We start from the raw sequence: 72,089 nt of genomic DNA, 5'->3' as shown, positions 1-72,089 counted from the left end.
GAAGAATGGGTACAACCTATGATAGAGAGTCCACATCATTAAATCTGTCAACCAATATATTTCAAGGATTATATGGATCTTATGGCATTAAAGGCTCTAGTCACCAATGATCAAGAAATAAGCCCTTTTGAAGAAGCTATGCAATGTGATGATTTAATAAAATTGGAATAAGACCAAGGAAAAAGAAATGTTTGCACTTGAAAAATCATATATGGGTTTTAATGGAATTGTCAAAGGCTTGTAAGGCAATTGGTTGCAAGTGGGTTTACATAATTAAGGAGAGTGCAAGCAGTAAATTGAAAGATACAAAACAAAGCTAGCTACTAAAGCTTTTGTACAAAAAAGAAAAAGATATTGATTTTATGAAAAAATTTGCACCGATCATAAAAGTTATTTCTAGCAGTTTGGTTTTACACTAATAGCTTTGTTAAAGTCGGAACTTGAGCAAATGAATATAAAAATAATATTTTTATATGAGGACCTTAAAAAAGAAGTTTGCATGATTTGTTATGAAGGGCAATGAAAATCTTGTATGCAAGTTAAATAAATCATTATATGGGTTCAAATAAACATGAAGGCAATTGTATTAAAAAAAAAATAAAATTCTTTTACATTAATTCTTGAATATAAAAGAAGTGATTATGTTCATTGCTTATATTTCAAGTTTTTCAGTAATGAAATATTTCTTATCTTGATTTTCTATGATGATGATATGCTTTTGATATGCAAAAATAAGGAAAGGATAATGAATTAAAGGCTTAATTAAAGGAAAATTTTAAGATGAAGAATTTAAGGACGTTATGTCAAATCCTTAGCATTAAGATAAAACAGGATGAAAAAAGTAAAACCTTGTCACTTTCTCAAATGTGTTTTCATTAGAAAGGTGCTTGAGAAGTTTGGTATGAGTAAGGCATAATCTATAAAAACTCCATTAGTCGTTCATTTGATGTTATGTTCCAAAAAAAGTGTATATTCAAAGGAGAAAAGATAATATATGGCTCAGGTCCTATATGCAAGCGTGGTTGCAAGTCTAAAGTTTGTTAAATATGTGCTAGGCTGAACATATCTTATGTAGTTGGGTTGCTTAATCGTTTTATAAATTTAGAGAAACCACATTGGGAGGCAGCAAAATGATATTTCAATGTTTGAGATGCACAAACAATCATATGTTTTACATATCACAAAGTAGCAGGTAATGTATGGTTTAAATTTGTGGATGCAAATTTTACCGATGGTCCCAATAAATGAAGATCGACTACAGGATAAATATTCTATTTCAAAAAAGATCCTATAAGTTGGATGTTGAAACTTCAAGAAATAGTAGCATTGTCAACTATAAATGCTGAGTACATGACAACATTGAAAACTTATAAGGATGTGGTTTGGCTTCAAAGACTTATTGGAGATATAAGCTTTATTTGTAAACCTATGGATTTGTTTTGTGATAATATGAGCATCATTTATTTGACGAAGAACCTAGTTAATTACGAAATGACAAGTACATTGCAATTAGGCATCATTTCATTCATCAAATCATTAAATATGGCTAAATTCATTTATTGAATGAAAAAATGAAAGAGAATATAATGGATATGCTCGCAGGGACCGTTCAAGTGGAGAAGTTGGATTGGAGCTTCACTTTTCTAGATTTCAAGAAAATGTATTGATAGTGGATTGACAATTGCTATCAAGGTGGAGATTCTTAAAATAGTGACACCAAAATCATTATAGTTTTAACTATCTTTTAAACTCATATAACTTATGTATCTATAAATAAACAATGCCAAAGTGTTTGTGAACTTCTGGAGTTTTATTTCACTCATGAAAAAGAAACTTCTAAGATAAGTTTCATGGGAAATATGAGTTGTGAAATTGAAAAGGTTTCTTTTGCACACAGCAAGAAAGGGTTTAAGAAGGGTTATTTTTCTAGAAGGCATGATTCAAGAGTTCCAAAACTTTTTCAAGAAGTGCTCTTCCCAAGATATTCAAGGTATGCTAGCATGTAAAATAGTAGAAGGATTTCCTTTTTAACCTTAGATTCAAAACGGTATTCATCGTGTTCTTGAGAAATGTACTCTATGCCTTGTGTTTTTATAATCTCTACTGGCTATGGTAGATTTTATTTTTATTTTTGCTGGATTGCTTTTTAATATAGGTCAAGTAATAAACCATGTCTATCTTCTCTTCTTCTTTGATTCATTGTTAGTTTTTTCTCTATTATTTTCTTTATATCTATTGGACATGATCTTTATATATTTCGTGCATCATTGGTATCAAATAGTGTTTAATTTTGGTGGCAAGTCATTTGGACGCACTTCAGATTATACGGCTGCTCGCTTTTCATTGCACATCAACTGAATATACAAGCTTTCTCTAGATCTAAGACATGCCTGCCAATGGGCTGGGCTCAGACGCATCAACCGAATATACAACCTTGCCCTGGATCTACGATAGGCCTGCCAATGGGCTGGATATAAGATATGCCTGCAAATGGGCCGGGCTACGTGGAAAGTCCGATCTATTGTCTAACCCAACAATTCAGAAGACCTATAGTGTGGATTTAGATGTGTTTTTTTTTTGGTTGGTGAAGGTTTAGGGCTTGCATGGTCTATTTGGTAGGAAATTACACCGGCATCTGATCTGTGCACAAGGTGGGGCCTGCTAGTGGTGACCTGGCAGGAATTTTCAGGTGGCCAACTCCAATTTCAAAATCTAGGGGAGCCATTCACTAACAGTTAAAGAAGTCCTGCCCTAAACTTCATTCCATCCCGTCTTATACCATGTTATTTTCACCACTCTATACAAGGAAGAAAACCTGTTCATCATGATCCAGAATCAAGCAGGTTTTTTCCATTAGGCCACCATCTTCAGTAAGTGGCCCACCTCATGAACGGATCAAAGCCAAAACATGCACATCTGGTCATATTGAGTGGTGTGCACGGAGTTGCATGTATTTATATAGCATACCCCATTTCAGAGATGAAACACTGTAATCCGTTCACAATTAGAGATTTTACATGTAGCTTATATACCTTCATCTAAGCGCCTTTGATTGCAAACGTGCGAGTTATGAATGTTGTTGCGGCACTTGCCAAATCTAAAGCCCAACGACATGACTGAGTTCACATTTTTACTGAAAGACAACCGTGTTCAGATTCTGGGGCCGTCGTGTTCTGTTACTCTTGATGGATTCATCTCCACAGAAAAAGGGTGGCCTAATACTCTTCCAGATTGGAAGATCCTATCTATCTATTGCTGTAGCCCTCCAGGTTAGAAGTACCTATCTGGCCATTGGATCTGATCTTTGTTCGTGGAAAATTACGAGCTTCCAATCTAGGCTCGTTTTTGGCAATATCGCCAATTGAAAAAGGATGACCTATTTGAAGTTTCGCCATTTTTTCGCATGTGGAAACTCTCTTTCCTTCATCAGGTATGAACATGGTAAGAACCTGCAAATAATTTTCATTTTAAGGCAACTATAGTCTCTGATTCCAAAGGCATAAGAGGATACTATTCGTCTACTGTAATTCCACAGGTCTTGTTTGATCAAAATCCATCTCACGGTTCGTTATACAATTCAATAGAGAAACTTGCAAAATTTTGATGGACAAATGAAGCTATGATTGGAATTAACAGGGGAAAAAAGAAATAAACGGATTACATAGAGGCCCTTTGAACCAGAAATAATAACGAATACCCCATCACTAGAATGAGAGGAGAGACAAAATGCTTGCTGCTCCTCACCCTCTTCACTTTTATTTGTTAAAAACCCCTCTCATATCAAGTATTTGACATAAACATGTGTATTTTTATATGCATTATTTGGAATTCTCACTTCTTATACTACCCCCAGCAGACTTCTTCCATCTCACCAGTGACTTCAGAAATTTCATAACCTGCACAACATCAAGTTTTTTCTTTTACTTTATATACAGTACAATCAGAAATAGTACAACAATAACTCAAGGTTTCTAAGATTTTATATATATATTAGGAGAGAGCTGATCACCTGTAACCTAATGAGGACGACTACAACCAACCTTTAAAAGCATTTTGCCCTTGAAAATAGCACATGTGGATGCAAAATTCACAAGCCATATAAGACTGGACTGTACCATTCGGCCAGTTCTAGGTGTTTCAACTCTAATATTCCAGTCCTTTTACCCAGTGCTGGATTTGTGACACTTCTCGCAGCTGCCAATGATATCCAGGATCCAAACCTCTTTTAGACAATCTAGAGGCAACCACCACAGCACCACATGTCCAGCAATGTTGTCTGGCAACACTACAAAAGTATTGTTTTTCTTTTAATAAACAAAAGAGAAAAATTTATACCTCGGACGGGTCTCTCAGAGAGTAGTGGGCACTCGACTCTTTCGGCATCGATGATACTAAAATTCCATAACCTCGATCTCCATCCCGCAAAACCTGGTGGTAAAATTGAAGGAAATAAAATATTACCATATAAATAAGTAAAGAAACCAAGATTCAGCATTGAATGAGGAATCATATAGAGAAATTATCTGAGGATCAGGTCTTGTACCTTGAAAGCGTCTTCATCTGTCCGGTCATCTCCAACATATATGGGAAGTACATCGCCACAATTACTTAGTCCTGCACCATTTATTACACAAAGAGGTTAAGATTTTGATTATTGCTTAGACTTTCTTACTACAGCCATGCTCGCACTCAACTCACACTCGAAAGGAAACACAATACATACCTAGTGATTCAAGTAAAAATTCAACTGCTTTCCCCTTGTCCCAATTAATTATTGGACGGACCTCTAAAACCTATATGAAATAAAAGTTCGAAACAGTGGTAAGTAAAAAAAGAAGAAAGAAATCTACAACTGTCAAAAGGAAAAAACGAAAGAGAGGTTACCAGTCACCACACTCTTGACAAAATTATTACCTTCCGCCCGTGTGTTAATCGCAAACGTGGGTAGTCTTTTAGGATGTCATGAACTCGTTGTGCAATCGTAGGCCAATACTGAAAGAGAGAATAACAGAGCAGGCTGTCAGAACACTCAAAAAACAAAACTACCTATGCATGATTTAATGACAACAACAACAAAAAAAAAGAAAAAAGAAGACATGACGATCCAAAATTAACCCTTACCTTTTCATCTACAAGGCGGTAATGTACAGAAGCACAAAACTTATTATTCTCGACCTTTGCACCTTCAATTCCTTTGGTATTCTCGACAAGGGATCTAAAAACCTATCATAAAACAGCACTGCTTAGCTTAACTAGGGTTAAATAAAAATTAAAAATTAAAAAAAAACTGCATATAAAGAAACGATTTGTTGTCATTGTGCTCTATTATTTGAAGGATACGGTAAAAGAGATTAAAAATGGACTTGTTGTCATGCATTTCTATTACAATGATAGTCTTACCTCATCGATCATGGGTAAAAATTCACTAGCAGGCTGGAACAGTTTCACCTCCTTGCCCTGGCACCCCAGGTTTAAAGAAAAAAAAAACAAATCAGTTCAGAAGAAGGAAAGCAGTTCAACAGACGTGCAAATGGCCATGTTCGGATAACAAGAACAACATTGGATTGACAAAAGAAAGAATTTTGAGACCCTCATTATGAGTTGATTGGTGGGTGAATGTGCTGATTAAAACTAGGGGTGTACACGAACCGAGCTAGCTCGGTTAGCTCGCTCGACTCGACTCGAAAAAGCTCAATTCAATTTGCTTCGAAGCTGAGTTCAAGCCGAGTCGAGCTGATTTTTTTAGCTCGAAAATGAGTTAGAGCCGAGTTCAAGCAGGCCCCAGCTTGACTCGACTCGGATCGAATCGAGCTCGAATCAAACTCGGATCGAACCAATTCAGTGACTCGGTTACTCTGCCATTGATGTTGCTTACCAACTGTTTGATAAAACGACCCAACGAAATGTAGCTGGTGGCAAGGAAGGTTTGGTTGGTGGCAAGGAAGGTTTGGCTGGTGGCAAGGAAGGTATGTACATGAAATAAATACCTTTCTTCTCTTTGTTTTTTTTTTTGTTTTTTTTGTTTTTTATGTTAGAAGGTATTTGAGAAAATACCTGAAAAACCATTGTCTCTGTTTGTAAAACAGTGGAGTTTTGAAGTTGCAGTTCAAGTGTCTGTGGAAATGCCTCAATGGCAAACTTGGCCCGATTTGGCCCGAGCTGCTGACCGAACCGAGCCGAGCTGGCCAGTCAGGCTCGAGGACCGAGCTGAGCCGAGTTTGAGCTGAGGTCAGCCAGTGTTCGAGCCGCCAGCTCGACTCGATGTACACCCCTAATTAAAACCAAACTCATGGCCTCACAAGTCTCAAGATGGTTCAAGTGGCCCCCAAGTTCAATTTTACAAGTTTGAAATATTACAAGATATGAGATATGATCAACAACGTTGAAAGAATAAATAAATAAATAAAATGTAGCTTAACCATCTCGGGCTCCCTCGGTTAGATAAAGGGTATAAATGGGCTGGAGCAGTCCTGGGCTGAGGAAAAATAAATCAAAAGAGGTTCAAGCCTAACCACCAGTTCTGCCCAAACCAGCACCAGCTCTAGCCCGTTTACACCTAGTAAACAAAGCACCACTATTGGCTACTACAATTTGTTTCTTTGCAGAATGATATTACAGATTCTTCCAATTTGATCCATATTTACATTTCTCCACTAGACATAAGCATATAATCTAACCAGAGAATAGAACATGACAGTAGCAAGCATGATAATAGGAACTGTTGAATCCCTCACCTGCTTGTCAGTGGACCTAATACAGTTTGGATGGTCATCAACAGATGCAGTGTTTGTAACTGGACCCATTATGTCCATACCATGACTCCCAGCATAATAGAGCTGCGTTAGTCCTATGAATTCTAATACCTGACAATTGGTTCAAATGGGAAATAAAAAAGAGAACAGAGTCAGACTACCAGGAGACATCCCACATCAACCTTGAAATGCAAATCCTCACAATGATGTTGAGATGGAAATATAAACATTGTAATGTAAGGACTTGCACCCTTATAAACTTAAAATAGCTATAACTCTAGTACCTTATCGCGGCACCTTCCACTAATTATTGCCGTTGGAAAATAGTCTGCAACATTCTTCACCGCATCACGCATCTATCAATAAGTTAAATACAATTTAAGATGACAATCTAAAAAAGAATTCGAGCTGATTGGATGAAAAAAATGCCATCTGTGATACAACTTGACTTACTGCGCTAGACATAAAAGCACGCTCAGGGTTGTCAACAATTGGGGAAAGTGTCCCATCATAATCAAGAAACAATGCTATCCGCTTGCCTTTTGCATAATTTGTGATTTGCTCAAACGAAGATAGTGCTGACGGATACTTCAGCTGCATAAATAGACAGATTATACCAACATAAATGGCTTACCCATATAACTCATGCACTTTTAAAAACTATTTTTGGTTTAAACACCCATAATAGCCAAATAAATTTACCTGCCAGGAACGATAGGTGCCAGCTTCTCTTTCATCTGATGCAACCTCAACATTTAAATCCTTGTACAGCTTTTTACGAGGAGGTGATGAGGATTTCATGGCATCCAGCCAGCCATTATCACGGACATCATCAAGTATGCCTGATAAAGGCTTCTTCCTGGGAATTGTCAAATACAGGCCAGGTTTGAATGCTGTGGGCGGTGAGTAAGGATACAAACTAGAGGTCATACCCAATCTCGACTTGCTAATAGGCACAGATTCAGTTACAACCGGGGTATTTGACTTTAAATCCATTGGATCCAGAGTACTTGCAGCTTCTTTAACAGCCTTTTCAAAGTGACAGTCTGGTTGCCTCCACTCAGATATTCACCCAACTCTTCTTTCGGTTTTTTTTTTATATAATTATTATTATTGATATTCACCCAACTCTTTTATCAATGAAAAACCACCTCTTCAAAGTTTTCTTGTCACTGCTGCTGTGTGCACAGCCCATCAAGTGCAGGCTTCCGGGAAACTGGTGATTACAAATGTGTTAAAAGAAAAAGAAAAAAGAAACATTAAAGATGATACACTGCTGGAGACAAAAGTAAAACCCACTCTAGCACATACCTTATCATCTCCAAAACCACACTGCATTTATCTTAGGAAACTGATCATTTGTAGAAGATAGAGTAAAGAGTAATATGTAGCTAAAACTTCTGGACAGATGCTCCTGTCTTCTGCATGACAAAAAGAAAAATCTGTTAGAACTCTGTTACTTGTTTGGTACTTGGAAATGCATGGCATGTATAATGAATGTAAAGGAATGGAAGAGGGTAATGGAACTAATATGTGGTATCATATTCTTGCAGGAAATAATGCAAGGATATAAAACTGCTAAAATACGAGTATATCATCTGTTGTGCACATGAAACACAACGGCACCAATTTGGAGGGCCTGCCCATTGACATGTATGGAACTATGTCCGCCAAAAAAAAAAAAAAGAACGGATTTTGCAATGCAGCAGAGGTTTAATGAATGCACAAATATACATGCCTCTCATGTTTAAATGAAGCCATAGCAAGATATGCCATATCAAGGGTTGAAAATTTCTCCCTCCCAAATGGTGCAGTCTACTATGATGGGTGTACCTGACATTTTTTCCAAGTTCATATGATTTTATTTGCAGTCCAGTCTGGTTCTTTCTGGCGGCCAGTATTAGGGACCTTCTGGATACACGGCTATCCAACAATTTTTTATTTTTGAAAGGTATGTAGCTTGCCAACATAGATGAGAGTTCCATGGAAGGGACTACTTTAATTGTATGAGGCAACTCACGAGAGGTCATTTGGATGGACAGCAAAGTTGTGACTTTCACCTAAAAGCGACTTTTTGGTGTAACTCGTTTACATGCTGCCTGTTTGGATTAAGTTTAAATTAATTATAAATAAACAGTCTTTGTGTTTGGGTGACCTATAAAGTGTCCATAGTTGAGAAAGTGTATATTTATACAAATTGCTCTAAAATCTTCTGATCACATAGAAAAAAAACTTGACATAAAATATGCCATTGAGTTGAGCTCATCTGAATAAATCTTTTAAGTCAATTTTTAGGTTAAACTAAACATAAGTGGGCTCACAAATGGTCCTATTTCAAAAAACAAGTGCCCATGGATAATATATCAATAGTATTCAATGGTCCCATTTTAACAAATACGTAAGCGCCCATGATAAAGAGACTAATCTATTAGCACAAACAAGTGCAAACGGCCATCTAGTGATTAAAACTTTCATACACTGGTGAAATGTAAGCAAGAAGTTAAATTACTTAGATATTGCACACATGGACATGAGTAGCCATATTAAGCTGTCCAAATTATGGTAACGAGGGAGGTAAATGCCCACCACTGGAATCTCCTTGGGTTCCACGACCTTTTTATTTCTAATCAAAACCATCCGTAAAGTTATCCTCACCAGGGAAAACGCAAATACCACCATCTTGCTCCAAAACTTCCATGGGCTCCAATAGGGTTTCAACTGTCGGCATTCAAACCCCTCTGTCTCTTGTGATGTGGCCGGATCGGCCTCATTTTTAGGCTCGTATTCTAAAATGATCTAGCATAACTGATAGACAAAGTGAATGTCTAGCAGACGTCACGAGGGGCACCCACACTGCTTCGGGTTACACGGCCTCAGTCCATAAAATGGACACCGCCTCTTTCAAAACTGCCTCTTCTCTGAAATCCTCAGGACTCTACTATTTCAAAACCCTCATGTTGCATGTTTCATCTTTCTTTGAAACCCTCTCTCATGTAGCCCTTCGGAAAAAAAAAAAACACCTGTAGCAGGAGCTTGACAGAAGTGACAAGAACAGTGGAGCTCCCCAGAAAGGGGCCAGAAGGGAGAGAGAAAGCTCGGGGGAGAGACGTTACGTCTCAAAAACCAAAACACACCCACACATACACACATACATATGTAGAAAAATGCTCTCTTGGGAACTTCGTGAGAACTTTTGATACGTGATATGGGCACAAAATCCAGAGGGTCCGCTAGATGGATCACCTCATGAAACCCGGGCTAACTTTTTGACCCGATCCAAAAATATGGTGGGCCATAGCAAAGTGAGAGGCAAATCAAGGGCCTGGGGATTTTCAATATATATATATATATATATATATATATATATATATATATATATATATATATATATATATATAGGACACCATGACTTGAAAACACACCTCAAGCTCATGTTTTCAAATGTAATTGAAAGGTATAAGTGACTTACAAGTGGAATTTCAAACCAAAACACTATTTCATGCTAGTTTTTGTAATTCTAATGATGGTATGGTAAATGCATACAAAACAGATGAAGGAAATACATAATGGAGAATGCAGGCTGGTAGATTTACTGGTCAAGTCGGTTGCACATTTGTACTTAGAAAAATTGAAGGAATGCTCGAAAAGAATTTGTAGCCTATTTGGAAAATTGTCCTCCTGAGCATCAGTTATGATAGAGGCAATGATTAATTTTAAGCGTTACAGCTGAAAATCTTCTTTTTTTCCTCTCGTTTTCTCTTCAGTCAAACAAAAGAGAATGCTGCGAATCTCAATGAAATATAGATAAGAGGGAAGCACCGAGAATTGAATTCAGCACATGACAGTTCATGGAAGGAGAAGAGATTACAACATAGAACAAGCAAGATACAACTCGGACACAAGTAAAAAAAATTCTAAAGTGAAAATAAGGGGATTCATTTTTTCTTGGAAGAAATGAATAAAAAATAATAAACCATTTTAACTGGTTCTCCGAGACCAATAAAATGCTTCTTGGAAATAAAATTTGTACAGTGAAGTAAAAAAAAAAAAAAAAAAAAACAAATCGGAAAAATATTTTTAACTAATCGATATGTTCAACCAAACGCTTACCTAACAAAAAGAAATATAAAAAGAATAAAAAATAATGAAAAACATGAATCAGTCCAATGGAATTTAAAAATGATGAAAGATACGTGCCAGTTTTTCACCATTAAAGAAATCCTGGGAATAGAACATTGACAGCGATTCAGGCGTTAGACAAACAAACAACTAAGATAGCAATGAACCGAAAACGCCAACTAAGCAGATCAACTTATAAATAAGGCTATTGTCGGATGGTGATTTCTCCAGTATCAATTTTACAACTCCATTACCCAAAGTTTTTTTTTTTTGAAAAAAAAAAATCTCGAATAAAGGAACATTCAACCGAGATTTTATGATTCGACTCAAAAGAAAAATCATCACAGAGCCCGCTCGTTCTGTAAAAGCTAATCTTCATCTCTCTAAAGCCATAAATCCAATCCCTATCATTCTGCATGGAAACAGAGATGCATGCCTCATAAAGGTAAAATAAATCATTAACAAAAAAACAACAGGCAACAATGATTATCGGGAAATCAATCCACAAGAACGATCGTTTTTCATACAAAGAAAACAAAAAACAGAACTTAAATCTATCGGGAAATGACGATTCCACATTCCATCAATTCAAATCCAACAGCATTGCGTTCGAATGAAAGAAGTTTTGCTTGAAAGAGAAGGGCAACGGCACCTGATTTACGAATCCAGTTCCGAAAAATCCTTCTTCTGCAAAAAGAGGAAAAACGCGATCTAATGTTCGGAATGCAGGTACCGAATCGGAAGCCTGAAATCGACGATTCGAAATGGAAGAGACAGAGAGAGAGAGAGAGAGAGAGAGAGAGAGAGAGAAATCAACTTCTTGAAAAAAATAGAGAGAAGAAAGGAAGATGAGAGAGGAAAATGGTTGGGGTATTTATAAGAAGTGCAGTCGCCGAGGAGACGTGCTAAAGAAGGAAACTCGGCTGTTGAACCGGGAAACAAATCTAAAATTAAAATTACTATTTTAAATATTAAAATAAGATACATAAAAACAACATCTTTATTTTCCTCCACTCTATCTTTGACGGACACCCTGTTAATTATCTACCCTCAACCTACCCTTGTAACCTCTACACGTATACGGAATGGTGAATCAGAACCGTTCATCAGATGGTGACTACAGGTGGACCGTTCAAATAACTTTTACGTATATATGTACTTGAACTGACATAGATAATGAGGCAGGGCCCACCTGATGAACGTTTTAGATCTACAGCTGGCTTTGTTTTGGGATGAAGAATGCAGTTGTGTTTTCACGCAAGACTTGTTCAATGTTAAGACGAAATCAACCAAAAAGGTCTGGAGGTTCTCTGACTCTCAAGACGTGTCGACGACCTACCAGCTTTCACTCGGATCACCGACACCTGGCAGTCTCCGGCGAAATGACGACACTTACTGGACGTGACGTTGGCCACGTTGCCTTCAGCTACTTCTGGGCCCGCCACGTAAGATATACGCATTAGCTCCTCCCATCGCTTTCTCGCCCAGCTGGCGGTCGCTGGGGGAAGGGCATTTTTTAATCACAGAATCCACGCCGCAGAGATGGATCCGCGTGGCACGCGCTTGGGTTCGAGCTCACGTGAGAAATCGATTCTGGTGGCCGTAAAAAGACTCTGCGATTATCAGCGGTGTCTCACACCTCGAGACGCGTATGGCCGCTCAAGGACTTCACGTGGGCTCGATCCAAGCTGGCAACTCTGCTTTACACGGTCAAAAGGCTCCAAAACGACCTAAAAGTCGAAAACCCAAAAGTAAAGAGAAAGTATGAGGAAATTGAACGTGAGAGATTGCCCTTTCCATGGTTAGGTCTTAAATGCAGGTGGACCCTTATACGGTTGGTTGGCATTTGGTAAAACGAGAAACTCCCAAAAACACTGATACTTTGTGGAGCATGATGGTTCATGCGCACGCGGGAAGGAAATATATTACAAATAAACTGAAAGCTCATGGACCCTACATCTAATGGTAGGTGTCCCAAACCATGGAGGATGGCCATTTGTTGCATAGACTCTGTCCTTTGATGATTTCATTTTAATCGTTACTATCAGATACTCAGTATCATTTTTTAATTAAAAGTTTATATATGATGTATCAACCATGAGGCCCCCAGATTTTAACGGTCTAGATGGAGGTGCACGAGTGCCATTGTTGTATTATACGTATGCATGCTCACGGATAGTCGTACTCAGGGACTTTACACAATAGGGTATTGTTCGGTAATCACAATGGGATCTTTCAATGAGGTCGGTCGACGTACATCGTAAGTTAAATAGACTGAGACGTTTGGCTTTCTCGGGGCTTTTCGCCCAAAAATGTCTTGTTTTCTACATTCCACGGTGGAAGCAAATGTCAAAGGGGTGCTTTTCATGTTTTTACACGGCGTGTGAATATTTTATGGTGAGCATGCGCAAGCAAGAAAAGAGGAAGTTCGGGAGTGTTGCGTGGGTGTTCCCCTTACCGTGGGGGGCACGTTTATGCCTGTGTTGAATATCCACGCCGTCCATCACTTTTGATTAGATCATTTTTAGGGTATGGCTTTAGAAAATAGGCAAATTCAGCTTTAAATAAGACCACACCACTGAAAACAGTAGTCATTGGATTCCTACCATTTAAAACTTCCTAGGACCTAATAAATGTTTATTTGCCATCCAACCGCTCTTGTTTGTGCTATTTTACACTTGAGATTTAGATTTGTTTCCTTTTTCACCCCTAAAATCGAATTGACTTAGCCATTGTTAGAGAACTAACCATGTGGTTGGGACATTGATTGTGGGCTTATCTTTGGTGTATGGATTATATATCCATGTTGTTCATCCAGTTTTATTTTTTTTGGGAATATTTTAATATATAGTCTAAAAGTAGGTGAGTCGCTTAGAGGTTAGTGACCATTAACAAATTTTGTGGGCCATTAGCGTTTTGAATCAAAGTGATATTTGTGTTTTACCCTTATCCATATCCATGTGACCTTATAAACAAGTTGGATGGCAAATAAATATTAATGTGGACCATAAGAAGTTTTTAATAAGGGTGTTCAATAACTACTATTTCCTGTAGTGTGGTCCACCTGAATTTTGTATCTACTTCGTCGTTTAGATCATGCTCTAAAATAAGTTATCAAAACAGATGGACAATGTGGATTTAAAATGTATATGTTGAGGTGGGCCTATGGTTAGGGTCTCACTCACATCACGGCCTCAGGGTCGCAGATAAGTCAGGTCTCTCAAAATATGAGCTGACAAAATGATTGGACCACATGGATTTACAACACTTACATCAAGTTGTCCCCCACAGTTAGGGTAACACCTGATAATCTTGGCAGATCTGATGGGCGCACCCAATCACTTGAACTTTTCCTATGTAGCATACAAGGAAGTCCAATTAAATTATTAAATTATAATTTTATTTTAGATGTTCCATGAATTAAAAATTAAGGTGCTCATTTATTGGGCTGTTAAAAAAATGAATGGTCTTATTTCAATAATTAAGTGTGTGCATATTATATGTTATATATTGCTCGAATAATTTGATTTTTCGAATATAACTTAATGATAGTCCATCCTACAATCTAATCAGTGTAAATTATTAGTACCTATGTATCAAGCATCATACACTGCCTTAGTATCATATAAATCCTTGTAGTAAAATGTGAGATAAAAAACATACATGACATTCTACTGTACGGTATGAGGTTGTATTGAACCATTGACCTAGGACTGTCTCGTCATCTGCTTAGTAATGCACTCCATACTGACCGTGGGGCTTAGTCATTTAGACACGGGGGTGTACTACACTCCCCACCGGAGGATGTGGATTGCTTGGCGACCCTAATACCATATAGCTCAACGGAGTTGGGGGCATTTTTTTTTTTAGGTGTTACCTCTTAACACATCATTGATGTTTCTGCTTCCCTAACTGTGAGGCCCACCTTGGTGTATGCTTTGTATGTCTATGTGGTATACCAGTTTTTACATTTTTTTAAAATTTATTTTATTTTTTTAATTTTTACACACGCGCACATACCCACACACGCTCATGCCGTAGCGGGCTTTCACCACCTATGGATACTCGAACCCTTTACCTGGTGTTGAAACTCCTAAGAGTACCACCCGGGCAAGAGCAAGGATCCATAGGTGGTGAAAGCCCACTACAGCATGCGTGTGAAGGTATTTTAGAGCATGATTAGAAAAATGAAGCAGATCTAGATCTCAAATAGTCTACACAGTAGGAAAGGGCAATGTTTGAACACTCAAAATTAAAACTTTTTAGGACTAACCATTTTGTTTATTTGCCGATTATACTATTGATAAGGTAATATAGACTCTGATGAAGGATAAACACAAATGTTAACTTGATTCAAAACTTTTTTATGGGTATTCAATCCTTATTACGTGGTCCACTTCAAAGTTGAATCTGCCTCATTTTTTAAGAAATGCCCTAATGCAAGCTGGATGGACCATGTGGGTATAAAACGCGTAAATTAAGGTGGGCCCACTGTCTGGACTACACCCGCAGCTGTGTTATCCTGGTAACACCTAATACACGAATGGAAATCACGTTGTAAGTTGTTAGGTCCGGTGTCCTATTACACCGGGCCCATTTCTTCTGATACGGACTCGTGTCCCAATCAAAGCTCACCACGTCCTAATGCAACCAACCTAACGGTGTAGGTGTCACCACCCAATCTGCATCCTTTTTACTGATGGATACATGAAGATGATTAGTGAAACCAGATGCTGCCGTTGGTTTCTTTGGACGCAGGTACATGTTCATTTCGAACGGTCAGAGAAGCCACCTCGGATACACGAGGCGGATTTTGTCGTGATATGGAGTACACGGTCTGTGGAGCCCACTACTTTCCAGATCCAGATGGCGACCTTCCTCCAATCATTGATGCGAATTAATGCTGACGTGGATTCACATAGATGATGTCCTGGATGGTAGCCTGCGCGCGTTTCGTAGTTGTTGCGCGTCTGCGGACTGGGATGCATAGGCAGCAACGAGGAACGTATGCTCGGGACGTGGAATTGACAGCGCATCTTGACCTGGGAGGGACGCGAAATGCCTGTTCCTCCCGCCAAAAGAAGTTTCAGTGGCCGTAAGCTATGTGGGCTCAAAGAGGTCCCGTGACAAATCTTCTCCGTCCATCAGTTTCTAAATATCACAATAGGACTAAGTTCAAAAGCAGGCAGATCGAAACCTCATGGGGGCCACACCACACAAAACAGCGGAGATTGAACGCTTACCGTTAGAAAATTCGTGGGGGCCACAGAAGTTTTGTATCAGGATGATATTTCTGTCTACAGTTTATCTGAGTGGTAACAATCTTATAAACGGTTTGGATGGGATGTAACATCATGGTTTGCTGGTTTCAACGGTGGACATTTCGGTTCTCACTTTAATTTATGGTGTGGTCCACTTGATTTTTTGACCCCAGTACTAGTTTGGTCTTTAAAAACCGATGGACGGAGTAGTTTACACGGACATCTCTGTGGGCCCACTTGGCTTACGACCACAGAAACTGGGGGCGGCGTACGCACAGGCAATCATGTCTGACTTGGAGCTGACAAGGCGTGGCCATGAACGGCTAGTCGCGATAATAACTGTTCGAATCTTACTCTCCCCACAGCTGCCAACGTGGCACGTTTGCGAGATATCCGAGCCATTCATCATGTAGTGGCAACAGCGGACACCGAACAAAAATCATGACAGTATCCTCTTCATATGGACCAAATGTCATTGGAAAATGGACGGCTGGACTAAAATGCCGAGTAAACTACATTGAGGTTGCATCTGTGGCCCAGGTGATGAAACGGACCGGTCTGATGTCTGGACAGGGAATGACCAAAGTGGTCCCCACCTGATGAGTGGACCAAATGTTGCACATGTTCGCCTAATTGGCACGTGTGACTTGAAGAACACACTCAATCTCAGTACGCGAAGTAGCAACGTGGGAAGCGTGTCATTTTCAGTTCCTCGCACCGAAAGCGGTGCGTCTTCAACTGAAAGGTCGCCGCAAGATCAGACGAATAAAAAACGCTCTCTCATATGCTTCAAAGGCGTGAAATGAAGGACGAGAGGCTAGATGGGGCTCAACGTGATGTTTGTGAGAAATCCACCCCGTCCATCCGTTTTGAAAACTCGTTTTAGGACATCTGAAAAAACTTGATACGGATCCAATACTTAAGAGGGCCACGCGAAAGGAAAAACTGGGGAAAGAAATGCTTACCGTTGAAACTTTCCTGGGCTCTGCCTTGATGTTTTCATGCCATCCAAACCGTTTATAAGTTCATTCCCACTGGGATGAACTGAAAACCCAAAAATATTAGCCTTATACAAAAATTATCTGGCCATATAAGCGTTTAAACTGTGCTCGTTCAATTCCCACGTTTTCCTTTCGCGTGGCCAAGTCAAGCTTGGATCTGTCTTTTTTTTTTGCCTTTCAATTATACTAAAATGACCTGTCAAAACGGATGGACGGTGTGGATTTCTCAAATACATCTCTATAGGCCTCAACTAGCTCCCCCAACGCTGGAACTCCCGGCCAAAGGCTTTCCAGGAAATCCGCGTCCTACAATGAATGAGAAGATCCAAAGCGATTCGTGGAAAGAGATATCATGGAGCTAAAACTCACCGCACGTGCCAATACGAAATACGTGTGATATACTCGATCGAATCATTAAGCGGGGACAAACCGGTGAACGGTCCCTGTCCTGTAAATCAGAACCATCCGCTCATCAGGCAGGCCGCACTCGTATGGAGAAAATGAATGGCTAAGAAGAAAACAATCAACGGCCTCTATTATCCTCGTTTTCGGGACAGCATCCTTACCTGGACCCTACCTCGTGCATGGCCCGGATGACCGATCTTACACACACACAGTGTCACGTGTGCGTAATCTTACTTTGTCCATCTCTCCTCGGGACGCGGATTTCCTGGGAAAGCCTTTGGCAGGGAGTTACTGTGCAAGGATTCTGGACGGGGCAAACTGTGATGTTTGTTAGAAATCCAACCCGTCCATCCGTTTTTCGAGCTCATTTTAGGATAAGCTATCAAAAATAATTTAGATTCGAAACTCAAATGGGCCACACGAGAGGAAACAAAGGATATTTATTAACCACCGTTGAAATATTTATATGGTCACAAAAGTTTTGTATCAGTCCAAGTTTTTGATGTTTTCACTTCATCCCAGTGAAAATAACCTTATAAATGGTTTGTATGGCATATAAATGGTTTGATGGCGCTTTGGATACTCCTCCTTTTCCGTGAATGTACTAAAACGAGCTCTGAAAATGTATGGACGGGTTTGATTTCTCATAAACATAGTGATGGACCGGCCCTGGCACCAGCGTAGGTAACTTCCTGCCAAAGGCTTCAGCGGGAAATCCGCGTCCCTCTCCTCGTAAGACCTGACGTCTCATTGAATAAATGCTTCAGAATCCACTGAATCTAGAATGGGTCGTGAATCCTGATACAAGACTACTTTTAGTGCGGTCCTGACCGTAGGTCCACGTTGATGCACGTATGTTATATTTACGCCGTCCATCAACAACATCTAAAACTGGGTTGTATACTCATCAAGTGAGTGAAAACATATACATTGATTTTGAATTTTGAGGTTGTTGCTCGTGGAATTTTCAGTGTACCCTACCTGAAGAATGGCCCGGATATCTGACAAGTGTGCCATGAGCACTGATCTTTGACAGGTGTCCCGCATCGTCACATCAGGGCCATCATTGAATCACAACCTTTCAGGATTTATGTAGCGATTACACAGGTAGCCATTCGATCAAAATCAAACGGTCCCAAAATTGTCTAAAACCACGCTGTTCCCATTTTAGGCAAAAAAGATCTTCACCATCAATCACCTGACGCAGCTACGGGAAGAGTATAATCCAGATCAACCATCCAGTAGGCCCTACCACAGGGACGCGGATTTCCTGCGAAAGCCTGTCACAGGAAGTTCCTGCGCTGGGATGCTAGGTGGGGTCCACCGTGATGTTTTTGATAAATCCATCCCGTTCATCTGTTTTCCGACATCATTTTAGACATGCGACCGAAAGTGATGGGGATTCAAAACTCAAGTGGGCCATACGAGAGGGAAAACTGGGAAAGAGTTTTCTACCGTTGAAACCTTCCTGGTCTCCACCTTGATTTTTATATGCCATCAAAACGGTTTATAAGGTCATTACCACTGGGATGAAGTGAAAACACGAAAAAATTATCATGATAAGAAACTTTTGTGGCCTTAAAAATGTTTCAACGGTGGTGACTCAAACACAACTGTTTCCTCTCATGCGGCCCACTTGAGTTTTGTATCCATCTAATTTTCTGAATCATGTCCTAAAATGATCTCAGAAAACGTATGAACGGGGTAGATTTATGGTAAACATCAAGGTGGGCCCCACCTGGCATCCCAGGCAGGAACTTCCTGCGACCGGCTTTGGCAGGAAATCCCCGTCCCAACCACAGATTGTCACAGTTAAGAAAACGTGCATTGATTGAACGGTGTTGATCACATGTGGCTTCAGATGATCGATTAAAGGCCAAAAATGGTCAAACAGCCAAATTCAACAGGAAAGGTCCATTAATTCAATGGTAGGAGTGTACGATCCCAGTATGATTTTTGTACCAACGGCTAACCTTGGCTATAACCACCAAATTTACGATACAGATCCATAAACATCGTACTAGAGCCATGAGTTTTCAAAAACAAGCATTTTAGAACCCTGAGGTCGGATGGCCAGGATCAGCTGCAACTCTGATGTGTACATGACATCCAAGCCGTCCATTATGCGAGTATCATTATGTTCTCTGCCACCCAAAAATCGGGCTAATAAAAAACTTAAGTGAGCCCCACCATAGAAGACAGTTGGGAGGACCGTTAAAAGATGTCCATTTGTGTGGTATGAGATGTGTTTGGTATGTGCCACCCAACACTTCCATTCAGAAGATGTGCCTCACTGAGATGAATGGATGGATACCCCCAAAAAGCAGTCCATTACAAAGCTCATGATTTTAGAGGTTAACAACCATGATTTATGTGCAGAAGCCCACGGTGGGAAGTTACTGCGATGGGATGCTTAGATGGGGCCACATTCATGTTTTTTTTAGAAATCCGCACCGTTCATCTGCTATCAGGTAGATTCAAAACTTAAAGTAGCCATACTAGAGGGAAAATTAGGGAAAGAGTTGTCTACGTTGAAACCTTTCTGGGCTCCACTTTGATGTCTATATGCCATCCAAACCGTTTATAAGGTCATTCCCACTGGGATGAAGTGAAAACAACGAAAACTTAGCCTGATTTAAAACTTTTGTGGCCATACAAATGTTTCAACGGTGATCACTGAATCTCCGCTGCATCCTCTCATATGGTCGCCTTGAGTTTTAGATATATTCGATTTTTTGGTCTTTATTATTAAAGTAATCCGGAAAAACGGATGGACGGAGTAGATTTCTCAAAAATATAACCGTGGGCTTCACCTAAGCATCCCAGCGCAGTAACTGCGAATAGCAGGAAATCCGCGTCGGATCTGAAGGAAACGGATTGGCTACTCCCCCGCCACCAGCCAATGGCTGGTGGTCGGTCCTATGTGGGCCCCAAAATAATGTATGTGTTTCATCCATACCGTCCATATATTTTTCCAGATAATTTTATGATACGAGACAAAAAATGAGGTATATCCCAATCTCAAGTGGATCACATTCAAGGAAACGGTTTTGAATGAGCGTCGGCCATTAAAAACCTTCTGGCCTCCAATTTGATGTTTATATGCCATCTAAAATGTTTATAAGATCATTAACACTGGGATGAAGTTAAAAAAACGAAAACTTGGCCTGATTTGAAACTTCTGTGGCCATAAAATGTTTCAACGGTGATTACTGAATTTACACTGTTTCCTCTCGTATGGCCGTCTTGAGTTCTATTTCTACTCTATTTTTAGTCTTTATCATTAAAAAAATCGGGAAAAACGGATGGACGGAGTAGATTTCTCAAAAATATCAATTTGGGCTTCACCAAATCATCCCAGCCTAGTAACTGCGAATCGCAGGAAATCCGCCGCCGATTTTAAATGGACGCAGATTGCCGTGGGATACCGGACCACAGTAACTTCCTACGTTCGGAAGCTAGGTCGGGCTCATTATGATGTTTGGGAGAAATCTACCCCGTCCATCTGTTTTATCAATTCATGTTACAACATGATCCCAAAAATGAGGCAGATCTAAAACTCAAGTGGGCCCCATCACAGAAAAAATGGGAAGAAAAATGCCTACCGTTGAAAGATTTCCAAAGTCCACTATAGTATTTATATGACATCCAAACCGTTAGTAAGGTCATTCCCATTAGGATGAATTGAAAACACAAAAATACTAGCCCGATCCAAATATTATATATTCAATCCCCATTGTTTCCTGTCATGTGGCTCAGTCGACTATTAGATCTACCTTACCTTCTGCGTTCATGTCCTAAAATAATTTGAAAAAACGGATGGACGGGGTGGATATCTCGAAAATATCATGGTGGACCGCACCATGCTTCTCAATGCAGAAATCTCCTTCCATCCGGTAGCAGCCAATCAGCGTCCATTTTAAATGGCGTGCATTTGTGCCAAAGGATAAGGAGAAAGTACTGAATGTCTCATGCACACATCTTGGTGGGCCTCACAAATTGCGTTGTAGATTAAGCTTAAATTAGAAAGCTTTGCGGTGGATCTTACCTTTAGAACCGCTCCGCATATATTGGATTAGAGTTGTGCCTTTTTACACGACACTCTTCAGCAATACAGAAAACGGATTGGCAACAACATATATTTGAAAATTTGAGATTTGTAAAGGGAGATTTTTTCAATAGATGGCAACAACAAATAAAGTTTTACCTAGAAACTTTAGAACTGATTTTTATCGTAAAAAATATTTCCATTACTTGAGGAGAGCTAAGGCACATTATATTCGTTCTCTTAAATATAGATTTACTCCCGTAAAGAATTTGATACGACCTCATTTGTCTTTAAAATATAACAATTCTAAATATTGGTAGTTGGCTTAGATCTAGTGCACATTTGATTAAAGCCCTTAAATTAAGAGTTGTTTTTACTTATTTGCCTACACAAAAAGCAGAGGAAGAAGAGAAAAACTTAAAAGAGAAAGAATAAGTGCATCGAGATGCCTTGCTAAGAAAGCCCACACAGTGAAAGACACCTCGTTTCAACACTGAGGTCTTAGTATCAATTCCTAGTGAGTCTTAGTGGGGTGGCTAATAGTGAAGTATGATATGGCAATGGGGTGTACTGGTAAGCTTTAAAAAAATAATAATAAATAAATAAATTCTAGGTCTCCACACATTTCCCTCTCTTTAGTCTACTTCAGGAACCTATAAATAAATGTCTTAACATTAAAATTTCTTAAGTTCTCTCTCTTTTAGATTTAGGACAAACAGAATTCCTAAATAAAAGTCAAGAATTCAAAAAAAAATATATCGGCTTTTCCTATGCTTTAAATCAACCACCCAATAAATTCGAGAAATCTAGTCCCAATATATTCACACATGGATCCAGATGTGCTGAGTTTGAGCCAACATTGTCTTATCTATAATTTCCTATCTAATGAAGATACTCTATTAAGGAGTTGATACCATATTAAGGAGTTGTTTGGCCGTATGAATTAGGAGATTTGTGAAGAATTCACTTTTTTGGGTCGTTTGGCAGCAATGATTTTGAAGGATTTATATTTTGATTCCTCCAAAATCTCTCAAAAGTGCAATTTTCTTGCATTCTCACCTCAAAGTTGATTTGTAAAATCCAATTTACTCGACAAGCTTTAAAATTCACTAGATTCCAAAAGATTTTAAATCCATGCTGCCAAACGGTCCCTAAATATAGTAAGCATTGCCTTACATAGCTGTCTGATAAAGTTAAAATATGCAGGGGATTTGAAGGATTGGGTCCCATTTTAGTAGTAAAAATGTGACCCGTTAAATGTAGGTTTGCGCATCTGATCGTCGGTCAACTTTGATAGGTTTCTGTCTTGACGCGTTGAATAATCAAGATCTGGGGCTGTCAAGGGCGCTGGTAAGTTTGGATTTGACCTGTTCGGGTTGGACCTAATTCATCGGCAGCCCTGGTCAAGTCCATGTTCTAGACCCAGATCTGACCCCATAGACCCACATTCGTATCCAAGCCCATTTGTAATTGGGTTAGGTCGAATGACACATCTGCCATTTACCACTCTAGCCAAAACTGAAGAACCATAAAATTAAGAGATGATAGAAGAGGAAGACCATTTGGAGCCGCACATCTACATAAGCCAAAGACAAGATTGCCATCACCAGTCTAATCACGAGATGGGCCACACCTTTAAAGAAACTGATGATTAAAAAAAAGGATAAGTGGTCCACATCACCATAAAAAACAAGATTTTGAAAATCTCAGAATATTAACATGATAACATCATTTAAATATTACCAATTTTTCACAACCTCAGAAGGTTTAATTCTCGTGATTTTAACATGAAATTACTGCCATCTTTATTTAAAATTCTATTATTTGACTTTATATATACATATTTAATATTTTAAATTATTTATTAACTTATAATATATATATTTATATACTTAGTGAGAATTTTCTGATAACATCCCAAAAAAAACCACAAAAATCTCCTGAGAAATCGATGAGAACCAGATTTGTGACTATGGTCCACATTTAAAATGTATGGATCTGTAAATGGTGGGGCGCCAGTGTTTATGGCTGGCACTTGGCAGACGAGCGGCTGGAAGTATCATATCGGAAGAATGATAATGCAGTGGGGCCACTTTTAAGAGGAAAGGTGGCAGAGTGATATGTTGGTTGCTGCACCCATGTACTAGTACCACAACATATGTCATACCTTATAGAAATAAAATGCAAGAGAATCTTATTAATCACTTTTTTGTTTAATCATTTTATTCCATTGTATATTTGACTGTCCACTAATTTTATTTTCAATAGTTACTTTAATAGCCATGTATCATAATGATACAATTTTCTAAAAGTAATTATTTCTGCATGATAAGGGTCTGTGGATGAGGTAGACCTTATTTACAAATCACACTGCCACGTTTCATATGAAGATGGCTCTATCATATTTTAGTTGTCCCTCCCTTCACGGCATCATTTCCATATAAGAAGGCCAATAGCTTGGTGACTTTATAGAGTCCACTATCATGTATGTGTTTTATTCACGTTGTACATTCGCTTTGCTAGCTAATTTTAGAATATGAGCCCAAAAATTAGATAGATCAAAAATTAAAGTGGACCACACAGTAGGAAATAATGGAGCTTGAATGCCCACGGTTGAAAAATTCTTAAGAATCACCGGGATGAATTTGATATTTGTGGTTTCACATCATTTAGATTTGTATGACCTTATGAACAAGTTGAATGTAAAATAAATATCATGGTGGGCCTTAAGAAAGTTTCAATGGTAGCATCATTATCTCATTATTTCATGTGGTGTGTGGTCCACTTGAGATTTTAGATGTGCCTCGTTTTTGAGTTCATGCCTTAAAAGAGGGATATCCTTTAGACAGGCAAGTTGCGTACGTCCCTCCTTATATCCCTCAATGGAAAAAGACAACAGCACGTGAGGTTGAGAATCTAAAAACCTCTGCCAGAGACACGGTTTTCCATAACAGGTAACATGGAGTTCTTGTAAGCCAAAGCTTTGTGGGGCCCATTGCAATGTCCACGTGAGGTCTATTTCATCCAACATTTTAGCCAACTCATATGAGAACCCAAAAGGGATAGATCCAAAACTTAGTGGGCCATACCATAGGAAATCATCAGGGTTGGAAATGACTACCATTCAAACCTTAGGTCAGGTGATGTTGACACGCCATCCAAACCCTTTATAAGGTGATTCTCACCAGGACGAAGAGAAAACACAAATATTGGCCTCATTTAAAACTTTTGTGGGCCCAGTAAAGTTTCAATGGTGGATAATTAATCCCCACTGCTTCCTGTAATATGGCCTACTTGAATTTTAGATTTGCAAATTTTCAGTTACATTTTTTTTTTGGTTAGTTTGTTAGTACACCCCACTGTCAGTTCACACTTCACTGTTAGCCACCCCCACTAGGGATCGGTACCAAGACCTCGTTTTTTAAAGGAGGTATCTTTCACTCAATCTAAAGTTACATATCTTAACATGAGCTAGCAAAACTAATGAATGGAGTGAATTTCACATGAACATCGTAGTGGGCCCCACAACTTAATAGATGATGTTTAATTCAATAACACCTATGTTGCTAGATGAACGGATTGGATGACATATATACACGAACGTGGGTCCAACACATAATATGAACATTACGTGTGTGGATGAGAGAACTAATTTGGGAGAGAAGTGGAAGGAGAAGGGTTTTTTTTTGTTAACAAAAAAAAGAAGAAGAGAAATTTCAATAAATGCGACGTGGAAGTGGGTGTACGAAAATAGCTTTCCATTAATGTATATATAAGAGGGGTGCGGGTTGGGTGGATCCCTAACTGTGGGGCCACTGTGATGTATGTGACTTACATCCACACAGTCCATCCATTTTGAAAGCTTATTTTAGGGTGTGATCCCAAAAACGAAGCATATCCAAATCTTAGGTGGACCATGCCATAAGAAACAGTCGAGATTGAATCCCCACCCCGTTGATAAGGTCATAAAGATGAAGCAACTACACAAATATCAGCTTGATGCAAAACTTTTATGGCCCACAAGAAGTTTTTAATTATAGATTACCATTTTTTTTTTCTGTATTATACTCCACCGGAGATTTGTATCTGTTTCATTTTTTATATCATGACATAAAAAGAGTTTTCAAAACAGATAAACAATGTGGATATAAGGCACATACATCATGGTGGGCCCTATGGTCAAGGATCCCACCCATCTTAGTGGATTGGGGATCTACCGAAGCAGCGCCTATAAAAGAGACAACATTTCAATGATTTTTATAGATGGTGACTGGTGTTAGACTATTTCAATATAAGGTTAGCTAAGCCCACAGGCATCGCTTTCCGAGAGGTGGCCCACAGGGATTAGGTCTTCCGACTTAGGTGCACTGCAATGTACAAAGCTAAGGGATGGCAATCATTTGCTTCATGTACTATGGCCCACCTAAAGAGTGAAATGGTAGGATGTTTAGGCCAAAAGGTGGGTAGCCATCTTAATGGAAAACTCAGTAGCGTGTATGCTTGCATGTAGATGTGAAGAAATCTCCACCCATGTGAGCTTTTAGCAAAACCTTTGTTTATATTAGCAGGAGATGAAAACAAGTTGGTGTGGAAAATGACATTGATCGGTTGATACCAATTGTTTATGGTTCTACTCAAAACCCCACTTTGATGTTTGTGAGAAATTTATTATGTTCATCAGTTTTTCTGAATTATGTGAGGATGTTGATGCAGGGATGAACGTGATGAGGTTGATCACCATCTTCCTCAAGGATAACTACTTCGAATCCACATAGTTTCTTTGGACTCTTGATAGACTACTCGAATCCACGATGAAAAATGCAAGAAAATAGAAATAATTTCTATAAAATTCTTAATTTGATTGATGAATGAAATAAACCATTCACCCTTTAAACAGGGATATTAAGCAATAGGAGAGATTTCAGAATCAAATTACAACTAAAACTCTCAGAATTTGCAGCTTACTATAAATAGTAAACTTACTACTTGTAGACGGTCATGATGTCTATTAGTGCGCAAGGTTTTTGGCCAAAAATAGTAAGTGTCCTATTTGGCTTCACCACGCTGTTCTACTAATTATTGTAAACACATTCTACGTTGGACGCAACTCTTAAAGCCCAGCGGATGAAGAATTATAATCTGACTAAAATTTACTATTTATAGTAAAAACAAAATTAAAATAGGGAAACGACTGTCAATTTGATAGTATTTCGCAAATCCGGCTTGCACAACCCAACATAGCAGGTTGGGTGACTAAAGTAGCTAGTTGTACCCCTAAATCATATATTTTATGTTTGATAACTCATTCTGAATTGCGAAATACACTCGATTTAAGGTCTGATGGTCTGAATCACTTCTATTGTTGACCGGGCCTTTTCTGATCCATTTTGGCCATGAAACTGTTTGCGACCCGCTCTACATCAGATGTCAACTAAAAAATAAAGCAGATCCAAAACTCAATTAAACCACGCAATAGGAAAAAGTGGATAAGAAAATGCCTACTGTTGATATCTCCTTTGGTCCACTGTGTTGTTTATCTGTCATCTGTAGCCTTCGTAAGGTCATTATTATTGGGATGAAATGAAGGCATGAAAATATTGGCCTAGTATAAGACTATCAGTCAATGAAAGTTTCAATGGTGAACATGCAATCTTCACTATTTCCAATTGTGTGACTCATTTGAATTTCATATCTATCTCATTTTTTAGGTCCATGTCCTAAAATTAATGGAGTTCTCATAAATATCACAATAGGCCTCACTCTTCTTTTTCAGGAAGTTGTTGCAAAAGGCTTTCACAGCCAATATGTCTATCAAAGTAGGCATGGTCCAAAAATGAAGTAGATCCAAATCTCTAATGGATCACATCACAGGAAAGAGTGGTCATTAAATGCCTAGCATTAAAGGCTTTATATGACCAACCGTAATGTTTATTTGCATCCAAGTGGTGGATAAGGTCAAACAGACTTAGATAAAGGGAAAACACAAACATTATCTTGATTCAAAACTTCTATCTCCCAAGAAGATTTTAATGGCAAAAATGTAAACTCTACTATGTGGTCGACACTCCCGAACAAACAACCTCTTCACTGTGGGAGCAGTAGCATCTTTCGAGTGACGACGATAAAGGGCCAGTCATAAGGTGCGGTCAATGGACGCACCTCGCTTTTGGACTGAGCTTCGACTTATTATCTTGGCCCATGAGATAGACCTAGCCCTGGCATGTATATATAGCCCAATCTATTTTTGAGCTGATCTTAGGCTCAACTCATTTTAGCCCGGCCTACCCGAATTTCATCTGTGCATGTGTTCTACCTCGAATATGCCATCCCAATCCTACGGAAACACATCTCCTGAATGCAGACCGTTAGTTTCATTTTTCAAAATGTATATTTATATGTGCATGTGTGGGATGCTTAATCAACAGATGGCACATTCTAGCCTGAAAACAGGGGTTTGAATTTTCATGTCAGGCCCAAACCTGGCCAATTGCCACCCCTACCAGCTGGCACGCTCTACATGACATGTCCTAGCTTGCAAGATCAGGTTGTAGCCCGGAGCAGGTTACGCTGTTTCTTTCACAGTCAATTAGAGATCATAAGATTCAGTCGAATCTGTTGATCATGATAGCCATCCAAGACACACAAGCATGGTCCCAAAATCAGATGATGATTGAATATTTGACAGAACGCATAGGGCGAATTGGAAGGATTGAAGAAGCGGAACAAAAGGAGAAGAAATGAACTCTTGTATTAAGGGTGTGTTTGGTTGCACCAAATATCATGAAATTGCATGCATCATAAAAATTTCACGATATGTGTTACCACCAAATGCACCCTAAAGCAAATAATACCTATATTGACTGCAGTTCGTATTCATCAATGAGATGGATAAATGTCTTTGTACTGAAGATATGTACCCTTAGCACTCTTACAAGTGCAGGATTGAGTGTGGAACCTTAGATGATATTTGGGACTATTTTCTACTCGGATGCCCTGCATCTTTAGACAAGACATCCACTAACCATTCTAATCTTTATATAGAACTTCTATATAGGGCGAGGGCTTGGGGCATTAAACTTGGACTGACGGTCATGCTTAGGCTTGAAATCTAGGAAAGGTATCCAGGCCCGTGCTAAAAATGAATGGCCAGCCTTGTTTATTGTATGTATATCTATTTTATAAATATGATGAATTAAAATAGCAACTTGGTTTCATGGTGTAGTTGGTTATCACGTCAGTCTAACACACTGAAGGTCTCCGGTTCGAGTCCGGGTGAAGCCAATCTGTTTTTGAGTTGAGTCTCAACTCCCAGTTCTGTGATATTTAGAGCCTTTCACGGAAGTGCACAAACAATACTTTCTCTATAGAATTAACAAATATGGAACTAAAAATAACTTGGGGATGTAGCTCAGATGGTAGAGCGCTCGCTTAGCATGCGAGAGGTACGGGGATCGATACCCCGCATCTCCATATTTTTATATAGAGAGCCACCCATTATTATTATTATTATTATTTTTTCCCTTTTTTATTATTTATTTGACGGTTAGACAAGTTCTTCTCCACCCAAGATGTGGCCCACAATTTAAAGAGTCTGGATTGGCGTGCATGTGTGTCACGTCTACACTGAATGAGTTGTGACCATTAAATAAATTGTAGTAAAACACATCCCGGATCATGATCAACTGAGTTTAAGTACAATGCAAGGGCCATCCTCGGTGAGAGAAACGATTCAATGGGTGTGGTCCCACTATATTGGCCATGGACCACCACCATTGTGAATTTGGGAAGATGTTCTTAAATGTCGAACGGCTCCCTAATGGGAATTTATATAAACTCAGTTCCAACCTTTAGCTCTTCAATTTAGGGAATTTAGATGGATGGACCCACACCAAAGTTCCATCTAGTTGGACCGTAATGAGAATGGAAAATGGGTCCAGCTGGACCAGAGTATGTCCATTGTCAGCCCATGAGTCAAGGACCTGAGTATGGGCTCAATCCCACCCGTGAGCTAAGGAATCAACCCCCAATGTTAGTGGAACTAGGTTGGGCCTAGTTGTTGGGCCTTTAGGCAGTTGCATTCCCAAGTTAAGGCCCAATTAATTTGTGACCCTTAACTCAATGGCCTATATATATTAAAAAAAAGTGTCAATGGGCTTACATGCCTTGACCCATCCACAATGAATCTCACTATATAAATGTCTAATCATTAAAACATTACTTTAGATATCACAGTGTCTTAAAATACCAACAAGCCTGGATTTCAATCTAGGACCCTTGGTTCAAGCTTAGGAGCTAGCCCTAAGACTCTTGAAAAATGGTGCTATCCAAACCATTTGAATTGTGGGGTGCGGTGTGAAAGGAGCATAAAGTGGAAATCACATTGATGATCAAGTAGTCCTCACCATGCATATGGTGAGGATCCTCGCAATCCCTGTACATCACAAGAATATTTCTGATCCAAAAATCACGTGGGACACACCAAGACGAGCAATTCAAAATCATGCCGAAAACCTATGTATTCACCTGGTGTGGCCCACCTCAGTTTTGGCATGTTCCTCCGTCTTGGTGGGACCCATCTGATGATCGGCTTGGATGGAATATATACAGAAGGGTGGATTCCACATTCCATTTGGAAGTTCCTATAGTGGGCCTTGCCCTTCCCAATGCCCCCATCATCCTTTGATGTGGTCCATCTGATTCATGGATCAGACTGTAACGTGGGAACAATGTAAATCACAAGTAAAATATTTAAATTCATGTTGTATGTTCCTCCATATGGTTCTCACCTGATGAATGGCTTGGATGTGGTATTAACAATACAGTGGACTGTAGGAAAATTTCTATGGTGGGCATCCCCATCCCAACTACTCCACATGTCCTAATTTGGTTTTTCACAACTGATAGATGGAGTTTGGTTTTTCACAGGTGATGCATAGAGTGGATGTCATACAAGCATCATAGTTGAGCCTCAGAGCTTGGGTGTATGTTCTAACTATAGAAGTTGTTGTCAAGGAATCCACCATTAGTCTAGCTTGACAGCACATGTTGTTCAATTGGGCACATACTGTTCTAAGAAATGAGGCCACATATGGTTGGAAGCTATATGCGACTCACTATTATATTTGTGTAAAATCCATACACCAAAGAAAATAATGGAGACTAAACATCAACCATTGAAACATTCATAGGCTATGAAAGTTTTGGATAATGCTGATATTTTTATAATTTTACTTCATCCTAGTAGTATTAACCTTATGAAGGGTTTCGATTGCACATAAATATAGACCTAGGAAGTGTTGTACTCCAATTTAATCGAATTGGGCCACTCATGTGATCGAGGGTTTAAATTGATTATACGCGTGTTAGTAGGATGCACAGGCATGCCTAAGTTTGCCTAACTTAATTGTTGATTGAATTGTTGGTGCCTCCTTCATTGAGACAAAAAATTGGAGATTCGGATCAAAGATCCAAAGTCCTCTCGACCAACAATATTACTCTCCATTTAGGTGATTAGTGACAGGAAATGAGTAATATCTTTAAATGAGTTCCTTTTGCCTTGTGGCAATATACGGGAGTAAACAGCCTTAGATACTTATTCTTTTACCAACACTTTTGAGTTTAAACACACTTCTCAAAGGATTAAGGATACACATTCAAATTAAATAAGGCAAAAATGTTACCAATTTCATCGGATATTGTAAGATAATGTTTATTACAACTGATAATATATAAGACAACTACATGATCAACCAAATTAAAACTTAAAAGATCATTACCTACAACTTAAGATTGTAGAAAAATTATCTCTATTCCTAAGGTACTGTAACAAGAGATGTCAAATAATAGCTAAACTAAGCTAAGTTATGCTAAGAAACATAAATGAAAGATAAATAAAATATATATTGATACGTGCGGTGTACGCCCCAAGCTCTTCTTTAATTGCTAACTTTATAGATCATTAATGTGAAACCCTTGTTAGGATTTCCCTGTTGCTTATGAATCATTCACGCTTACGTCATTGTTTTAGATATGAGAATCTCATTAATTGCTCCAAATTGATGACTTAGATTGGAAATAGGGACTCTGGTTAGATTCGGACTTCTTGACTTCTTGGATCTTGATCTGTCATAGGGTGTCCATGGTTCATTATGGAATAAGTCTAGATTTGTCGAAATTCCTCTGATTAAGACAGTCATATCTGATGCTAGATCTAGATCAGTCTTGACAACTTTGCATCTTTAATGGCCTTTTGTTAAATGGATTTGGCCAAAAGTCACTAAAAGGTGTTGCATAGTTTATATCAAGCCTCCTTTGGCATTTTCCTTATCACTACAATGTGGATTTGGATGCCAGGAACAATGGATGAATAGGATCCATCACATCCTCACCCACTGGGTTTTTGATCAAGATGCAACTCTAGGGGCATCTAAGTACTCTCTATGTCTCTTCCTATCTCCAAATTATCGACCGGACTAGATCATGCATTCTTATCAAACTCTCTACAACCTTTGTCACAAACAATAGATGGCTTTATCTGATGAGAATATATCCCCGAACTTAGGTTGTATCCAAATTGGGTTGCCTCGGACAAGGGTTGATCTTTTGATATTGGATACTTCTCGATTGCTTTGGCTTCTCAAATGTCCATGGAAAGATTTCCCAAAGTGCACTTAGGGATTTGTACCAACGCATCGATAGCGGAATATTTTAAGACCACATTGTAGTTGTTTACGGGGCCAAATCGAGGTGTCAAATTGGATATGAATGAAGGTTACACTAGTAGTAAAGCTCCATTAATTATTATTTTTTTAAGAAAAAGTTTTAAAACATCCATAATACACGGGCGCTCATCCCAGGACCTCGGTATTGGAACAGAGTCTATCTACCATTGAGCTATAGAGCTGGACCCGGCTCCCCGAAGTTCTGGATCTATCTCGTTTTGGGCTCTTGTACAATAAGCTGGCAAAATGGATGAACTGCAAGTATAAAAATACATATCATGGTGGGTCCACATAGCACTGGCCTTATGAGCCCAGGATGATGTACCCATTTTATCTCCTCCCATCCAATCATTTTTCCAGTTCACTTTAAGGAGCTAACAAATAAAGAATATTCAAAGCAAGCATATCCAATTTTCACATGGACTGTACCATAGGAAACAGGGTGATTGAATGCAGTGGTATACTTATGGACAGCTTTGATGGCGAATAAATACACGGTGGCCTCTGATATGATTTCAATGGTGTGCCATTATTCCATGGTTTGGTGGTATACTTGAGCTTTGGTTCTGCTTAACTTTTGTATTAATGCCTTAAAATAAGTTGAAAAATGGATGGATTACATGGATATAAAATACAGACATAAGAGTGGGCCCATGCTAACAGCGATATAGGGTGGACGCTGGACAGTGCACTGTGGGCCGTACCAAGATGTATATAATTTATCCACGTCGTCCATTCATTTTTTATATATCATTTTAGGGCATGATTCCAAAAATAAGACAAATTTAAATCTCATGTGTGGCAGACCACACAAAACAGTGGTGATTGAACGCCCACCATTAAAAATTTGTTGGGGCCACATAAGATTTTGGAGAAAGCTGATATTTGTGTTTTCCCTTCATACGTATCCTTGTGACCTAATTAACATGTTGGATAGAAAGTGAACATTACAATGGGCTTAAGGGCTTAAGAGGTTTTTTTATTAGTGGGCGTTCAATCACCGCTAAGTTTCTTGTGGTGTGGTCCACTTGAGATTTAAATCCGTCTCATTTTTTTGTCTAATGCCCACCAATGATTTTGGAAAAATAGGACGGCGGGATAAAATACATTAGTGGGCCCAGATAGCACGATCCAATAGAAATATCGTGACTGTCAGCGTCAATAAGCAACGTGTAGTGACACCACCATCACCGATCTGGCCACTTGGACGGTGCTCTTTAGGAGCCACATTGATGTATCTGTTTTAACCATGCCATCCATTCATCCTCGTCATTATTTTACGGCATGAGCCGGAAAATTAGTCCAACCCAAATCTAAAGTGGACCAAACTACTGGAAAACAGTGGTGATTGAAGACTCACCGGTGATATTTGTTATAAATCCAGACCATCCATCCGTTTTTCCAGCTCATTTTAGGAGATGAAACCAAAAATGATACGAATCCAAAAGTCAAGTAGACTACACTAGAAGGGAAAGTGGGAAAGAAATGTTTATCATTGAAACCTTTTTGAGTCCACTTGACGTTTATATGCCATTCAAACCATTTATAAGGTAGACCCTTCTGCCATGAACTGAAAATACAAATATTAGATCGTTCCAAAAACTTCATGTATCGATTCATAACGTTATTACGACGTGGATGATTGAAAAACGCAGAATTGTGGGCATTCAATCCCTACGGACTCATGTGGCGTGGTTTGCTTGAGCTTTAAATCTGCCTCCAGACTCATGTACTAAAGTGATGTGGAGAAATAGATGGACCAAATCAATATGACACATCCATTGCGGTGGGACCACAGAGATTCCGTCAATAGGATTCGGCAGTACGCAATCCACGTCCTTATTAGTAGGGGGACACAGATTTCGGTACTCGCACGTGCTCCATGGGGCCCAATGTGATATATGTGTTCTATTTGCTTTCCATTCATTTTTCAGATCTTCTATGTAGGGGGTGCATACAGGTGCGTTCGGTCTGGTTCTAGGATGAAATTGGAACGAACTGTTCCTCGCGGTTCTAAGATATTCGGAACCAGAACGGAACCGTTAGCATCCTAGAACCGAACTTGAACCAAACTGTTAAAATTGGTTCGATTTTGGATTGGTTCCATGGTTCTGGGCTTTTAATAATCCAGTTCAATTGCGTATTTTATTTTATAATTTAGCCTATGTCCATTCGTGTTGTGGTCCATTTGATGAGTGATTTAGATATTGTATAAAATGTGCAAAAATACATTTATGGAAACAATCAAAAGTGCATTGTAAACCAAAAATCATGAATTAAATATGGAAACAATCAAAGGTCTCTTGGTTTGGTTCCATGGTTCAGTTCCGTGGTTCGGTTCTACATACCCCAAATCGAGAATTGAACCGATGTAATCAGTTCTCTAGTTTTCAGAACTGGAACTGAAACTAGTGCACTCTAGAACTGGACTAAACCGAACGGTTTAGTCGGTTCTAGTTTGGTTCCACGGTTCTTCCGGTTCGATGTGCACTCCTAATTTCATGGGATGACCCCATAAATGAGATAAATCCAAAGATCTAGTGGACCACACCACATGAAGCACTGGTGATAGTGTTCCTAGGGCTCACCGGGTGATGTTTATTTGCCATCTAACCCGTTGAATGGAAGTAAAACACAAATATCAGCTTAATCAAACTACTGAGGGTCTCAAGAAGATTTTAATGCTAGTGTATAGATGGACGGAGTGGATAAAACACATGTTTTATTGTGGCCCCGGGGCATGGCAAGATGCAATCGGCTTCTATTTGTTGCGTATCATACGGAGTGAAAATCACACCCAAAGATAGAGTGGGACTACGTCAATATACTGGGTTAAATAGTGCAAATTTTAGCTGATTTTGAGCCCGCCTGATGATTTTATCACCCAGATTATCATGCCAGGATACCTTCATGGTGTGACTAATCAGTTTAACGGCTCAGATGCTTGACACATGTGACATGTTGCTGGTGAAAAGGTGCTGTACCTTATTCACTTGGTACATGGGCTCTTAACATTGCCTACTCTCGGACGGACGCCGATTGCCTGGATGCCGACCACAGGAAAGCTAGGTGGTGCCGATCGTGATGTTTATCAGAAATCCACCCTGTTCATCCATTTTTTCAGATCATATTAAGGCATGAGCCTAAAATTGAGCAAGATCCAAAACTCATTTGGGCCACACGACAGGAAAATGTAGGGAGAGAAATCCCTACCGTTGAAATCTTTCTGAGTCAACCTTAATATTTATATGTCATCCAAACCATTCATAAAGTCATTCCCTTTGGGACGTGAATTGAAAATACAAAATTATTAGCCTGATCTAAAACTTACGCCTGCCATCATTGTTTCAACCGCGGGCTTTCAATCCCTACGTTTTTTTCTTTACGTTGTGGTCCACTTGAGTTTTGGCCGCTGTGAGGCACTCCGTCTTAGCAATGATCCTTCAGTACCGAGATCCTAGTCATTGCTGTGTGCTCCCACCATGATGTATATATGTAGTATCTACTTGGTTCATTCATTATATCAGCTCATTTTAAGTCATGGGCCCAAAAATGAGGCAGATCAAAATCTCAGGTGGACCACACCACAGAAAACAGTGGTGATTGAACGTTCACCAATAAAAACTTACTAGGCTCCACTGTAATGTTTATTTGCCATCCAACCTGTTGATTTGGTCATACAGACCTGGATGATAGGAAAACACAAATATCAGCTTCATCCCAAACTGCTGGGGCCCAAAAAAGATTAATGGTGGGCATTTAATCACCAGTTTTCATTTGGTGTGGTCCACCTGAAAATTGGATCTGCCTCGTTTTTTGGATCACGCTTATGAGCTGTGAAAATAGATGGACGGCATAGATAATACACATACATCATGGTGGGGAGAAAAAGCTTTTCCATTACCGACCAATAGCCACCTGGTCTGGAGGGGCCGCTACCGAATCCGAATCCCCAGCAAAGGGACGCAAGCAATCCGCGTTCTTTAAGGACTAAGGGATCATAAGGAACCTTAAAGACTCGGTCTAAATAACAGGAAGTTCTCCTTTAAAGACTCGGTCTAAATAATAGGAAGATCTCAATACGGCATCATTAATCTCAATAGAATCCAAGATGATCCTGACCGTTGATTTGTTGAACCGCCACATGGCCGTCATCTTAACGGTTTTCGCCTGTCGCCCATCCATGTGGTGGCCTGTTAGATCAACCGCTCATGTCTTCTGCATAATGTCATTCAGCCACGTGTGCCGGCGATCTGCGGCGCCTTGCCCTGAAATTCTTCAGAAACTACCCCCACACATCCGACGGTAGATTCCGTAAAATTATGTTTTGTACTAGGGGTGCACAAGGTTGGGTTTGGTCTGGTTCTGGGTTGAAACTGGAACCAACCGTTTCCAACCATTCCAAGAAAACTAGAACCAGAACCCGAAGTAGACCGGTAACACCCTATTGGAACTGAAGCGGAAAACTAGAACCAGAACCGGACCAGTCACACTCTAGAACTGAATTGGAGCTGGACCGTAGAAAACCAGTTCAGTTTTACGGTTATGGCTTTTTATAATTTAGTCCAACTGCATTGTTTTATACCTATAATATATAAAGTTCAGCCCAAGCTCTTCTACTTGAAATTTTCACATATAGTAATTGTTGATGCAATTATCTGGTTCGTCCTCCTGGACCCTTGTATGCCTGCACAGAAAAAGGACAAAGGAGACCCTGGCTAGCGCAGGGGACCCTCCGATGCCAAAGTCAGGCCTGGACTCGGGGTCTTAAAGTATTGAAAAGTCTTTTGGAGGGATTTGTTTTTCGTACCTCTCAAGGTGAGGGCCCCCCCCCTTCTTTTATAGCTGCTGGGGCATTTAATCGTACGAGGATTCTCTTCCTGGTATTGTGCGCGAGATCTTCTCCTGGGATCACGGAATCTTCTCCTGGGATCACGGAAACAGGATCGTGTCCGTCTCATGCCTTCATCCGATCCCGTGAGCTTCGGGATCGGGAATCTTATCCCAAGACATCCGGAGTGCGGCTTCATCTTGTGACGGTCGATCCGATAAAGAGGTCCGCCCGAAGCATGCCCGAGACACTGACGACCCTGCCGACCCGTCGGGGCCGACTCAACCTTTGCCTCGGTCTAGCGAATAACTCCTCGGATTTGACACATCCTTTGGTGGCCCGAGGCATTTAGTCCGAGTCTGCGGACTTGTATGTTTTATCCCCAACAGTAAGCCCCCTTACTCCGAGTGTTTTCATATGACACTGAGGAGTAGCGAGTGCTGAGTCGGTTCATAACTTAGTCCGAGACGAGAAGTAGTCGTTAAGCGCATTCATTGAGACCTTTGATGGGGACGGTTCAGCTTCTGACATCGTATGCGCCGTCAGCCATCAAATCGCAGGTCCCGCCAATGAGGATTGGACACGTAGTAAAGCTATTATTGTTGCTAGTCGGCGTGCTCCACGTGTCGAGTGGGGGAATCGATGCAGGCGTCGAATCATTTCCCCATTAATGTCTCCGCCGTAGGGCGACCTTATAAAACGTCAGGGGTCCCGCACTTCGAACTTTTACTGCTCTTGCCATTCTCGCTCTGCGTTTTCTCTGGGATTTGCGTAGCCTTTCATCTCCTTCCTTTCTTCTCTCTTTATCGTCGGCGCTTCTTTCCGCCACTGTTCCTTTCTCTCCGGTGAGTTTCTCCTTCCTCTTTATTACATAATAATAATGGCGGATAGGAGTTCTCAAAGCCCCCAGGTGGGAGTTTGAGACGAAGGCGAAGCGCAACGTTTTTGGAACGTTGCGGAATCGCCCTCTTTACTAACGGAGATAGCAGTGGATGCCAACGCTGCTTGTATGCTTGAGAGAGTCACCGACGATCAAGCGGAGCGCCCTGCTTCCGTCGTTCCTTCCCGTGGCGGGTCATCCTTATTAACCCGCCCGGGGAGGCCCAACTTACCAAGGGACATGGAGGAAGATGAAGAGGAAGAAGATGAAATTTTAATCGCCGGAGGAACCCCTGACCCAGTTCCTGCTGATGAATCGGCGCAGGCCGAGTCTGAAGGGGAAGAATCGGGGGAAGATTTAAGCGGTCCGGTTCCTTCAGTCTTGACTGAGGCGGACTTGGACAGAATCCGAGTCGGGTATCATATCCCCGAGTCGGTCATCACGTATCTTCCTCGCCCGAATGACCTGCCAGATCACCCTGCTGGGGCAGTCGCAATTTACCAAGTATCGATGCAGTGCGGCTTGCGTCGCTTCAGACCATCGTCCGGGGAGTTTTATCTCGCATACAGATTGCCCCGGGGCGCAGATAGTCCCGAATGGGTGGAGGAACTTACTCGGATGTGCGGTGTTGTGGGCCGAGATGGAACAGCCACCGCTCACAGTCGCGAATTTCTCCACCTGTCTCAAGTGCGGGTAAATCCGAACTACCCCGGCTTCTACGTCTTCTGTGCTTGGCGAGGCGGAGGCGGTTCCTCGATAACCGACCCTCCCACTTCCAACAAACATTGGAAAGAGCGTTGGTTCTGGGCATGTGGTCGATGGGAGACGGACGAGTCCGGTCTTGCGAGGCTCGTGTCCCTCGGACATTTCAGAGAGAGCAAGTGACTTGGGTCTTCTCTCCTCGCCCTTTTTCATTTTTTTTTTTTTTTTTTGTTTTTGTTTGACGGACTTGTGTTTGGGAGATATTCCGAAGAAGAAGCCGAAGCTCGGCAGATTGCCTCGGCTCGGATCAAAGAGTTGAAGTCGTTGGATCCGAGGGACAGGTCTTGGAAGGTGCTTCTACAGCCGGAGCGCCTTCACCTTGCAGGTCTGGACTCGGAAGTTACAGGTAATTAAGAACGAATCTTCTGAATTTTCCAAATTTCCGCCGACTTACTTCGCCTTGCTCTCCCCCTCCTTTTTTTGTTTTTGCAGATCTGCCCGAAGCTCGTCCCAACCTAAGGATTGTCCCCGAACCGGAGATGACTGGAGCTCGTCCTGCCCTTAGACCAGTCACGAAGTTGAAGGCTCCTCCACGGTCAGTTCTTCTTTTAGAGCCTCGGCCACCGAAGAGGCAAAGGGTGCCGCGGAAGGAGAAAGAGCCAGCGAGCTCTTCTGCCCCTCCGGTCGTCGTGATTCCCGACCCGGACGAAAGGGCGGAAGAGACGGCGATTGCTGCTTCGGATCCTCAGGCGGCACCTGACTCGGCACGCGTTGAGACGACGGTGCCGAGTCGGGAAGAAGAGACCGGGGCCACGACCTCAAGGGGGGAGGAAGAGACGAGGACCGCGTCCTCCCGAGGGGAAGAGACGAACCAGGAGGGGCCGTCAATCCTGCAACAAGTGGTGTCGGGGATGGTTCCTTGGGCCCTGGCCCATGGGTGTGAAAGAGAGTTCGTGAAACTCTACAACGCCCCGTCATCGCAGACCGTCAGCCACGCTGCCCGGATGCTTTTTGAACTCGCTCCTTGCTTAATCAAGGCCAGCAAGGAGCTATCCTCAACTCATCGGCTGCAGGCTCTTCTGTCTGAGGCCGAGATCCGGGTCGGCGTCCTGACAGGCGAGGCGTCTCTTGCTCGGAAAGCTGCCGAAGACGCGAGGGCAGAGGCGGCTTCTTCCAGAAGGGCCCTGGACGAAGCGAAGGCAGAGGTCGCTCAGGCACTGGTTCGACTCTCCAAAGCCGAAGAGGAGAATCAGCGAGTTCTGGCAGTCCATGCTTCGTGCGCGGATGACTTAGCTCGGGCTAAGCTTGAGGCGGCGGAGCGCATTCAGCAGGCCGAGGAGAAGACTCGGGAGGCCGAGACGGCTAGGGACCAGGCCGTCCAAGCATTCCTTGAGTCGGCCGAGTTTGAGGACGAGAGGGATCGCCTGTTCCAGAGCGGATATTAGACCTTGAGGTGTTCAGCGTTCCATGGATGAGGCAATGACTGTCCGTTCAGGTCTTCCAGCCGATATGTTCCTGGTCTAATGGTGCCCGAGACGATATAGGGTCCTTCCCAATTGGGTCCCAGTGTACCCGACCCAAACTCCTTAGTGTTGGAAAACACTTTCCGAAGAACCATATCTCCCCTTCGGAATCTTCTAATCTTAACTCGGGTATTGTAGAACCGAGTCACTTGTCGTTGTCGAGCCTCCGTGCGCAGCCTCGCTCTTTCCCTTTGTTCGTCCAGAAGGTCGAGTCCGAGTGCAAGGAGTTCTTCATTCTCTTCTGCATTGAATAAGGTGATTCGAGCCGAAGGTAATCCGATTTCGACGGGAGTGACTGCTTCCGAGCCGTAAGCGAGTGAAAACGGAGTTTCTCCTGTGGCCGTTCGGGTAGTAGTTCGGTAAGCCCAAAGAATTTTCGGGAGCTCTTCGGCCCATGCTCCTTTGGCCCGGCCAAGCTTGGTCCGAAGATGTTGCTTGATAATCTTGTTAACTGCCTCGACTTGTCCGTTGGTTTGAGGGTGATGCGGTGATGAATAAATATTCCTGATCCCGAGGTTCTTGCACATCTCACGAAAGCTCCTATTATCAAATTGCCTTCCATTGTCTGTGACAATGGTACGGGGTACTCCGAATCGGCAGATAATGTTTTTCCATACAAACTCGGTGATCTTCTGCTCGGTTATTTTGGCTAATGGTTCTGCCTCGGCCCACTTCGTAAAATAATCCACTGCTACCACAGCAAACTTGGTCTGCCCTTTTTCCATAGGGAGCGGTCCTATGAGGTCGATGCCCCATTGTGCGAAAGGCCAGGGACCAGTCATCGGCGTCAGTGCCTCGGGTGCTCGCCTCGGAATTGCCGCAAACCGTTGGCATCTGTCGCATTTTTGAACGAGCTCACGAGCGTCGTGTTGGATAGTGGGCCAGTAGTATCCCTGTCGTAAGACCTTGTAGGCGAGGGATCGCCCTCCAGAGTGGTTTCCGCAGATTCCTTCATGAATTTCCCGTAACACATAGTTTGCCTCGCTGGGTTTGAGGCACCGCAGCAACGGGGCGTAGTATCCTTTCTTATAAAGGGTCCCGTTGAGTATGGTGTAACGGGAAGCTCGGATCCTAATTCGTCGGGCCTCGGTGCGATCCTCTGGCAACTTTCCTTCGTCAAGGAATTGGCGGATTGGATCAATCCAGGATGGTTCCGAGTCGATTGTATTGACGGCCTCGCTAATTGGCTCGTCTATACTTGGTTTATCGACGTATTCGACGTGCAAAAAGCCATCCCGTACCTCTATACTGAGAGCTTTGCTAGCAAATCGGCTTTGCTGTTTTCCGTACGAGGTATCCGAGTTACACGACAGAATTGAAATCTGTTGATAAGTTCTTTCGCTTTCTCCATGTAAGCCCTTAGCCGGTCTTTCCGTGTCTGGTATACACCGGTAACTTGGTTAACAACCAACTGAGAGTCGCTGAAAACGCTTAGGTGCGTGACCTCCATGCTAGCGGCGAGTCGGAGGCCGAGTAGCAACGCTTCATATTCCGCCGTATTGTTCGACGCTTGAAATCCAAGTCGTAAGGCATACGGTATATAGGTGTGATCGGGGTTGCACAACCCCAGCCCCACCTGGCCTTCGAGTTGGAAGAACCGTCGACATACAGATTCCATGGAATAGGGCAAGGGGAAGCGGTCGAGGTGGGCACTGCATCGACCTTCGGCGTATCGTTCACTGAGAGTTCGGTTGAAGGTGTTCCTTCGGCGATAAAATCAGCTACGGCTTGCCCTTTGATTGCTGCCTTTGGTCGGTATTGAATATCAAACTCACTCAGCTCGATGCCCATTTGGTGAGTCGGCCGTAAGCTTCTTGTTTTTGCAGTACCTGGCGAAGCGGAAGGTCGGTCATGACAATGATGGTGTGGGCATTGAAATACGTCCTAAGCCGCCGAGATGAATTTAATAAAGCCAAGGCAACTTTCTCCAAGCTTGGGTATCTTGTTTCTGCCGGCATGCTTTGCTGACATAGTAAACCGGCAGTTGCTTTCCTTCAGATTCTCGTATCAAAGCCGAGCTAACAGCTGCCTCGGACACGGCTAGGTAGAGGAGCAACGACTCCCCTGGTTCGGGTTTTGATAAGAGAGGTGCAGAACCGAGATATGATTTTAATTGCTGGAATGCTGCTTCACACTCTTCCGTCCAACCCATCGCTTGTCTCCCTTTCAATTGTTTGAAGAAAGGGAGACATTTATCCGTAGCTCTGGACAGGAATCGATTAAGTGCTGCGACTCGTCCGGTCAATCTTTGGACTTCCTTAATGGTTTTGGGGGATTCCATATCAATCAGAGCCTTTATCTTCTCAGGGTTTGCCTCTATTCCTCGCTGACTGACTAAGAAACCGAGGAATTTTCCGGAGCCTACTCCAAAAGCACATTTACTTGGATTCAGCTTCATCCGGAACTTCCGTAGGATTAGAAACATTTCTTCCAAATCATTCACATGATCCGCCGCGTGTATGCTCTTGACAAGCATGTCGTCGATGTATACCTCCATGGTTCGGCCTATAAGTCGAGCAAAGATTTTGTTAACTAACCTTTGATAAGTTGCACCGGCATTCTTCAGACCAAATGGCATCACTCGGTAACAATAAAGGCCTTTGTCGGTGACAAAGGTAGTTTTTGATTTATCTGTTTGATGCATTACAATTTGATTATATCCTGAATAAGCATCCATGAAGCTAAGGAGCTCATGTCCGGCTGTACTATCTACTAGCTGGTCTATCCTCGGAAGCGGAAAGCTATCTTTGGGGCAGGCTTTATTCAAGTCGGTATAATCAATACAGACTCGCCACTTCCCGTTGGACTTCTTCACAAGCACGACATTCGCGACCCACTCTGGATAGTGTATTTCTTCTATGAAATTAGCCTGGAGTAGTTTGTTGACTTCTTTCTCGATGATGGCGTATCGTTCAGGGCCAAGCGGTCGTCGCTTCTGTCGGCGGTCGATATGACGGATCGACGTTAAGCCGGTGAGTCACCACGGAGGAGTCGATCCCTTGCATATCTTCATGATTCCAAGCGAATACGTCGGCGTACTTTCGGAGCAGGGCGATCAGCTTTTCTCTCAAAGGGGACTGCAGAGATGAGCCAATTCGCACCGTCTTGGATCCATCTGTTTCGACTAAGGCGATTGAGACAAGATCCTCGACCGGCTGTCCTCGTTCATAATTCTCGCCCGAGGGTCCAACGATTCGATTGTTAATATGTTGGTCGGATTCTTGTCGGCGGCTCCTTTTACGGTATCATGTAACATCGCCTTGCGTCTTGCTGGTCTCCCTTAACAATTCCGACTCCTGACTCGGTCGGGAATTTCATTGTAAGATGGTATGTGGATACCACTGCCTGGAGGAGACTCAATGAAGGTCGGCCGAGTATCGCATTGTATACCGAGGGTTGATCGACAACCAGGAAGTCAATCATCATCGTCGTCTGATGTGGAGCATTGCCAGCAGTGAGTGGTAATGAGACAGTTCCTTCAGGCAGCACCTGTCCTCCGGAAAAACCGATCACCGGGGTCCGAACTGGGCGCAGTGTGGATCGTTCGATCCCCATTTTGTCGAACGCCTGGGTAAATAACACGTCTGCAGATGACCCCGGATCGACTAGTATACGAAACACCTTTCGGTTAGCGATAGTCATGGTGACAATCAATGCGTCATCGTGGGGGTGATAGATGCCTCGGGCATCTTCTTCTGTGAACGAGATGCAATATCTTTCTCTTTTCTTCTCCTTTGATGGCCGATCTATAATCATGAGCTCGGACTGAGGCTGACTAAGTTTTCGTGCGTGATTCCTTCGCGCGTTGTTTGAGTCGCCCCCACATTGTGGACCGCCGATAATCGTCCGGATTTCTTCCATAGGCTGACTCTAGGTCGGGCGCGCCTCGGATGCCCCAGCTTTGACCATATGTTCTCTGAGTCGGCCGTCTTTTATGAGTCTTTCGATCTCTTCTTTTAAGTGACGGCAATCACTTGTGTTATGCCCGTGATCGCGATGATAATGACAGTACTTATCCTTATCCCGCCGATTAGGATTACTCCTGAGCTTACTGGGCCAGCTGACAAAGCCTTCGTTTTTTATTTCCATCAATTACCTCTTTCCGAGTCTTATTCAGGGGAGTATATGTGGAAAATTTTCGATCCGGCCGTTTTCCAGACCTTCGCTCGTCACGTGCTTGATCCTCTTTGCGTTTCCTTCCCCCGGCCGAGTCGGCTTCTTTTCTGGCCGACTCTTTGGCCGAGGTTTTGGTTTCACGCAGGATTCGCGCTTCCTCAGCGTTGGCATATTTATCGGACCGTGCCATAAATTCTGCCAGAGTATCGGGCGGAGTTTTGTCTAGAGATGCCAGGAATGGCTTATCCCTAACTCCTTGCATGAGTGCATTGAGGGCCGTTTCTTCCGAATGTTTCCGAACTTGAAGGGATTCGAAATTAAAACGCTTGATGTAATCTTTCAATAGCTCTCCCTGCTTCTTATGTTATTCAGATGTGCAGGGGGCTTTAATTTTTTCTTTCCGCCGATGAAGTTGGTGAGGAAGGCGTTGCTTAGCTCAACGAATGAACTGATGGATTTTGGTTTCAGCTGTTTGAACCACAGTCGAGCTACATCAGTCAATGTAAGAGAAAAGGCCCGACACATTACTGCATCCGAGGCATCATGGAGTTCCATATAGGTTCTGAAGCACTCAATATGCTCGGTCGGGTCAGCTTGCCGGTGAAAGGAGTGATTTGAGGTAATCGAAACCTCTCGGGCAATCGGGCTTTCATTACCGAGTCCACAAAGGGGGACGCTTTCGCGTCGGACCCGGCTGAATATACATTCCGCCGTGCTTTATGTCCGCCATCTCTTTTGCCATCTCTTCCCTTCTTTTTTGAAATTTTGAATGTCGGCTTTCCAAGGTTCGCTGCTTTCTGCCGTGCCTTCCATGGAAGGGCGACTGCGCCTTCTTCGTTCTATTTCGTGCCGAAGATCAATCGGGGCAGGGAAGCGTTGGTCGACTGCGCTGGAGATGGTTCTGCTCCGCCTTGGGGTTGGCTCGGCCGGAAGGACTGCGCCGAAGGTTGAGGATCAACCGCCGCCGTCGGAGCGCTGCCTCCCCTTGAGGATGCGGGAGTGGTTGCATTTGCTGCTGAACATTCGTTCCAGCATCTGCTTCATCGTATTCATATCGTAACGGATTTCTTGAACCTACTTGTCCAACCGCCCATCGACGCGACCCGTTGATTGTTGCTTGTTCCGGCCGCCCCTCGTCGGCGGTTGTTAGGTGCGTTCTGGGCTGAGGGAAGGAGCCGGTGGCCCTGTAATCGCGTTCTCATTCAAATCTTCTTCTGGGACCGTCCTTCTAGTCATCACCATTGGACTCAATATAGAGGTACGGGATGGCTTTTTGCACGTTCCCACAGACGGCGCCAAACTGTTGATGCAATTATCTGGTTCGTCCTCCTGGACCCTTGTATGCCTGCACAGAAAAAGGACAAAGGAGACCCTGGCTAGCGCAGGGGACCCTCCGATGCCAAAGTCAGGCCTGGACTCGGGGTCTTAAAGTATTGAAAAGTCTTTTGGAGGGATTTGTTTTTCGTACCCCTCAAGGTGAGGGCCCCCCCCCCCTTCTTTTATAGCTGCTGGGGCATTTAATCGTACGAGGATTCTCTTCCTGGTATTGTGCGCGAGATCTTCTCCTGGGATCACGGAATCTTCTCCTGGGATCACGGAAACAGGATCGTGTCCGTCTCATGCCTTCATCCGATCCCGTGAGTTTCGGGATCGGGAATCTTATCCCAAGACATCCGGAGTGCGGCTTCATCTTGTGACGGTCGATCCGATAAAGAGGTCCGCCCGAAGCATGCCCGAGACACTGACGACCCTGCCGACCCGTCGGGGCCGACTCAACCTTTGCCTCGGTCTAGCGAATAACTCCTCGAATTTGACACATCCTTTGGTGGCCCGAGGCATTTAGTCCGAGTCTGCGGACTTGTATGTTTTGTCCCCAACAGTAATCTTGTCATGGTTTGTTTTCAGGACCCTTTCTTGTTCCTAAAAAGAGTTTCTTGGTAATATCTATTACCGTGATCCAAGAATGGTTTAGTGTTATTATTTTAAAAAATAGAACTTAAATATTAATCGATCAAGGAGTCTGGTTTCAAGTTCGATTCCAGGATTTGGTTTTATGGTCCAGTTCGATACTATGGAACCCCAAACCAACAACTGAATAGATCTAATCGATTCTTTAGTTTTGGAACCGGAATTGGAACCGGTGCACTACGTAATCAGAGCAAACCATGTGGTCTAGTCGATTCCGATTTGGTTTACTGGTTCTACCAGTTTCGTGTGCACTCCTATTTAGTAAAAGTGAGGCCCATGCAGGGTGCAGAGATCAACAGTTCTTGCCGATTGCCTTCAGATTGGAAGATCCAACCCGTCGATTCTCCCTCTTTTCAGTTGAATGGGTACAGCGGCTGCATTACTCTTCTTAACCATCAATTTATTAGTCATACTTTGAAGAGTTAGGATATTTGCGGGAAACGGTGCCGGACCCAACACCCCAATGGTATGGATCACTGAGCAGCGGGCCCCACATGTACAAGCTGAAACCAATTCACAAAGCGTGAATGGTGTTTCTATGCACCAGTTTGTATATTTAAAACTCGTGTATCCCGACCATTGATGTGAAGGTACCAATAATAGCTGGGCGATGTCTTGATGGACCACTTCCCTAAAAATAAACGGATATGACAAAGCAGAAAGATGGTCCAAAAATAACAGCCATAGCTTGCATTAATAGAATCATCCAATCTGAAAGAGTTTTTTGGACATCCAAATCATAGCAACGGTCCTAATTATTATTATTAAAGAAAAAAAACATGGCCCCGACTTGTGAGCCATTAGATCAACGACCTAAATCACAAAATGGTGGGCCCAATTGTGGGACCATTGAGTTCCTGGGATGGTATACGCATCCCAGGCAGGACGATTTTCCCACTGATACAATTACTCAAAAGGACAAAAGAGGGCCATGTGATTCTAATCAATGTTCCCACTAATGCAGAATTGGAAAAGCGGGTATAAAAGTGGAACGAAACGGGCCACGTATCCTGTAATTTCTCCGTAGAAGGCTTCCTCACGAGATCCTTTTTGTCTCTGACGCGACTCAGGAACCCATCATGTGTCGCTCTATTTGACCCACACGCTGAGATAATCAGATGATCTGAACCGTCCACGTTCCGTTCCAGAAGCTATGCTTCATGGGACACTCTAAGAAATGCTGGACAAATGGTTCAAAATATTATTGCCTGCGGATGAATTTACGACATTGAAAAGAACGTTTTCAATAGGTCAGATTCAACTCCAAAAATAAGAGTGATTATGTGAACTTAAGATTAGTTATTGATCAACGAAAATATGGACGGTTCAATCAATGAAATATATTAGCATGTGGGCCCAGCAGAGCGACATATTGGCAATCTTCAGTCGCGACGAAAGATAACCAATCCCTTGAAGCATGAGAGAGGAGGAGGGGAAGTGGAGTGATTAAACTGCAAATATACCGAAATTAGCCCCCACGTTCTCCACTCACCATCGCAATGGTAGAAATCAAAACCACCACTCCGTCTCCTCCTTTCCTCAGTCTCCCCCTTTCTCTCTCCTCATCACCATGCCCTCTTCCATTCTCCCCTTCTTTCTCTTCTCTCTCCTCATCTCCGTCTCTCTCTCCACTTCCCGCCAAACCCAATCAGATCCGTCCATCTCTCCAAACCCAGACTGCCGCGGCCGTTGGATCCACATCCGAAATCTCCCCTCCCGCTTCAATCTCGACCTCCTGGCCAATTGCTCCCACTACCCCGTCTACGATAACTTCTGTCCGTACATCGCCAACCACGGCCTCGGTCAAAAGACCCACAGCCGCTCCCACAGCTGGTACCGGACCGACCCTGACATGCTCGAGCTTATTTTCCACCGTCGGATCCTCGAATACCGCTGCCTAACACCGGACCCTACAAAGGCCGACGCTATCTACCTCCCTTACTATGCTGGCCTCGACGCCCTCCGTTATCTCTACGGATCCGATGTGAATTCCAGCGCCGAGCACGGCCTGGATCTGTTTGATTTCCTCCAGAAAGATAAGCCCCAGATCTGGGATCGGAATTACGGCCACGATCATTTCCTGGTGATGGCCCGCGTCGCGTGGGATTTCTCCCGGCCTCTCACGTACGACCTTCCGGAGTGGGGCACCTCGTTCCTCGAGCTGCCCGAGTTCTACAACGTCACGGCGCTCACGCTCGAGTCACGTGCGTGGCCGTGGCAGGAGCATGCGATCCCGTACCCGACGTCGTTCCACCCGCCGAGCCTCGATAGGCTCGAGTCGTGGCTTTCTCGGGTCCGGCGATCGCGGCGCACCAAGCTGATGCTCTTCGCCGGCGGTGGCGGCGTCGCATCGGCTCCCAATATCCGACACAGCATCCGAACCGAGTGCGAGAACCGCACAAACCTCTGCGACATCGTCGACTGCTCCAAAGGCGTGTGCGAGCACGACCCGATCCGCTACATGCGCCCGATGCTCCGCTCCAGCTTCTGCCTCCAGCCGCCCGGCGACACGCCGACGCGCCGGTCGACGTTCGACAGCATCCTCGCCGGCTGCATACCGGTGTTCTTCGAGGAGTTGTCGGCCAAGTCGCAGTTCGGATGGCACCTGCCGGAGGGCGAATACACCAACTTCTCAGTGTATATACCCAAGGAGGAGGTGGTGCTTGGGGGGCGGAAGATAACGGAGTTGCTGATGGGGATTCCTAGCGCTGACGTCAGCAGGATGAGGGAGAGGGTGCTGGAGCTGGTGCCGAGGGTTATGTACAGGAGGCATGGGAGCTCAGAGGCGCTGAGGGCCATCCCGGACGCTTTTGATATAGCCGTTGAGGGTACGATTAGGAGGATCAAGAGCCGTCGGGAAGCAGAGCATGTCAGATGACACAGTTCATGACACTTTCTTTTACTGGAAATGATTGATCGAACGGGTAGGACCCAGCTAAAACGAGTGAAGGGACCGATCACCGTCTTGAGCAGAGCCCATCTCCTCCGTCCAATTGGAGGCTATAAAAGCTGTCCTCCATAACCTATAGATAGATTCTTTATTATTACTATGTATTGACCACTTTTGCGCTGTATAAATAAACGGCTAATTAAATATTGTTTTTGCTTCTCCTTTCTTTTCTTTCCTCGAAAAAGAAAAAAGAAAAAAAAGAAAACCTTCTCTCGGAGAATAATCTTTCGACAATTGTACAAGACCAAAATTACATTGAGCCTCCTGCCGATTTGCCTTCTAAATTCAACAAACGGATATCCATTGAACAAACGGACCCATTTTTTTGGACGGCTGGATTTGATGTACAATTTCTGATTGCATGTCTGTGAATTATCACACACTTCCAGGGTAAGGTTGGTTGGTTCAACTTGGTTTAACGTCATCGCTGGCTATATCCATCATCACACACCTCTTGTGGGCACCTCATCTCGTGTGGACACTAAATATATAACTTACGACACAGTTGAAACGCAGTACATTTACGCAGTACATTTATCACTGAACTATGCACTGAAACACTAAGTAAAACATACTATGCATTAAAACTCTTACAAAACATTCAATTGACCTGTGCATTTGATTGACCCATATTTGGATGGTCCTGATTAAGCATGTAAACTGAGTATTATGGTAGCTGGTAGTCAAGGCTATGTTTTCATTTCGCAATTCCAATTTGTCTATCAAGCCCATGTGTCCAATTTCCCATTCTATTTTATCTCTAAATTATCCTGACTAATTATTATAACAAAAATGAATAAAGTTATTTTGATCCTCAAAACAAAATATGCAAAATCCAACAGAAGGGGAAAGAGAGAATGGGGGAAAGCAGCCAAACAGATCACTGACTCTCCACACATGGCGGAAGCAAAATCGGGTGCTAGGGCAGTCTACCATCTACGGTAGAACTACATTGACAGTTGCTATTGCGGTTCTGTTTCCTAGTTCTTGTCGCGAGTCGTACCCCACACTTCAATATTGCTGAACCCCAAGTAAGCCCGGCTCCAAATCCTGCAGCGGCAACAATGTTACGTGCCTGCACCTTTCCGCTTCGAACAGCTTCATCCAATGCTAATGGGATGGATGCTGCGCTGGTGTTGCCATAATTAGCCAAATTCGATATGACATGATCGGGTGGGATCTGCAGGCGAGTTGCAACTGCATCGATGATTCTTTGATTCGCCTGCACCAATTCATTGCTCCATTAGTTCTTTTTCTTTCTTGTCACTAGCATTGCCATTAACATTTGGAGGTTTTATACCTGATGTAGCAGTAACCAATCGATGTTGGAACTCACGAGACCAGCTCTTTCTAATGATGGCTCAATTGACTGAGGCACACATCGAACAGCAAAGCCGAAAACCTCCTTGCCATTCATCTGTATGCCGGAGTAGGAAGAGAGTCTTGGCGGAAAGACTGGTGCACCGCTTTGAGCTTAAGAGGTTCTCTGATTGATCGTCCTTAATGATAGCATTCAAGTGCCTGTAAAGGGGCCACGAGTTCATAGCTTCAACTTAAAATAGTGAAGTAGCATTATAACAGGGAAAAAGAAAAGAAAAGAAATAAGAAGTCTGATTTTTCATCTTTAGATGAGAATAGAACATGCCTTTTGTCATGTCCTAAACTTGGAAACTGGGCTTATAAAATTTTCGATCGCCGAATCCAGTGCCGACAGCCTCCGTAGTACCTCATTCTTAGTTTCTATCGTTCATACGCTAGATTCCGATTCTAGAATCATATAAAGAGGATTTTCCAACTTACATTTAACTCGTAATAAGTATAACCATAAGTTTACCAAAATCACAAAGGCAACATCATCATCACATATCTACTAATATAAACATTTGAATACAGTACTGAAAGGGAAATATATATGATAAAATCAAAGCTCCAGAGGTCCGTTGCATGCTCCAAGCTCAACGCTATTGCAACCTAACGCTACCTATACGTATTTATCGTGTATAAGCTTATAGAAAGCTTAGTGAGTGGTAAAAGTGTGTGCACAAGGTAAGTGTCAAGTAAGCAATATCAAAGTAGCGAAAATACTGATAAGCCCATAATCATATAATATCAGAAATATTGGCAAGAACATAAATCATACGATATCAGAGTAATGCGAAAACATGCTTATAGGCTCATAAATACTATCAGCCTTATCCAGACTATGCAATGCAAAAATATAATAAAAACAATATCATATACTGATGAAGCAATGTAAATCAGATATACAATACGGGGACAGTAAGCCAAATATCGGCTGCTGATGATACAATGCAATATGCGGTGTGAATGAAATGACCAAGCTGGAGTGAAGTCGGGATGATAGTACGTAATATCGCAGGCTATGGGGTCTATCACAAAGGACTTCTAGCCAAACCAGTCTCATACCTAAATTTGGATAGCCAGACTCAATGTAATAGATTCCTAATCTTAAGTTAGTCGTGCGCCCAACTGAAATCTTTACCATTACGAAGGTACATAACAATTAGTAGCGCACCACCAACCCAAGTAGATAATGAATGAATGAATGTGTAACTCCTACTCGATAAGTCCACATATCGGTACGGTTTCTCTCTAAGATCATTACTGGGATCTAGTACACTGTACATGCAAATCGCCGCTTACTGACGCGCGACTATGCAAGTGGAAGAGACCTTACCATCCGCTTAACCAGTAGTCAATCGATATCTATCCGGCACGTCGATAGTAGACCCATTCATGAGCTGGTTAAATTCAACCTAGCAATGCCCCTACTCTTGGGCGGGTAAGGCCATACCCCCTCCCAACCGACCACGACACAGTGGGAGACGCGGTCTACTGGTATACATGCCCTCATGCGCTCAGAATCGGTGAAAATGGGCCTAAAAAGGCCTAAGGGAAGGTCACAATGTGGACATTCAACTATCATTGCCCATCAATGTGGACATTCATCCAACATTGCTCCTAAGGAGTGACCCACTTAAACATCATTTCATACATTATAGTGAAATCATACATTACATTGGTCTACACATTCGTCACATTGGGCCTCACCCATGGACCTCATGTACATCACAATGGGACGCAATACATGGGCTCTATATACATCACTATGGGTCGCATCGCATGGCCGAAAATACATCACAGCGGGCCTTACCAAATGGGTGGGAAATACATCATAACGGGCCTCATCATATGGGCCAAAAGTATATCACAATGGGCCTCACTCGTGAGCCTTCTATACACAACAGGTAGGCCATGCACATGGGCCTCAAATACACAGCATGTGGGCCTACACATAGGTCTCATATACAACACATTGGGCCTCATACACGTCATAATGGGCCGCATCATGGTGGGCCACTCTATCTAAAAAAGTTGTATGCAGATCAATCTTTTAAACTGGCCTGCGAGGTTGCGACCCATTTTTTTTTGGTGGGTCAGTCAACCCGTGATGTCAACATTATGCCATAAATGAATAAAACGCATCAAATAAAGGTCACACCTGTTGCCCTGGATAGTTGTACTCGATGAACTGGTTGATGTGAATAGCTTCCTTCCCAAAATACAGGTCATTTGAGGCCCAACCATTTTGATGGGATGGCTTCCTGTCCAGTACAGACTGAGTCCGGATTTTAGAACACTTATACAGACTGTTTCAAAATAATTTATCCTTGATGTCCTCAATATTGAGGATATAAATGGGCATTGATATTATAATCAAAACCTAGCTAAAGAATTTGCTCGTGTTCCTTGTTTCTTTCAGCTAGCAACTTAGGGCTTGATTGGGTGCCAACAAAAAATTCATCAAACTAAATTTTTTTTGCCAATAGGCGCTACTGTAGCTTTCATTCCATATTGCCAGGTTGCAAATAGTTAGGATTGCATGCACCGTCTTGGGCCCACCTACTTATCCAATCGGAATGAAAATTCAGTGGAGCCCTTTAACATGATGGTCCTTCCTGTGGACGATTTGGATCCTTCACGTGTGCAGCACATTCATACACATCCAGGACACAGTAAATCACTACCTTCCCCGATTTTTTTTTTTCCTACAACGTTGCCTGGGGCATCTTTTAATTACTTCCATGCCAGTTATTTTGGCAGATTAAAAAATAACTTAAATTAGGTGGCACGCCCTTAGTCTCAAGAACAAGAGATGGTTCATACTCTTGTTGGCAACCACTAATGTATGACTCCAAAATACTTTGCTCGTGTTGTTAAATGCTAGGGCAAATCGTAAAGGATATTGTCCTAAATCAATGGTTTTCGGAGAGCAGAAAGGTATGTGCAGTCATTTCCAAGTATGCTTCTTTCATACATCATTTTACAAATAAATTTCGTTGTGTAGAATATTGATATTTCTATCGACAAAAGTTTTGTGTATCAACTTCGGATTCTTTCTTGGTGATTCATGCTGTTTGGGAGAAGCTGGTGATGCGATTGACTGCATAAGACTGCTATAATTTCCCATATGTCGCATCACATCCCCGTACTCACATATATAGTTGCTGCAATCCTTGGTGCACAAAAAGCTTGGCAACGCCATTTTTAGAAAAGATGTTTAAACAATGTGTTCATAAAGTGCACATCATACAAATGAAGGAGCATATGGTAAGAAGAAATATTGCTTTAATGATGCAATTATGCAAAGCATTCCCACAGTCCTTACGAGTTGATTTGAAAGCATTCACTTAAGAAATACCTCAAATTCAAGGATGCTTGTGGTTTTCATGTGAGTTGTTCTTCGTTTTATAGATAACTTTCGCAGATCTTGAATATGATTCAACAACCAAGCCATCCTATTCATACCTGAGGACCAGGCCAGTCAGGCTTGAGGATTGAGTCGAGCCGAGTTCAAGCTGGGTCAGCTAGTGGCCAAGTCAGGTATGAGGACCACGCCAGTCAGGCTCGAGGATTGAGTCGAGCCGAGTTCAAGCTGGGCCAGCTAGTGGCCAAGTCAGGTATGAGGACCATGCCAGTCAGGCTCGAGGATTGAGTCAAGCTGAGTTCAAGCTGGGTCAGCTAGTGGCCGAGTCAAGTCAAGCTGTGCCAAACTTGACTCATTCGACTAGTGTACACCTCTAATCACGAATAAGGCTTTTTTTTTTTTTTTTTTTTTACATCTACGCCTAAAAATAGATCATACAATAAGTGATCAGATTGAATTTTTAGAAACATATCACAGTGAGTCCTATCCCATGCACCGACCCCTTGGCCGGCACGGCCCTTGAAATGGGAGCGGGTTGTGTCTTAGAAGCTAGGTAGGGTCCACCATGATGTCTACAAGAAATCCACACCGTTCATCTATTTTTTCAGGATATTTAAGTGAATGAAGTAAAAAAATGAGGTAGATCAAAGACTCAAGTGGGCTGCACTACAGGAGACAGTGAGGAATGAACTTTCACTGTTGAAACATCCGTGTGGCCAGAGAAGTTTTGAATCAGGTTACTATTTTTGTGTTTTCATATCATTCCAGTGAGAATGACTTTATGAATGGTATGGATGACATATAAACATTACAGTGAACCTTAGGGAGATATCAAAGGTAGGCATTTTCCTACCAAAATTTTTCTGTCGTGCAACTTACTTGTTTTGGGTCTGCCTCATTTTTGGGCCTATACCCTAGTATTTACTGAAAAAAATGGATGGACGGGATGGATTTCTCACAAACATCACAGTGGACCCTAACTAGCTTGGCAGGAAGTTACGGCAATACCAAGGCCTCTTGAAAGAGGTATCTTTCACTCAGTTTACCACTTGAGTTATGGACAGGAATTGGCTAACAGTGAAGTGTGAATTGACGGTGGGGTGTACTAACAAGCTAATAAGAAAAAAAAAGGCTTTTATAGGAAGCGGATTGCAGGGGTGCGCTAAGCTGTTGGAAGCGGCCGGAATGCATGGTGTGCCGTCTGTTAACCTCTCCAAGGTCAATGGCCCCACCATGATGTATGTGTTATATCCACACCATTCATCCATTTTGAGAGATCATTTTAACACTTGGGTCAAAAAATGAGAAGATCCCAAGCACAGGTAATCCACACCACAGAAAGTAGTGGGGGATTGAACTCTGTAACATTGAAAACTTCTTTAGGGCATAAGAAGTTTTGGATCAAGCTGATACTTGTGTTTTCCCATCATCCAGATCCGTGTGATCTTACCAACAGGTTGGATGGAAAGTAAACATCATGGTGGGCCCTAGGAAAGTTTCAATGGTTGACGTCATTGTCCAACACTGTTGTAGCGTGGTCCACTTGATTTTTGGATATTTTGGGGGACTCATAGGTACTCGGACAATTTGCAAGTGGTTGCAACCGGTCTCTACGTTACAGGAAGTATGAGAATGGACAGTTAAAACGTCAATTTATTATTATTATTATTATTATTTAAAAGTAGGAAGAATGATTCGGTAAATATAACCTTTATAAGAATTTTATAGTAAAACTAATGTCTAAGATGAGTTTTCCCATAAAAATCCCAAAATCCTAAATTAACGCAGTTGAATTACGTATTTGATCACGTTTTTCAGGAACAAGCCTCAGATAGATAAAACAATTGCAAATTTTCAAGTACCAACGTCCAAAGATTTCACACGTGTATGGGATATGGATTGTTCATCAAGTGAGCCCCAATACCCTAACCTTAAAATAAGGCAGGTCTGATTGTTAGATGTCGATGATGTATGTGTGCCTCTCCTAACAAGCTAACTGGCACTCTCTTTTATTATTTTTTTATACCTGAAAGAATACATTCAGTGTTAGACCTACCTTATGAAAAATGTGGAATTCAAACGCATAGGCCATTATGGCCTTGTAGAAGAATTGTTTGGCCCGTGTAGATATAGACGTTAGGAATTCCTCTGCTGGGGGCAGACCATATCCACTCACATGTGGTACTTATGTACAACTATCCAGACCATTCAAATAGAGGCGTCCCATCGCTGATAAATCAGGGCAGAATTTTGATTTTTGGGGAAACATGTGTCAAGGGGAGCATAGTATTTAAGATGATCCAAACTGTTGAAATAGCTGCCTACTGTATGTATGGGTAATAGATGCATTTATGCATGAAGTAAAAAAAATTAAAATTAAAATACCATAGATGGTTACTTAAAGGATAGTTGATGAAAAATAAAAAAATGGGCCGGGTTTGGGCAAGGCCAGGCAAGCCTGGGATTGGCCTAACATTTAAGGTCCAAAGCATGACCCCAGCATGGCTCTATTGCAGCAGCCCAAGCCTAAAAAATGTGGCTGGCCCTGCCTCACTCAAAACCACTTGAATGTTCCTAATCTATCCATTGATTAAGTGGGCCACATTTACACAGGAAAATTAACACTCAGAAGAATGAAATTAAATGTTTATATTTAAGACACACAGGTTGTGTAATCAACGATTAGAATAATATATTTGTAGAATATGAGACAATTAAAATGAAGTTGGGCCAGGCTAAAATGACTTGAGCCCAAGCCTTACCCAAAATTTGGTCAAAAGATCATGTTTTGCCTATGCCTGGCCCATGAGTCAAGTTCATAGGTCCAAGCCCATCCAAAGCTGGTCCAGCTCGTCACGTGGTTTGGCCCATATTGCCACCGTTACTAGAGACACACGCATCCTAATGTGTTCCATTAAAAAAAAAAACACAAAGAAGTTCCTAAGTAGAGGGCATCGTGCCTACCAAAATGAATTAGACTTAATCCCAATTATGCAAGATCCCTTACTCAAATAGACTCTTAATTTTCTAATCTTTTCAATCTTATCCACGTTTGGTTGCTACATAATAATAATTTCATCTCACTTTATATTAGGCAATTGCATCTCATCTAAATTGCTGATTATAGGCGGATTGATAATGAGCGAAATGAATGAGAAAGAGTTGGCTAATATTTTAGTTAACAATAATTATGCATTTAGAAATGATAGCTAATATATTCGTTGAAAATATGAAAGTTATGAGATATCGGGATTATATTTACTAATTTTTTTTAAAAAGGACCATTTTCACTGATAGTTTATATAAACTATGGTTATCAAGATGAAAAGTATAGAACTCATGAGTTAACAAGATTGCTTTTAATCTTTACTGCAACTTATAATACCTAATTGCTATAAACTCAAACAAGATGAACTCATTTTTAAGTGACGAGTAAATAAGGCTAGCATTACAGGATGATAAGGTATTATTTTTTATAGGCATTTTGCCACTGAACTCTTCTTAAAAATAACCCTAACATCCCTCTAAAACATAAAATTACATGTAACTCACTAACTTTTATATTACTTCTACCTCCCTCTAGCCTTTTAAAACTGGCACATTCCTTTCTAGTTCCTAAAATGCGCTCTCTTTTCTCTTTGCGGCCTACATGTGTGACATCTAAACCTTCCATTGGGTGGACCGCACTGACGTAGATTGTTCCCTCTATGCTTAAAAGGGTAGTCCAATCATAAGGTGGAACACGTGTGGGAAATGGATGGATCACTAAAAATGTCTCCAATGGTTCTGATTCAATTTACACGTGTGGGAAATGGATGGTCCACTAAAATCTCTCCAGTGGTCTGATTCAATTTACACAACACGTGTGGGAAGTTACAGACACGACATCAACACAACGGGTATGCGGTGGATACACAGCACCATGGGGGTACAGGTGCACCACAATCATATGTGCCTGCTTCGTACATCCATGGCATTATCATGATTGATGGATCCATGGATTGATGGAAGCCGTAGGTGACTCTGAAATTGCTGAACACTGTAATACATAGATTGAATCAAAATCGTTCATTCAGTAGGGTCCAATAAGGAGTGTACCATTAATTAAAATTCAAAACTTTTTGGATGATCACAACCCTTTAATCCGTGACCTTGTGGGGGTGTGTGTAAAATAAATAAATAAATAAAAATAAAAATAAAAAATCTGTGACCGTAGGGTCGCAGGCATGATATAAGTTGCTGATTTGATGTCACATGGATAAAAGGCAGCTGCCTAAAAAATCTTCAATATTGGAAGATCCTAAACTTAAATGAATAACTGATAAAACCAGCTAAGAGGACAGTCTATATTAAAAGGAAAGAAGTTAAATAACCTAACAGTTAAAATAATCAATTCTAAGAATTTTGTTATTGGGTGTCCTTCTCTACAGTATGACCATTCATGTAGATGGTTTGGATTACTGAACATAACCCTAGATTGGAGGGATGTTGTCCAACGAATCCTATTTCAGCGTTTTACCACACACAAGGTCTCATGTCCAACTGATTGGACCACAATTACAGTTCACCTAGGTGATAACTTCCAACCTGTTAGGTGTCATTGAGATCCAATTCTCCTAATAGGTTGGCCCCACCATGCAGATCACCTAGTGCAAAAATCATTCCTATCCAATCAGCAAGTGAGCCACACCATAAAAAACAGTGTATATCCATTGATAAATAGCAATATACAAGTGTGGTCCACTTATTAATTAGTGGATGGGGCTGATTTTTGCATGAACCTAGTTAGAAGTTATCCTCTAAGTAGACTTGAGACCTCTCTCTAAACGTCAATACGTTTATCCAGAGTAGTGATGGTCAGATAATCAAATAAGCATAAATTTTTATTCTCACACATCTGAACTAGGATAATGATTTTCACAGTTTAGTTTAACTCGTTGCCACATATGCAAATTCTTATTGGTATCTAAGTGCCTGTGTATCATCAACCACACTCTGCCAAAGTAGCAAAGTTCTGATCCTGTGTGAATCAATCGAAAGTAGTCTCAAACCAATATAATTTTGAGCCCGCTTTTCCGGACGAATGGTGAAAAACGCTACGTCCTTAGGTCAAGGGTTTGACTTCCGGTGCGTGACGACTTGGGTTGGGTGGGACCCTGATTGTGGGGCCATTGTGATGTATGTGACTACTGTTGTGGGGAAAATGGACCGATCAATAATCAAAACTTTACACACTTAGCCTAATCGGGCAATGATGGAAACTATAAGTCCGACCTCTAACTCCAAAGTCAAGTAGGAAATGAAGTTGAGTTCGGTGTCCCGCTAGTAGGTCGGAAGACCCACAAACCTCAACAAAAGGAGTTCAATTGCTCGACTAAGAAGATAGGTCGGCATATTCCAGGTCGGCACATCTAAGGTTAGCGTACCTCAGGTCGGCATAACCCACCTTCTAATATTAGATCTGACATGATTTCGATCGCGTCTGCCTGAGATCTTAGCCGAAGATCTAAGAAGCCCATCGCGATACGGATCCGCTTGAGATCTCAGCAGAGAATCTAGAGTGATCCTTACGACTTATAGTAGGATCCGGATCCTACTATGAGATATCCCTGTTAAATAAGGAGACCCCTCTTACGCCACCGCCTCTCCTCAACTATAAATATGAACAACTCTAATGGTGAAAGGTAAGCACAATCTCTAGCATAAAACTCATTATTCAACTAGACCCAAATCCCCTACTTGACTTAAGCATCGGAGGATCCACTGCACTAGCCAAGGTCTCCTTTGTCTGTCACTTGTGCAGGTACGTGAAGGTACAGGGAAGGCTAACCAGACTTCTGCATCAACAACTATATTCACCTCATCCATCTATACTGAAAGCTAATTTTAGGGCATAATCCAAAAAATAAGTAGTTCTAAATTTCATAAGGACTATAATATAGGAAACAGTCATGATTGAGCTAAAAACTTCTTGTAGGTCACAAAAGCTTTGGATCAAGATGATATTTGTATGGTCTCTTCACCTAGGTGTATGTTTATGATGGAAAATAAACATTGCAACGGAATCCATGAAAATTTTAAAGCTAGGGATTCAATCACGATTGTTTTCTCTAGTATGATCCACCTAAGATTTGAGTGAGCTTCATTTTTATGCCTTAAAATGAGCTTTCAAAATGGTTTGGACAAGGTAGATTTAAGGCACATACATCACTATGAGCCCCAAAGTCAGGGTTCCACCCACCTCGGTGAATCCTGGGGTCTCACCTAGGCCACTCCCGGAAAGTCCACGCGCCCTGGAGGACCATATTCTAGAAAACCGGTTTTAGCGGGGGTGGGGAACTCCAAATATCTCCAAATATATGTGGGTCTCAAAGTATTGTACGTGTAACATCCACTCCGTCCATCAGGTTGTATGCTAGATTCCATCACATGGGGAAAAAAAGTGAGATCCACAGCTCATGTGGGCCACACTACATGGAATGATATGCCAACAATAGGTTTGTGCATAGGTCAACATGGTATCTATATTTCATCAAATTTGCTAATCAGGTGTAACGCACTGGGATGAAGTGAAAATACAAAATTCAGCCAGACTCAAAACCCATGCGGGCCAAACCGTATGAAATTGAAGGTTTTAGGAGAAAATTTACATTTTTTTTTCTATTGATATGGCCCATATGAGTATTCTTCCAGCCTGATATTTTATATGTATGGTTCAAATAATTTTCCTCACAAAATGGACGGAGTGGATTAACATATGCCAGATTGTGGGTTCTAGAGAACTTAGGTCGGAAAGTGGCGTCGAAGATTTGGGACCGTCGCTGAAGGTTCCAAACGGACCAGAATCCTCCCAAAAGGCTCTGTCGGGTCCACTGTATTTATATGTAAACCCACCTATCGATCAATACGTGAAAACCAATATTTGGACGTACACAGAAGATAACCCAATTAACAACTCATATGGGCCATCCCAATGGGAACAATGTGAAATGTTTTTTTTTTTTTTTTTTTTTTTTAAAATAATAATTAAAAAAAATTAAAGAGCTTGATGAAAGATACCGTACCATGGTCTCCCACATACTCCCAAAATTACTATTTACATCCTATGGAAATTCTTGGCATGGCCCATCTATGTTGCGGATCTAACTGACTTTTGAGAGTGGGCCTAATATGGGTGATATAAGTCCATAAATGAAGTGGATTTTACATATGCAACATGGTAGCCCCCACAGGCTTAGGTGTGCTAGAAAGCGCGGGAACAATAAGAAGGCTAACCTGAGGAGGTGGTGCCTTATTCATTTGGTTGCAACACGAGGTCTTGGGTTTGACATGCTTAGTCATTTGGTTGCACCTAACCTATGCTAAAGAGAGTCATCTATACACACCATGCCCAAGGCTAACAAATTGGCGAAATTGGACGATCCTGATGGATGGATGAACCCTTAACCCTAACTTTGATCCAAACTTTAGACTCTAATCTTGACCTTAAAACCAAACTTTGATCCAAAAACCCTAAACCCAAACCTTGATTGAAACCTTAAGACCGGATGCTAAATCATATACTCCTAGAAACAGCAAACCCTGGGACTCCCAAAATCTGGTTCAACGGAGTTAACCCACCAAGTCAACTCACTAAGTCACTACAAGTTGACCCACTCACCCAAAGCCCAAACAACTCACCTAGTCAACCCAAGCCTTAGACAAGCCCGAACTCCAAGCCCATAAGCCCAATAAAAATTCGCAGCTTAGACAATAGGTGAACATCACAGCAGCCAGTGGTCCCTCACACATGTGGGAGACCCCCTACCAAAACGGAGGGAAATCTATGCCTTGGGCGGCAGTCTGACCGTCGCCCACCATGTGGCAAACCACCAGTTCGGCAGGGCACTCCTCTAGAGTGTCAGGCCTCCCTTTGCAACATTTGCATGTGTAAAAATATGAATGTAGACCGGTTATCATGAGGAAACCCGGGCCCATCGGGAAGTGGGGGAGTTTGTAGAGATTTTAGAGGTGAGCACATTTTTGCTTTCACCAAAGGCTATGGTATCAGAACAAACTTTCAAGCTGAAGCCAAACCAGTGGTGGACGGGTTGAATCTATGCTTGGAACAAGGTTTCAACAGGGTGGAAGTGGAAAGTGACTCGTTAGCAGTGGTGGCCTATTCTCCATGGAAGGGTGAGTCTTGTGGAATATCTACTACTGGAAGAAGCGATTTGATTATATTCGGGGGCATCGCCTGCATCGCGATTGAGCACATTCCAAGGGAGGCTAATAGCGTGGCGAACGGCCTGGCCCGTTTGGGCAGCGCCAATCAGTTGGATAAGGATTTCACAAAAGTTTCTAACCTTCAGTTCTTTACTAAAGGGGAGCGTGTTCTAGACTGGATGGGGTTAGGAATGGCAAGGGAGAGTTAATTAACCAAAATTATTCCAAGTTAGAGATCGAGGTTACAATAGGCTGGCTCTATTTTCCTTTTGTTGTGATGGGCCGGCCCGAGATGTACTTAATCTGTATAGTTGCCTAGCTGGAATAAACTAATCAGATCAATTTAAAAAAATAAATAATAATAAAAATAAAATTGTTTCTACCCTAAAGATTCAAATTGTGGGCCTCACACGTATGGTACGGTGAGTACCAAACGTTGAATAAGCCCTCTTACTAAAATCAGTCGATTGCTAGTGAAGAACATACTGGAGGTTGGTAAAATTAATGTGTTTGTTACATCCGGTGTTGGCTTAATCTCGCTTCTAAAGGAAGGAAATCCAGATAACCTCCCCATGCAAGGCCACTATTTATAGTCGCATAAGCTTTCTCAAAATGCATGTGTTCCTCTCTCTCTCTCTCCCTCTTAGAAATTCAACTTACAAAGGGAATATCATTTCTTTATAGAAAGATGAAGTTCAACAAGCCCACCTCCTTCGCATCTTTACTCATTCTCCCCCTCTTGAGTAAGAGAGTGAGTTTAATTCCATTAAAGGGAGTGAAAAGGGTCTAGAGCACTGGGGGCATCTCCCCGAAGAGTGGGCCACTTGCTGCAACGGCCATATGCAATCTCCCATCAACTTGTCAGATGACAAGGCCGGTGAAGGTGATGCACTATATAGGGAAGCTCAGGGGAAGATATAAGCAGTCCAATGCAACTCTAGTGAATAGAGGTCATGACATCATGCTGAAGTGGGCGAATGAAGAGGGTTCCATATACGTTGATGGAATGGAATATTTCCTTATTTAGTGTCATTGGCACTCACCTTCGGAGCACACCATCAACGGTCGGAGATATTCTCTAGAGTTACACATGGTCCACGAGAGCTTGGAGAAAAAGATCAGATCTGTGGTTGCGATCTTGTACAAAATTGGACGACCAAAAAAGTTTCTAACCAAGTTGATGGGCCAGATTAGTGGCATCAACGACTCAAAAGATGGGGAAATAGGGGTGGGCCTTGTTGATCCGAAACAGATAAAAGTGCACACCAGGAAATATTACAGTTATAAGGGCTCTCTCTAACCACCCCTCCATGCGCAGAAGGTGTGACGTGGACTATCTTCAAAAAGGTGAGTGTTTCGAGGGAGCAGGTGCAGCTGAGGGAAGCAGTCCATGGTGAATTCAAGAGGAATGCTAGGCCAACACAGGCTACTAACCATCGGGCGGTGCCGTTCTATATTCCGTGGAGAAATCTTCCATCATGACCCTATATTTTAGTGTTTATTATTTGCACAGGTGTGGGAGGAAGTGAAAATTAAAAAAGTGAGAGAAAAAGAAAAAAAGAAAAAAATAAGTCCTTGTGACGACCATAAAATTGTCTATTTCAATTGGAATTTCTTCAGCAATGGTACGTTTCAGTGAAATTCAAGTTGATCCACTTCTTATATATATATATATATATATATATATATATATATATATATATATATATATATATATATATATATATATATAGCTAATGCTCAGTTGCGTCATACATGTGAAACCCCCTGCCTAATTTTTACTTTGATCCCTTGATTTGCATTTCTCTTTGCTATGGCCTACCAAAAGGGTGAAAATTTGTCCCTTATGGTTTCACGGGATTCCGCGTCACATGGACCATTCATATTAGATGCCTATGACACACTTGTGAAAAGATGCGCACATGTGTGCGCATGGCTTATATATATATATAGAAAAGGTACTATACGCTCGACCGTATTATACTTTCCATAAGGTCGAGTGCTGGTGGCACATTATTGGTTCAGATGGTGAAAATTTTAAACAAATGAGGAGATTTTACAAGGAAACTGGAGAAATAAAACTGGTGAAACAGGTTATTAAAATATCCCTCCACCCATTCTTATGTGTATTTTCTGTGAAAGCCTTACGCTCGCTAATGAAACCTTCCTAGGGCCCATTATGATGTTTATATGAGATCTAACTTATTCAAAAGTTAAGACATGCATGAAAAAAGGGAAAACACAAATTTCAGCTTGATCAAAAACTTTTGTGCCCGGTAGAAAATTTTAATGGTGGGCATCACTTTATCCACTGTTTTCTGTAGTGGGTACATTCCAGCTTTGGATCCGACTCATTCTCTGTCTCATGCCTTAAATTGATATCTCCAAGTGAATGGACAATATGGATATAACACATACATCATGATGGGTCTCACAGAACTTAGAACTTGGTGATGTAACCTATCTCCGTAGCTAATTTGCGTCTAGCCAGCGTTGGAGTCCATTACTTTTAATAGGACGCTTATTGCGTCATCCGAATGGGTAGGGCTCTGTGGCGCCCACCGTGATGTAAGTGCTTTATCTATGCCATTAAAAGATTTTCTCATATCGTTTTAAGTTATCATCCTAAAAATGAGGCTGGTCCATAGCTCCAGTGGACCACAATAAAGGAGGTTGTACTGATAATGACACTCACCGTTGAAACCTTTCTAAGTGCCAGCATTATGTTGTTTTACCATCCAACCTATTCATAAGGTCATGTAGACGTGGATGAATTGAAAACACAATTATCAACTTGATCATAAAATTCTCCAGCTCGCAAGAAGTTTTTAATGGTGGATGTTCAATCCCCACCTTGTGGTCCACTTAAGCCTTGGACCCGCTTCATTTTTTGGCTCATTTATTAAAATGATATGAGAAAATCTTTGAACGGAATAGACAAAACACTTACATCACGTTGGGCCCCACAGAGCCCTGCCTGGACGGATCGCGGGGGTAGGACGCAATCCGCGTTCCTTTTGATATAGAAGTGGATGTAGGCGGATTAGATACCGACGGATTGAGTAGCAAGTCGGCTACAGAAGTTACGTCACTAAGTTTTGTGGCCCCACTATGATGCACGTGTTGTATCCACATCGTCCATCCATTTTGAGATATAATTTTAGGGCATGAGACAAAGAATGAGGAAGATAAGAATCTGTAGTGGACCCCATTACAAAAAATAATGGAGAGAGTGATTCCCATCGTTGAAACTACCCCAAGGCCCACCATAATGTTCATTTGAAATCCAACCTGTTCAAAAGTTAAAAAAGACATGAAATAAGAGAAAACACAAATATCAGCTTGATCTAAAACTTTCGTGGCCTTTAGAAATTTTTAATGGTAGGCGTCATTGTCCCCACTCTTTTCCGTGCTGGGGATTTAACTCATTCTTTGGAAATTGCCTTAAAATGATCTCTCCAAATGGATGGAAGGTGTGGATATAAAATATACATCATGGTGGGGCCTACAGAACTTGGTAACATCACTTCAGTAGTGTGTCTGCTACTCAACCCGTCATAGCTAATCCGCGAGAAATCAGATTGCATACTAAGTTACTCAATGCACTTTTATCGTACCGAGTAAACTCAGTTGGGCCCACTGTGAATGTATGTGGTTTATCCACACCGTCCATCCATTTTTCCTGCTAATTTTAGGGGTTGATCCCAAAATTACAGTAAATCCAAAGCTCAAGTGGACCATGCCACAAGAAACAGTGTGGAATAATGATTTCCACCGTTGAAACCTTCCTAGGGCCCACATTAATGTTTATTTGCCATCTAACCTGTTAATAATATCAAAAAGACATGGATGAAGAGAAAACACAAACATCAGCTTGATCCAAAACTTCCATGGCCTCCAAGAATTTTTCAATGGTAGAGGTTTAATCACACTATTTATTGTGGTGTGGTCCACTTGAGCTTTGTATATGCTTTCTTTTTGTTCTCAAAAACTAAACTTATTTGTTAATAAGGATGAACGGAGTGGATGAACTAAATAAATAACGGTGGACCCACAGAGTTTATTCAATAGGCACGCAGCTTCCAATCTGCGATTGCACTTGAAGCGGATAGAATCAGGGTGAATTGAACTTCTATAGTTGAGAAATTCTCAAGGTTGTCAGGGTTGCACCGTTTTCCATCACGGACAACCATAGTGTTTGTCAGAAATCCATCCCGTCCATCAATTTTTGGAGATTATTTTAGGACACACAAAAAAAAAAAAATGAGCTGGGATCCAAGACTCAAGTGTGCCGCACTAAAGGAAAAGGTGGGTAGGAAAATTCCTACCGTTGAAACCTCCCTAGGTCAAAAGTGATGTTTCAATTGCATCCATACCGTTCATAATAATATTCCTACTGAGATGAACTGAAAACAAAAATATTATCCTAATTTAAAACTTTTGTGGCCCCACAAATATTTCAACCGTGGATGTTCAATCTTCACGTTTTTGGCCCACTTGAGTCTTGGATCCGTCTCATTTTTGGCCTTTGTCCTAAAATGATATGGAAAAATGGATGGACGGGGTAGATTTCAAAAAAAAAAAGACCATAGTAGGTCCCACGTAAGTTTTTAGCGCAAAGTTTTTGGCATAAAATAAGCGTGAGAGAGATAGAGGTAGAGGGTATTTTAACAACTCGGTTACACCGGTTTTGTTTATGTAGTTTCCCTATAAAATTTTCACTATCCGACGAATAACGTGCCACTAGCACTCGACCTTATGGAAGGTATAATACGGTGGAGCGTATAGTACCTTTTCCCATATATATATATATATAGATATATATATATATATATATCTATATATATATATATAGATATATATATATATATATATCTATATAGAGTCATGCTCCCCTACGCACCTATGCACATGCGCACCTTTGCACACGTGTCATGGGTGTCCAATCTGAGTGGTCCATGTGATGCGGAATTCCATGAAACCCCATGTGACAAATTTTCACCCTGATCTAAAATTCTGTTGGGCCATAGCAAAGAGAAATGCAAATCAAGGGAGGAAAATGTTTTCATTTTTCATGGGCCATCAAACTTTTAGATCAAAGTAAAACTTGGGCCCTGGGGGTTTCACGAGGTGCTGCTTCACATGAACGGTTCAGATTTTAGATCCACATCATGTAGGATGGGTTCTCAAAAAATTTCGCACGTAGTACGTACGAACTGGTTCGTAGGTGAGCGTTTCCGTACACACACACACACTCTCTCTCTCTCTCTCTCTCTCTCTCTCTCTCTCTCCCCCCCCCCCCCCCCTATATATATATATAGAGAGAGGGGTTGTCTCGGGCTTAACGATTTTTGGGTGGCTCCGATCGGCCACACGATAATGGGTCAAAAATACTCTTCATTTGAGCAAAAGGCAGTATCAGGACAAAAATCAACAAAATCTTCACAAGAGCTTTAAACAATGAGGACATGAGATGGACGGCCATGATGCGGGGTGGATGTGGATGATGCTCCGCTGCGGTGTTCATGTACCTGCTGAAAAAGAACCTCTCCAGAGCTTCTATTACCAACACTGTACACTGTAGTGAGGCCCACTTTAGATTCATCACAACCCAAATATTGCATTTAAGGATCATTTTCGTTGTTAGATTGTTTACAAAGAGAAAAAAAAATCGAGGATCTGCGTCCAATTACACAACTAAACATTAATAGTTATTTTCCCATCTACACTGCTTCCCACTATTGAAGTGGTCTTGATTGTGGTACGTTGATCTACTACAGGCTATTTTAAAAATCCGTGTGCTTATGAACCTATATCTTATATTTTAATCATGTTAAGAATAGCTTGAATTTTACGCTCTCCTTACTTCCACGTGATTAGTCCGCTTCCACCTCTCCGTATTCCTGCATTCTTTCCCGTTGCCCCCATGCATGCATCCATAGATGACGATAGGCCAAATAGCCTGCTCAACCTGACCTTGGTCTGGGTTTGTAGTTAGTAGCTTGGCCTGTGGGTTAATCTTGAGCCTCACATGTATGGCCCAATCAATTTTAGGGTTGAGTTTGGGCTAAAAGAATTTGAGCCCAACCTGACTTTTAATATACATATTGTATCCTACATAGTACTTAGGCAACCATTTATATTAAATTCAGAATGTTGGTTTCTTCTAAAATGTTTATTATTATTATTATTATTATTATTATTTTGTGTATGCATGAACCACTTGAATAATTGGAAAAATTAGAAACTTAAGGAGAGAATAGGGATTTTATAAATTTTTGGGTTGGGCCGAACTATAGCCCAAGTAATTTCTGTTGGTTTGAGTTTGGGCCTGGCCCCTCCCAGATTCGCCCCCTTTCAAGCACCGGGTCTTTAGTGTCACTTACCACACCTGTCCTTCATTTCTCTCTCCTCCCTCTCACCATGACTTGACAATTCCGTTGTACCATATAAGGAAACGTTTGTTTTCAATGATTCAATCCAACGTTAGCAAAAGATATTAGGTGATACTGCAGTAAGAAGGCACAGCTGTGACCATGAGCCAAGAGTAGTAACCCCCATACGCTGACAAAACATCAGAACCGTGGACCCATAGCACATGCACATGCACCTCAACCGTAAACGTGGAAACATGCACATGCACATGCACCTCAATTTTTGGAATAACTTGCAGAGGGGGCAAAGCCCTATAACTAGATTGATCAGATGATCGTGACGCATCAATCAAGCAGTTTAAATAGGGTAAGTTCACAGTACGACTTTTGATGTGGGGCCCATCTAAATTCTCTGATCATTTTCCGTGCAGATGGATGCTTATGGTTCATCCAACTGAAAGGGATGCCACTTTCATGTGGACCCACTAACAGGGAGTACCTGTAGTTGGAAGCTATGTGGGGTCAAGCGTATGTTCATGTGACATCGAGACTCTGATCATCAGTTTCCCAGCTCATGTTATACCATGAGCTCTGAAATGAGGGCGACTTGGCTGTGGCCCCGAACCAGCTATGTGGTTGGGACCCTGACTGTAAGGTCCACCTCGATGGATGAATTGTATATCCACACTGTCCATCTGTTTTGCCAGCTTATTTTAGACCATGGTCTAAAAAATGAAGCAGATATAAATTTCAGGTGGACCATACAACGGGAAACAATGGGCATCAAATGGCTACCATTCAAAACTTCGTAGGGTACATCTTAATGTTTATTGACCATCCAACTTGTTGATAAGGTCAAACAGACTTGGATCAAATAATAAAAACAAATATTAGCTTAATCCAAATCTTTTGTGGGCCACGGGAGGTTTTTAATGGGCAATAATTATTGTTTCCTGTTGTGTGGTTTACCTGAAATTTGTATCTATTTCATTTTTGGCACCATGCCGTAAGATAAAATCGTAAAACAGATAGACAGTGTGGATATACAATGCATAAATCAAGGTGAGCCCTATGGTGAGGGTCCGGTCCACATTGATGGTTTCGGGTCCAGTTAAGTTGCACTCCTCCAAAATGAGGTAGGTCAAAAGCTAAATAAGCCACCCCACTCAAAAGGGTGGTAACTGAATGCCCTAGCGGGCTACAGAAGTCTTAGATCAGGTCTATGTTTGTGCTTTCCATTCATCTAAGTAGGAACTAACTCATGAACGTTTTGGATGGCATATAAACTATGATCACATTTGTGAATTTGCACTAGTTTTGTCCATATCCTTACATATGAGGATATGTAGACCAAGATTTTTAACATGCACACGCATCCCGCGCACACCCACACACTCACTCTACGGTGAGATTTCATGGGTACTCAAATCCTTGACCTGATATTGAAACTCTGTGAATCAAGATAACTTTATAGTAGGTGATTTGGTTCACTTTATAAAGTCACTGCATGACTGCTATAAGTAGGTATCTTCGTCAAGTGCATTAAGAAACACATGATCTAACATAATATTCACTTGGTTTCTTTGAGAACTTATATTAATTGGCTGATTTTAAGATCTGAACCATTTATCAAATGTTTAAAAGGTTGGCCAGCAACCTCATATTTTTTTTATTATTTAATTGAGGTTTTACTAAATAAAAAATGGATAACAGCTACGAATTAAAACCGTAGCTAATACTATATCACCACGGTTTTAGTTTGTAGCCATTCTACCATATAACGTTGGTGTAGACACAATGGCTGCCAACCAAATTCGTAGCGAAAGGAGCAATTGCTGTTGATCTGATCCGTAGCTGAAAGCACATATAGCTACAGATTATATTCATAGCTGAAAGCACATATAGCTACAGATTATATTCATAGCCCAAAGTATAGCTAGATCCGTAGTAAAAATCCGAAAGTAACAATAGCTGCGGACTTCATCCGTAGGTATTTTTTAAAAACAATAATAATAATAATAATCTGCAAAGAGAATTGGCATTTTGTATGCAGGAAAACCTGATTTAGACAATAAAGAGTGGAACTTCTATGCATATACATCAACATGAGTGGAGCTTCCGACTTCACAGCAAAGACAGCGACAGATACCACAGAACTCCAAAAAGCATGTAAGGGCCGGCTTACTAGCAGCCAAACAGGCCTACATCCAACAATCTACACTCATACCTGAGATGATGGACCTTGAATCAGTTGAAGGATGGCTCGCAATGAAGGTGCACTTTAAATCACGAGAGAGAGCCAACAGACTCTGCATTGAAAGAGAGCAACCCACTTAAAATTGATCGATGTTTTTCTTACACATTCTCTCATACACTCCTCCAATTGAACCCATCCATGATGATGCTCGACGAGCAATCTGGATGTAGCAAATGTGTTCCCATGGGAGTGCATGTGACATTTGGGGGTGATACTAACATTACTACGAAAAGAAAACAAAAGAAAAGAAAAGCAGGTGAGAGTGAAAATCAGGCTACCAGTTCTTTGAAAGTTTCTTCATGCTTTAGGATAGCGATCTTCATAGATTTTTTTATCATACTGCTTCAACTGCCTGTCCGTTATCTTTGCTTCGGCTATAACCAGCCCGTGAATCTGCTTTCAAAGGAACCCTCCTAAGATAAGCTCTAAAAAGTTCACAACTTCAGCCTGTGGTTGATCATCTACTCCAAAAAGCTACCCTACCAAACAAGAAAATCTTCACATATATTCAAATTCATAATGACAATTTCGCTACAAGAATAGTGTTTAATTACTTTTGCTTGAATAAAGGTGAAACCATAATTATTATTTTTTAAATTGACGCGGTTCAGCCATTGAACTAAAAAGATCTTGTAATTTTAAGAGAGATTTCAATATTTCTAACCATAGAATTGAATGTTGCAATGATTGAAACCTAAAATCAACGGGGATAAAACGGTCTTATAGCTCAAACATCACAATATTTCAACATCTCTTATGAAATTCAGTTCGGAAAGATCTTCTAGAACAAGATCAAAGATAACCCAAAAAATCCGTCTCTGTTGACAATATGTTACAAAGATCTCTACCATCAAATGCCGCCTTATATATATATATATATATATTTACCAACATGAAAATATGTCAAAAAAGGAAAGGAAAAGAAGCAATTGGAAAACCCCAGAATCCAAGATTCATGGAATGGAAGAGATCAAAACACAAACCAGATAGAAAATAAAATCTCCACACCTGCAAAATTCTATTGCCCAACTTCATTTCCTTTCACAAACATGACTCATCCAAACAAAATAATGCAATCTTCCAAGGCTCCAAAAAGCAGCTTGACTGGACAAAACATCACCCTCTAAATTCCATACAAACTGCAAAAAGCAAAACCCATAAAGAATTTAAGATCTCTTCACATCAAAACCCAAAATAAAATATTCAGTTCAAGCCATGCCAAACAAATTCCACTCCCAATGAAAATC

The 72,089-nt window shown here is 41.6% G+C and overlaps 2 protein-coding genes, 2 non-coding genes and 1 pseudogene across 7 annotated transcripts; 4 read left to right on the top strand and 1 right to left on the bottom strand.

Moving 5' to 3' along the window:
• Positions 1-3,598: 3,598 nt before the first annotated feature.
• LOC131248336 (probable trehalose-phosphate phosphatase F) lies at positions 3,599-11,699 on the bottom strand. Of its 4 annotated transcripts, XM_058248589.1 has the most exons (14): positions 11,524-11,699; positions 8,064-8,173; positions 7,874-7,968; positions 7,455-7,752; positions 7,206-7,346; positions 7,037-7,108; positions 6,735-6,863; positions 5,401-5,457; positions 5,122-5,223; positions 4,915-4,992; positions 4,724-4,793; positions 4,544-4,614; positions 4,336-4,428; positions 3,599-3,896 (listed from the first exon to the last, which is right to left on the bottom strand). In XM_058248589.1, the coding sequence occupies exons 2-14, from the start codon at positions 8,088-8,090 to the stop codon at positions 3,819-3,821; spliced, it is 1,311 nt and encodes a 436-aa protein (XP_058104572.1). In that variant the 5' UTR covers positions 8,091-8,173; positions 11,524-11,699; the 3' UTR covers positions 3,599-3,818. The 4 variants fall into 4 exon arrangements, with proteins under 4 accessions (XP_058104572.1, XP_058104569.1, XP_058104570.1 ...); XM_058248586.1 differs by having other exon boundaries at positions 7,197-7,346; positions 7,455-7,968; XM_058248587.1 differs by lacking the exon at positions 6,735-6,863 and having other exon boundaries at positions 7,197-7,346; positions 7,455-7,968.
• A 17,094-nt stretch (positions 11,700-28,793) lies between these two features.
• On the top strand, positions 28,794-28,867 carry TRNAV-AAC (transfer RNA valine (anticodon AAC)). The gene has a single exon. It is a non-coding gene; the product is annotated as a tRNA-Val (tRNA).
• A 116-nt stretch (positions 28,868-28,983) lies between these two features.
• TRNAA-AGC (transfer RNA alanine (anticodon AGC)) lies at positions 28,984-29,056 on the top strand. The gene has a single exon. It is a non-coding gene; the product is annotated as a tRNA-Ala (tRNA).
• Positions 29,057-47,626: 18,570 nt separating this feature from the next.
• On the top strand, positions 47,627-49,428 carry LOC131248335 (probable xyloglucan galactosyltransferase GT19). The gene has a single exon (XM_058248584.1). The coding sequence runs from the start codon at positions 47,898-47,900 to the stop codon at positions 49,203-49,205; it is 1,308 nt and encodes a 435-aa protein (XP_058104567.1). The 5' UTR covers positions 47,627-47,897; the 3' UTR covers positions 49,206-49,428.
• A 4,129-nt stretch (positions 49,429-53,557) lies between these two features.
• On the top strand, positions 53,558-63,693 carry LOC131249509 (alpha carbonic anhydrase 7-like; annotated as a pseudogene).
• Positions 63,694-72,089: the final 8,396 nt, after the last annotated feature.

The sequence above is a fragment of the Magnolia sinica genome, chromosome 6 (genome assembly GCF_029962835.1).
Source record: "Magnolia sinica isolate HGM2019 chromosome 6, MsV1, whole genome shotgun sequence".
Taxonomy (NCBI): domain Eukaryota; kingdom Viridiplantae; phylum Streptophyta; class Magnoliopsida; order Magnoliales; family Magnoliaceae; genus Magnolia; species Magnolia sinica.
This window is presented reverse-complemented; position numbering and strand designations above follow the sequence as displayed.

What these genes read in the sequence shown, in the direction of transcription:
- LOC131248336 (XM_058248589.1), bottom strand. Translation starts at nt 8,090, where the DNA reads ATGCAGTGTGGTTTTGGAGATGATAAG. An exon ending in GTGGTTTTGGAGATGATAAG is followed by an intron (nt 7,969 to 8,063) that starts GTATGTGCTAGA and finishes TGTAATCACCAG; the next exon opens with TTTCCCGGAAGCCTGCACTT. An exon ending in GCACCTATCGTTCCTGGCAG is followed by an intron (nt 7,347 to 7,454) that starts GTAAATTTATTT and finishes CTATTTATGCAG; the next exon opens with CTGAAGTATCCGTCAGCACT.
- LOC131248335 (XM_058248584.1), top strand. Translation starts at nt 47,898, where the DNA reads ATGCCCTCTTCCATTCTCCCCTTCTTTCTCTTCTCTCTCCTCATCTCC.